At 37.1% G+C, this 72,089-nt stretch overlaps 1 pseudogene; it reads left to right on the plus strand.

Moving 5' to 3' along the window:
* Positions 1-27,208: 27,208 nt before the first annotated feature.
* Positions 27,209-45,428, plus strand: LOC149245414 (peroxidase 5-like; annotated as a pseudogene).
* The last annotated feature ends 26,661 nt before the right edge of the window (positions 45,429-72,089 follow it).

Consider the following 72,089-nt stretch of genomic DNA (forward strand, 5'->3'; position numbering starts at 1 on the left):
TAACCCTAGAAGATGAAACGCCAAATTGTGGGCCCCGTTTGGGTAAATTGGTACATCAATTTCCCGGGGTCGTAACTTTGGCATATGATCTCCGTTTGACGCGTACGATAGCTCGTTAGAAAGATCTATCCGAGTACTACCACTTTGGGAGGCAACATCAGTCTATGGACCCATGTTGCCCTAGAATCCCAAAAAAACGTCGTTTAGGGCCTCAAAACGGCTCCGGAAGTTCAGGACCCGAAAAACTGCTAAAAATAGTAAACTGTGCTACAATTTAGGAAACTAAAAAGACTGAAAGAGACAGTTGTTGGGGTCCAAATGGGATAGGTGGGTGGCCACCAACATCCACCTGGATCAGAAGAGTACCTTCCACATGTGGAATTTTCATACAACAATGGGTATCAAGAGTCACTAATAATGAGCCCATTTGAAGCACTTTATGGGAGGAGTTGTAAGACTCCTATCAGCTGGAGCGATCAAGTGAAGAGGGTATTTATTGGGCTTCATATGTTGAAAGACACAAAGTAGGAAATGAAAACCGTTCGAATAACTCTAAAAGTGGCACAATACAAACATAAGAGCTATGGAGACAAATAAAGAATTCACAATGAGTTTCAAGCTAGGGAACCTGCTTTCTTCCGAATTAGACCCGAGAAGAACTTGAAATTTGGGTCATGTACCATGTTGGAACCATGGTTTTAGACACATTTTGAAGTTCTCTAAAGGATAGTTCTAACAACCTATACGTTGGATTTTCCTCCATAAATTAGAGTGCATGATATTTTCCATGTTCCATTACTTAAATGATATGTCTGAGATGCTAATCATGTGATTGATTGGTCTGTGTTATAGGTAAAACTAGAGGGATATTTCCAACCAAAAGATCTATGGATCCTAGATTCGAGGCAACTCATGCTCCATAATCGATCAATAGAGAAATTCAAAGTGTATTGAAGGAACTTTGGGCCTGAGGAAGCCTCATAAGAAATGGCTAATCAAATATGGGAAAAATATCCTTTCTTATTAGCCAAGTACAAGAAAATGAAATACAATGTAAATGATAGATGTGTATATAAAGCTCCATAATCATCAATGCTTGGTCTAAAGCATTTTTTTGTATATGGTTATTGAACACCAAGAACGGTGTTCCCCTCAAGGGGGAGGGGATAGTGACATCTCCTAGTTAATATTTTTCCCATTATAAAATTATATAATTAAATAAAGTGTTGACGGTGTTGGACCTGCCAACATGTCAAGGGGATTTCCTGGGTAAGAAGTCCCAGTTAGAACTCAGACCATTTGGTGTAGGAATCCCAACAGTGGGTCGTAAAGTAATTCCTTGACCATGATGTTGCACAGAGGCAAGTAAGATAACTCTGTCAGTAGAAAGGGTGTGACCACTGTAGTGAGTCAAGGAAGGTGAATGAGAGGTTCTAATACATGGGGGGTGAGATGAGTGTGCCCCTTGGCAACCTGTAGTAGTACTCAGCTGGGAAGGAAACACATGAGCGAAGATGCATCACAATATGAAAAGAAGATTAGTCGGCAATCCAAAGTGATGTTTAAACCAATAGCACATCTACAACAAGATTCATATAATGGCATATGAAGCATTTCATACACAACTATGTAAGTTAAACAACATACATTGCTAAGCAACCGAACAATCTAACTACAATAACAACATATGCATGAAAATGTGCAGTGGAGAAGCCAAGGCGCATTACAATACTATCCAAGCTTTCTCCAAGATAGTCTTATCAGAAGCTTGGCTAACCAAAAGCCTATACAATGAGTTATGAGGGACTATTTATAGTAAAGGGTGGGGTGACCAACACTTTGACATGGTTGTGATGGTGAAGGTGGTGAGCTGATGCCAAGCTTGGTCATCTGTGATGGTGTGCATGCACCTCATGGTGACATCTTCCTGAAGCGAAATCTTTCCTCCATTGCATTCAGTGAATTCATTCGACTCTTTCATCCAAGTCATTTGCTAACATGCGCATGGTCTTCTTGGGTGCGGCTGAACCGGCAACATAGTGATGCATAGTGTCCATGCTGATCTTCAAGTGTGTGTTGGTGGCCATGCGAATCAACTTGTCAAAGTACATGTTCAACTCTAGTTGGGCTTGCTTCTTCTTTTTGCCTTGGTGAGTGTGTTGAATGGGTTGGATTGCATGCGTGTGAAAAATGACATGCATGCAATCAACAAAACTGCTCATCATTTCTACTATGTGTCAGCTGCTGGGATGGATCATTAACTTGTACGGGTACAGTTTCATCTGTGAGTGCATGTTGATCCCATTGTTGTTCCTGTATCTTCTGCAACTCATTAGTCTATCTATGTAGCTTCATGTTCTTCCTAAGTTTTTGTTTCAGCGCGTGCAACTCTTTCTTTGTTCCATTCTCTATCTTTGCGCGATCTTCATGTTGTGTTGTCACCTCATTGCCTGAGTCTCCAAAGTTTCTTTCATTATCAGTGGATCTGCTTGAACTTGCAACTTTTTTCCACCTCTGTGTTGTCAACAACCTTCCTCGGGCATTCATTACATTCTCTACATTCATTGTGTTCGTTGCGTTCACTGCATTTATTGTGTTCGCTGCATTCGTTGAGTTCGCTCCATTCGTTGCCTTCATTGCATTCGTTGCATTCAGTGCATTCATTGCATTCTCTGTATTCGATGCATTCGGTGCATTCGGTGCATTCGGTGTATTCAATGCATTTGGTATGTTGCCTTTAGTTGTTTTTCATGATGCTACTTGCCGTGATACCTTGATGTTCTTGTCTACGAACAACTTGATATCTTCGTGAGTAGGCAAGCTCATAGAAATTTGATCGACGACATCTCCAAGCATGCTCTAAATGGTGCCTTCAACTCTGCCCTCTTGGAAACCATTGTGCTTTCACTATTGAGAGGAAGATGAACACCTACAATACCTAGAGACATGGAAACACTCATGGAAAGAAACCTATCAGTAGAAAATCAAACTGAACTTGAGAACTGGCTTACAACATACCTATGTGACTGATCATTAAGGTTGTGCAATTTCGGCCGAGATGTTGGGAAACTGACAACCAAGACTGCACAAGGCACATTCTGGGCTACTGGGAGACTGACTGACTACCGGAGTTGTGCAATGCACAGTCCAGTATGGCTGTTGACTGCTGGAATTACGCAATGCACAATCTCAGCTGGCAATGGCTGCAGGCTCAGTGACTGCATTGCACAATTTTCTTGGCCAGCAGCCACTGTCCCTCAAGATTGTGAAAATCAGGCCTAGGGAATAGTTGTTGGGAAGAAATTTGCATTTCTCGAGAGGAAGGTATAGCCTTCCCTCTCAAGATTGCACGATGTTGTCTAGTGAGGTAGGGTCCAGGCCAAGGTTGGTCATACTTGCCGACGTGCAACTGAACGCAAATGTGAATGTGAATGCATGGTTATACTGAGTGTAAGAATAAGTGAATGATCATGTGTGAAAATGGTGAATGACAGATTCAGAAAATGGAAAAATATGCATGTGGGTGAAGCGAGTCGCTGAATCAACAACTATTCGCGAAAAATAGCTTCATGCATGTGACAGTAGTGAGATGTTGATGAAAACTAAAACAGTGCTAGGAAAAGCTAATATACATGTAAAATAAAGGAAGAGTTGAAAGCAATCAAGAAAATAGTACTCTTACAAGCGAAAACAAAAAAAGCGATAGAAATGCAACGCAAGGCATGGGAAGCGGGCTTACCCCAAAACATCTGAGCTAAATATGCCGATTTTTCCTAGATGTGATGTGGGATGTCAGAGCTGCAAGGTTGAGGTGAGGAATGAGCTCTGTATCATCTGGTTGATGATTTTATATAACCTCGAGGTTGTGACACGCATGCCACAAATCTAGGGAAAGCAACATTTGGTAGGAGGGTTTTGAAATGATCCTTGCATGTAACCTCCACTTGATAAAAATAGATCCTTGAAACAAGGGATGCCTTTGCATGCTCCATTGGAAGAAGTAGCCCATGCATGCAAGTCTGTTTTGCTCGGTCCCAGAGGGAACCAGTCAACTCATCTGCACATGAAAGTGGCTATTCGACTGCTTGAAGGAAATGTACATTTCTAGCTGGGAGCTGGGTTGACTACCCAGGAGATTTGCTTAATTTCTGGGCACAACAGCTAACTACTATCCAGATATGCACAAATTCTGGGTTGAGAAGCCTTGCTGGGGAATAGAATTCTTGCTGGGAGTGTTGATTGGAAGAATTGTGCAATTCTAGAGCCTAGCAGGCTGCCAGTTAGGATTCCACAATTTTTGGAGGGAAGGCTAGTTGACCTCTAGAATTGTGCAATTTCTTGGGGAAGCTACTTAGCCTGCAACTCAACTAAGTTCGAGTGATCAGCCTATGAGGGGAATGCATCGAGTTGTGATCGACAGGGTGCCATTGTGCAAGAAAAACATTGAAGCTTGTGTACTTGACGAAGCAAGACAAGATGTTGTGCAAGGTTGGTAGCGAGGCTCCAAAAAAGTTTAAGGAAAAATTTTGGAGGGTGGTTGTAGCCGCTACAACACTTGGAAACACACTGGTGGAACTCTATCTCTCTGAATGGACCTTGTTCGTGTAAAGGAAGTCTAACACCTCCGAAAGTATTGTTCAGTTCTCATCTCATATTGGCTCCACACTACCTTAATTGTAATATGTATCATCTGCCAATCCCTTGGTTGATTGACACACATTCCAAGCCAAGGCAACACAGTTGTTTCGATTGGAGTTGAGGGGTATTTAGGTGCACAAATAGTATAGTCGTCAGAGTCTTAGTTTCATCTCTGGTGTTGCTCCACTGCCAGCAGGCCTGGACAGTACCCCGGTGGAGTCACATAGGAACACAAGCATGGCTTCGCTGCCAGTGAGCCTGGTCAGTACCTCGACAGAGTTACTTACATCACCTCCCTGTGCAGGAATCCTTTCTCTTCTTTCGCCTTATTCATTTTTCATTTTGAATTTTTTGACTTTTAATTTTTTCATTTTTCACTATGCATAGCACTTATTCATTTCAGAGGCGGAAGAGGGATCCTGACTTATTGAGAGAAGAAGATGTTGTTTTAGTAGAGAGGTATTTTATTGTATCCCTAACATGCTTGTTAAGGTTTTCCCCCTCACCTTACTCTACTTGACTGAGTTGACAAGGGTTAACCCAAAAAAAAAACCGACTAGAGAAGGTGACACTAGTTAGCCCACAATCATTGTGTTTTCACCAAGGTTCACCTCAAATAGTACGTATTTTCCTTCGACGTATCATGGACTGAAAGTAACAAGTTCTTCATACAGAGGCAAGATGACAGATAACCAGGTAGTGATAGCTATACAAACCTTCTTGTACTTCACCATCTCATTTGAAGAGTCATACATGGTTTCATGCAAAATTAACCTACGAATGAAACAAACTAACTAACAAACATAAAATCAAATCAAAAGAAGAAGAAAAGTGAAAGCAAAGAAAGTAAGAAAACAAGCAAGCAGAGAAACAAGAAAACAACCATGAAAGAAAACTGACTGAAAGAAAACACTACTCCTACTCCTACACCAATGGTGCATGGGCTGTATCACGTGAATTGATATTTCCAATGCAGCCACCAGCACATTGGTTGACCCATGTTGGTGAAGACTCGGTCCGCAAGAAACTCAGTTATGCGAACCAGCAAGCAAGAAATATATAACAATGAAGACAACCACACTTTGTGTTTGACAGTGCCCACAGGACATAAGTGAGTGCAAGTGCATGATGACCAGTCTGTGGAATTATCATGGTGGTGTGTGACACTATGTGCAGATTTGAAGCATAAGCACATTCTTGACTGTGACATGCAAGGAAACGAAAGAAGAAAAGAGAACTTGCGTCGCGAACGAGTGCTTGCAATGTAAGATTCCTCCAATGCATGAGTGATGGGATCATGCAATTCGAGTGAAGGATATGTGATCTATGTGGGAGATGGATCTTCCTTGTATACAGATGAGTGGTGAGGAGCCTTGGGTGATTGAACAGTTTCCTGATCGGAAGTGAGACTAACCACAACAGAGCAAGGGCCTAACATAACCATTAGCTCAGCTGAAGTGCCTCAACAATCTTAGGTGTTTCAAATTCTTCATCAAGAAGATCATCATAAACCGGTCGCTTCGAAAGATAAATAGTGATAGAGTCATGATCATGAGCTAATATGGAAACAAATGGATCATGACTGCCACAATCAGAAAAATCAATGATTTCATCGACATCCTCATGATCAGATGAATCAAACAGAGGGGTAGATGAAAAGTGTACAAATTCATCCTCTGTGTTTCCAGAAAAGAGAGATGAAAGATCAAGTGGATCTTCAACAAATAACTTATCCTCTCCATTGTCGAATGATGGACCAACATCCGGTGAGTCCTAGAAGTGATCAATAATGGGTGCATCCACGGATGAAGACACACATAAGAAATCAAGGATGGCAGGTTCACCAGAGATGTTAGGAAAGAACGGAGGGGGCTCAGACAGAAGGGAGTCATCCTTTGCCGATTATCGATGCTCAAGCTCCCACTCACACTCTTTATGAATGACATCGCATGTTGGTTGTGCAACACCAACTTTGTTAATGGGTTGTTCCTCGTTCACAACAAGTGATGAGTCTGGAATGGACGAACACAAGACAATATCATTTGGAGGAACACTTGATTATGAAGACGGAGGTCGTAGAACAAAATACATATGAGAACTCGAAGGACTCACAACCAAATTTGTGCAAAAATGGAGTGAACTGATGTTGGGAGAATGTGAAATATGAACAGGTGTGTGAGCATGATCTTCAACATCTATTGGCAATGGTGGAGTTGTTGAATGAGAGGACGGTGGACAGTCAGTCGAGACAGTGACCACATCTAAATGAGATTACGTAGCTCCACCAATGAAGAATGTTGAGTGAGGCTTGATCTCAAGCTTCTTCTTGGGATGGACAGATTTCTTAAGACAATACTCGAGCCGATCCCAAAGATAAGAAAGTTTCATCTGCCTCCTTGGAGCTTGAAACTGCAAATCACGGAAGTGCTGCCAAAAATCAACAATCGATTCGTGCAGAGCCTTCCATTGCTGTAACCGTGTTTGGTCAAGATGGTATGGATCAAATGATAGAAAGTGTCTTCAATAAGATCACAGAAGTGCTCAAGTGAGTGCATGTTGTCAGTCGGTAGGCTGAGCAGCCATCTACATGGAGATTCGCGAAGTATGTGTGCAAGTAGCACGCTAGCTTATTCATCAGAACACCCATCTTCCTCATGAAGCATGGAAATAAAGTCATGTAGTTACTCAGGCCAGGCCACTTCGCCTTCACCATCACACGTGAAAGTGGAAAAGAGATTGAAAAACTCCTCCTTGATGGAGACATCTTCACGATTCGAAAAACATTGCGGAGGGAGAAGAGTGCAAGAATGCATGAAAGGTAAGCAAAGGTTCAAAACTGGATGAGAGGAAACATCATTTCCTCGGGCCCTCCTTCTAGTGCCAGAAATGTTGACGGTGCTAGATCTACCAACATGTTAAGGGATCTACCTGGTAAGAAATCCCAATTAGACCTCAAGCCATTTGGTGTAGGAGTCCCAGTAGGGGGTTGTAAGATAATGCCTTGATTGCAATTTCGTGCAGAGGCAAGTAAGATAACACTATCAGTAGCAAGGGTGTGACTGTTGTAGTGAGTCAAGGAAGGTGAATGAGAGGTTCTAACACATGGGGGGTGAGATGAATGCATCCCTTGGCAACATGTAGCAGTACTTAGTTGGGAAGGAACACACGAGTGAAGATTCATCACAAGCTGGAAAGAAGATCAGTCAGCAATCCAAAGTGATGGCTAAACCAACAACACATCTGCAACAAGATTCATATAATCGCATAGGAAGAAATTCGTACACAACTACATAAGTTAAACAACGTACATTGCTAAGCAACTGGAGCAGTCCAACTACAATAACAACATAGGCATGAAATTATGTTGGCTCTTATTATATACAGAAGTGTAAGTACCAATCATACAATACACCCATGTAAATCTACTAGCCCCAACAATGGAAAGTTACAGCCACATCCGCTTGCTCCTCCAAAGAGATGAACTAGCTCCATGGAATGGAGAAGCCAAGGCATGTTACAATAGTGTCCAAGCTTTCTCCAAGATAGTCTTATCAGAAGCTTGGCTGACCAAAATCCTATACAATGAGTTATGAGGGACTATTTATAGCAAAGGGTGGGGTGATCGAGTGACTTACAAATTGCGTGTTTCCACTCTGTTTAATGTGGGCAGAGGTTGAATATGGAAGCAAAGAAGCAAACAATTTTTTGCAAAAGGTGATAAACACTTGATGTTAAGGGACAATTGGCTCATGAATAGATGAATGAATATAGTGGTGCCATAGTACTTAAAGGCATGTCACCTTGGAGCGTAAGTGGATGAGGGTGAATGGTGATGGCAAAATTGACCAAGATATAGGGACACATGTACAATGACCAAGAAACATGATGCCCAGTGGAACAATTCAATTCAACCTTCCTCGCTTGCCGGGGTTCATAGATGCAAGAAGGTATTTAAAAATTAACACAACAGGCGGGGAGGATGATAATGAAGGTGGGACCAAATTAATGAGCGACATTAATGATAGTGTAATAAATGAATTTCATCATAAAGCTCTCTTCGCAGCAAAAGACATCACGATTTAAATCTCTTAGGCACGTTTATATATTTATATATTTATTCATTTATTTATATATTTATTTATTTTGTTTGAATGCATAAATATCAATTTTCATTTTCATGTTCACATTGTTATATTGAAATTGCAGTTTTGTACTACATGGGAAATTTAACAAATTTTAATTTATAGATAATATATAAAAGGTAAAACATCCATATTAATAACAATACGATACAATTACCTATGACCCACACTTTTAATACATTATTTTTTATAATAAAATAATAATACTTGCGGGTGCCCACATATTTATGACAGATGTTATAATTTTGATGATAGGGATTGATCCCATCATTATATCGATATCCGAGTGTTGATCCTCGCAACTAGTGCTGATTCGAGTGCTACATTGTTACTGTCCTATAGTGAGACAATAGCATATATATATATATATATATATATATATATATATATATATATATATATATATATATATATATATATATATGTATGTATAGATAGATATATATAATTTTTTTCTTTTTTTCTATGAAAAATTCATGAGGAAACCCACATGATATTTCTCCACATTGTCATTGAATTTTTCAAAGAAACCTATTTGCAGATCATATGGCTTAACCTTTTGCCAAAATTGATGCTTTATCTTTGTCTTTTTACTGATCCTGTTTTCTTTTGATCTTCTCCCATGGGATTCTGGATGTCTTTGCCTATGCCCATTTTTTCCATAGCAAACACAACAAAGAACATGATTGTGCATATCCTCCCTGCCTCTAAAAGTCTTTCATGTTTTCTCTCACTACCTCCACACTCTCCATAAAAGGTATTTTGTCTAAGTCTCGAGCTATCAAATGATGGACTTGTTGACTGAGTTCCAAAATCCAAACTCTGACCGAAGGAATATGGAGTGCTTCAGAGAAACTTTTTAAGGATGGAACTTTATCTTAAAGTTTAGAAACCTTGGTGAATCCCACTAGTCCATAATATGAAATCTATAAAATGTTTGGAGATATTTTTGTAAAATATTCAAATTTATAATATTTTTATATAGTCTATATATAATTTTTTGGCGATTTTTAGGGTAGAATAATTTCATTCTATAAAATTTGGGCGAATCATTTTTACAAAAAAATGGAAATTAGCGAATCCTTTTTTGGAAAAGGTATCGAAAATTAGCCCATGGGCGAATATTAACCCCTAAAATTTTTCCTGGAGTACTTCCAAATGATGTGCTTCTCCTAAAGAATTTATCTTACATTTTGTGCAAACACTATAAAATCTGTAGACATATTAGAAATGACAAGACGTTGTATTATAATTGTGTTTTACACTTCTTCTATAGTGTTTTCAGCAAAACCTATATTACAAAATATATATTCTGGAGTTTAAGCACAACATATGTTCTAGAGTTTAGACACACTATGCTTTGCAACTATAGTAGTGACAACGATACTAGAATATTTCCCATCTGAATATCTTCCCATGGAATGCACAAGATTTGACATAGTAAACCTTTTATATCCAATGAATAATGACATAAATTCCATTGAACATTTTCTTTCTTATTTTCTACTCAACTATAAGTTTGTTAGTGGCTACAACCACCCTCCAAAATTTTCGCTCACGTGCAAATTTCGGAGCCTACCTTGGATCCTATGATCAATCGTTCCTTGGTCACTTATTGGGAAGGTGATAATCTCAAGGCTCCTCCTTAATCTTAAGAGTTGTTCATGTTCTAATCTTTATGTAGTATGTGTCATCTTTGGGCATAGGGATTGTTGTTTATCACACAAAGGTAATGTTGGTTTTCTTCAAGGGAATCTTATGCATATGAGTTGTTTTTATTACATAGACATGTTTCACACTCACTTCACACACTCTTGTCATGAAGGTTGTTGCATCAAGTAGAGTATGTTTTATACATTATGGATGGTCTACATTATATCACTAAGTGTTCATGTGTGATCACAATCGATTCCTATCACTCTTTACATATGTTTCATTGATCTCACACTTACCAAGTTTCTCGAGAAACCTAGCCTCATCCAACTTTCTAGAACTACACGCTTTGCTTCTACAACCTTCAAGCTTTTTTCCTTTCTTGTTGGAATTGCGAAATGTGTAGAGAGCCTATCCTCCCTTAGGATCCAAAACTGTGCAGTTGTTTCCTCAAGTGTCCTTCCCCAACCAGAACCCACTGTCTTTAGAAACTGCGTTGTGTTGTCCCTTAGTTTTCCAACGAGCACTGCTCTCAAAAAATGTGTAGAGTAGTCAGGCAGCTAGCACTACTCTCCAGAAATGTGCAGAGAAGTCAGGAAACCAACACTACTCTCTAGAAATGCGTAGAGTAGTCTGGCAGCCAACACTACTCTCGAGAAATGCATAAAGTAGTCTAGTTTCTTACATTAAGAAACTGCCTGGAGCTGTCCTCCTAGGACCCCATCCCGTAGTAGGGTCCTGTCATCATAAAATGTGCAATATTGTCCCTCAACTGCTCAGGCTGCACTGCACTCCAGAAATTGCGCAAAGCAGGCAGCCCAACCTTTCTCTTGAAAACTACACAGATAATCTCGGTAACAATCACTGTCCACTGAAATGCATTGATCTATCTCCCAGTGATTATAGGAAAATGTGACATGTTGCATCACTCTCAAGGAGTTGAGAAGAAGGAACAAGAAACTAGGTTATGATCAGGACCTCATGTAAACTCTGTCAGATGCATGATCATCTCGAGGGTAAGCATGGTAAGTAAAGAATATATTTTCAAGTACATATCTTAGTGAATCTTGAAGGACTGCTTGTCATTGTCATATCACTATGTCTTCAATAATATGCATGTTTGCAAGCACAAAATCATTTCATGTGTTTCCTCTATGTGTCTTGCTTCCTTTTCGCTTGTTTGACCAACTATCTTTTTTGGCATGTTGATCGCTATGTCATGATTGCGAGCTTGTTTTGGCTATTTAGAAGGTTTTTCTTTGCGCGTATGAGTTGTTTTCACTCTATGAACATCGACCACTCTCACACACAAAGTTTTAAACAATGTCGCGCTAGTGTCGTCACGATTGTTCGAAGACATATTTCAATTATCACACTTGTCACTCTCAACCTTCGAGCTAGTCTCACTGAGCACATGTTATCTTGTTGGTTTGAGGTGTCTTGTCACTGAGTCGTGCTAAATGTGTGATCATATTGTTGTGTCTGCACGAGTACACTTGCTTTCACATTTAGTCAATTTTCCTGAAAATTTGTCGACCAGACAGCCCTCCGTTAACCAAACCCGATATCCGTGACCTTTTACTACTACCCAAAACTACACAAAACTTGAGGTTGTCCTCCAAATATCTTTCTCTATGCAATTCTAGAAATGAGCCAGTTGAATGACCCCCAGAACTTTGCAAAATTTGCCCGAGAAACCGATCTAGTATGTAGTTCCCCCAAGACCTCTCATTAAGCCTCCAACTAGTCAATCGGAGAAAGAACTTGCTTTATGACCTTGGGCTATACTGAGCTCCAAAATTGTATAGAGTTTTCCTACTAGCCCTTCTTCTCCATTTTACAACCATCCCAGGAATTGCGCAAAGCTGTCCTGCCATGCCATCCCTTCTTCCCCGCTCTGCAATTAGCTCAGAAATTGTGCATATCTATCCTACCAACCCTTATTTTCCTCTTTACAACTAGCCCAAGAATTGCGTAGAGTTTTCCTACCCAGCCCTTCTTGCCCGCTCTAAAACCAAATCATAAATTGCATAGAACTATCCAAGCTCGGACTGTCTCTTAGGATTGCGAAATTTTGACTAGCAACTCCCACAACCCGACCTTGTGCTCCTCTAGAAAACATCACAAATTTAACCTCCAGTGGGCCTCCTGCTTACAAACTATCTTCCCAGAGAAATTATGTAGATCCCAGCTGGATGACCTGCCGAGTGCTCCCTTGGAAAATCGCGCAGATTGTCCCAGCAGCTCCCCGACACATCGCTTTGCCTTCCTCCTACAAATTTCACAGTTTTTCCTCCCATCTGGGTTTTTCCCCGCATCTATCACTGTTGCCTCGGATTGTGAAAATTTGTCTCCTAGTGACATTTGTGCAAATTTTCCTGATAGTGCTCTCGAGCCTTTCATCGAAACCTGTGTTGTTCTCCTACAATATTAGGGCCTTGTCCTTCTCCTAGTCACCTGCGCCGAAATGGAAAACAATGCATCATGATAGACTAGGAAATTTTTTGCATTTGATGTCAGCTCATCATGAGTGATTGCAAGTATAGGCACATCGATGAAACATGGTGCAAAAATGAATGGAATGGAAAAGAGGCACATGCTAGAAGACTTGCTCATAGACGAATGAACATATGAAGCACATCGAGCAAGCAAGCGAAAGGGACATATTCACATGCACCATCAAGAAAATACCAAGACCATCGAAGGCCCCGCACAATTTTCCATGCAAAGGTGAAGACATGTTACATCAAGAGCATATAATCACTCAGTAGCACAAATTTTCGACACGAGCACCAGAGTCAGCTAGTACATGTCAGAAATGTCGTGTCGAGTTGTGTCATGAGTTGTCTCGACCACTTCACTACTATGGACCATACTTGTTGTAGTCAATGTAATGTAAAGTGGAAGTCCAAGAGACCCTCATTTGAAGTCAAAGAGTCACGTAAATTCAAAAAGTCATAGGAAGTCAAACAGTCATGAGGGAAGTCGAAGAGTCACAAGGGTCAGTTATACCCCCTTAGCTATATATACCCCTTCATTTTATGAGCAAAGGAATTTTCACCTTGGCTCCTCCCATATAGCCTTGAGAGTCTATAGTATGTTCTTTGAGGAGCGAGTAGTGGCTCCAATGTCCCACTACTAGTGGTAGTGATGTATGGTGTACATATGTGTCTTGGGTCTTTTGCTTAATTCAGACAATTGTCTCAGGCCAACACGTTTTCACGCATGTTTTTCATCCATTTGTAAGACCACTCTTTAAAAATTCTAATGCATGTTTTCTTAACTTGTACTAAGATAGTTGAACAACTTTAGTTATTTTAGTACTCATATTGTTGAAGATGTGTTGTATTTCTTATCATTTTTGTCCGTCCATGTGGACTACTCTGTCGGACATTAGATAGACCATCTTTGTGTATTTTTTGGTGTTAACGACCATCACCCCATGTGGACTATTGTACATGTTTTCCCTTGAGCTTGTTTTCACGACTACTGCATCCGCTGTGGCCCATTTTGCTACATGTTGGACAAACCTTTCTTGTTGTTCGTGTGTGTCTCTTCCTGGGTTGGGACTAGTCCCTCTCATTAAGAGGCTCACTTTTACCTCCCCCTTTTAAAAATAAGAGAACCCGGACATAGAGTTACATTAAGAACTCACCAGTCATACTCACCTCACCTTCTTAAAGTTACAAGCATAACACTCTCATGTGTTGAACATCAAGAGCTAAGTAAAATATCTAAGATAATGGAAACTGGGCAATTGTACTGGATGAGACTCCTACACCTAACAGTGTGAGGTCTAGTTGAGAGTTCACACTAGGGAGATCCCCTTTGTTGGTGGTTCTAGCACCATCAACAAACTCAAAAATACATTGGATTCTATAAAGAGAATCATTGAGACAATGACCCTTTCAGTTTCTTCCTATTTGCAATGAACACAGAAATTATGGAATGTTTTGAGGGTAGTGTGTATGAAATCCATGTCATGTGAGTCACTTTGAGACAAACCCGCTAACTTTGTCCCACCGAATAATTGTTTGTATACATGCCCAAATTGTTCTGACTTTCCTTTTAAGAATACGGTATGCTAATACTCAGAATTGAGTTCACGACCTTCTCTTCTCTTAGGGAGAAATTGTGCATAGGAGTTGGAAAAAGTAATGAGAAAGGTCATGGGAGGAAGAAGGAATGTTGGATATGTCTTTCGAAAATTGGAACGAATAGTGGGTAGGAGATGCCTCAGATTTAACATTGAACGAGGGTTGTTTCTGCATGGGTAAGAGAATCATCGAGTTAAAATAGTTAGCTATGATACCATTACCAGCTAGGAGGAATAACTCCACGCTTGAATGAATTTCTTCAACTCATAGCATGCATATATACAAGGGGAATTGACCTTTGGTTTCATCTTCTAAGAGCTCCAAATTTTGGAGCCTATCGTGGATCCTATGATTAATCGTTCCTTGGTCACTTATTGGGAAGGTGATGATCTCAAACCTCCTCCTTGATCTTAAGAGTTGTTCATGCTCTAATCTTTATGTAGTATGTGTCATCATTGGGCATAGGGATTGTCATTTATCACACAAAGGGAATGTTGTTTTTCTTCAAAGGGAAATCTTATGCGTATGAGTTGTTTTTATTACATAGACATGTTTCACACTCACTTCAAACACTCTTGTCTTGAAGGTTTTGACATCAAGTAGAGTATGTTTTATACATTCTGGATGGTCTACATTATATCACTAAGTGTTCATGTGTGATCATAATCAATTCCTATCACTCTTTACATATGTTTTACTGATCTCATACTTAACAAGTTTCTCGAGCAACCTAGCCTCATCCAACTTTCTAGAACTACACACTTTGCTTCTACAACCCTCAAGTTTTTTTCCTTCCTTGTTGGAACTGCGAAATGTGTAGAGAGCCTCGCCTCCCTAGGGATCCAAAAATGCGCAGTGGTTTCCTCTAGTTTCCTTCCCCAGTAGAAACCCATTGTCTTCAAAAACTGCATTGTGTTGTCTCTCAGCTGCCCAACCAGGACTGCTCTCCAGAAATGCGTAGAGCAGTCAGGCAGATAGCATGTTATGAAACCAGCTCACGAAAAGATAGAAAAGATAGATCAATGCCTTAGAATTCAACCTCTTCGAGGGGGAAACCTTCTTTACATTACACAAATGAACAATTCCTGGATGCTACAAATGACAAGACCTCCTTTATATATATAGGAGTCTAAGGGGTTATAATATAATCAGAGCCGACATAACAATAATAATGTAAGGGCACAATAATAACAATAGTGAGCTTCTATGGGGCACAATAATAACAAATGGGGACTACATGGACACAATAATATAATAAGGGGGTTGTACTAATAACAATAAGGGGTTACCCTAGTAGTATAGGGACCTAAAATGCCCCTCTCCTTTAAAAAGTGTTGTCCTCAATGCTTGAGTAGTTCTTGATGCTTCTGTATAAAATTCTTGTCCTCCCGTGGAATCTTCAGCGGGTAAGTTCTTCCACTTGATGAGATACTTAGAAATTGATTGATTTCATAGCTTTCGAGTTCTTGTTTCTGTGACTGCTCCAGGCTCCAATATGTTTTTTCCTTCCTCGTCAAGTTCCAGCAATATTGTTTCAATTGGGATCTTTTGCAAGTTTTGAATGAGTGGCCACACTTCTTTGTCCTTCTTCCATTCATCCCTTCCTTCATTTATCCAATCTGGTTGGATAATAGAAATAGCACAAAACAATGCTTCCACATCCTCATCCTCTCTTCAGAGTGCGTATCCAACAACATTTTTCTTCCCTTTTTTGTTGATGATTTCAAAGTCATAACCCAACATGTTTGTGATCCATTTTTCTATTCTTCTAAAGATAATCTTCGTTCTAAAAATTATTTAAGACTATCATGATCCATTTTTACCTTGAAGTGTCTTCCCATTAGGTAAGGTCACCATTTCTTAAGTGCATGTAGTATTACCAACATTTCCTTCTCATAAATAGCTTTCTTGAGATGTATCCGCAAAAATACCCAATCTCCTACATCAAAACTTCTTTCACTGCGATGTTGATCTTCCTATTGTTTCATTTGATTCCGCACCAAAGTGGTGTTATTCTTTAAAAGTTGGAGAACTTGTTGTTGATGCTCGATGTGATCTTTCACTGCTTGAATCTTTTTCTTCTTGATATGTCATTTATCTTGAGAGTTTGAGGAGTCGTAATTTCTTCCAATGCATTACAAGATATGGCTGGATTCATTTCTTGATGCTTGATGTGATATTTCACTTCTTGAACATTTTTCTTCTTGATATGTCCTCCTATCTTGATAGCTTGAGGAGTGGTAATTCTAGCCAATGCATTACAAGATATGCTAGGATTCATTTCTTCTTTCTCAATGTGATCTTTCACTTCTTGAACCTTTTTCCTCCTGATATGTCCTTCTATCTTGAGAGCTTGAGGAGTGGTAATTCTTTCCAATTCTTTACAAGATATGGTCAGATTCATTTCTTCTTTCTCTCGGGTTGGTTCCTCATGTATATCATCTTCTTTTGATGTTTCTTGATCCTTTTCTTCCTCCTCTTCATAATCTATGTAAAATAATTTCTTCTCAGCACACTTGTGACCTTTAGTGCATTTGCTATATCACAATTGTAACAAAACCCTTTTTCTCTTTTTTCTTCCAATTGTTGTAGTGTAAACCTTATAGGTTGTGGAAGGCTAGGGGCAAAAACACTTCCATCTTTATAGTTGTGAGTGGTAGGCTTCCTGGTTGCCATAATTTTGCTTTCCATTTTTCTTGCTAACCTGAATGCCTTCTCCAATGAATCAAGTTCCCAAAGGTGAACCTCATATTGGATATTATCCTTTAAAGTACCTATGAACACATCAATCCTATGCTCCTCTAGAATATCTTTTACCCTTATGTTCAATTTTTGGAACTCCTCAATGTGCTCCATCATTGAACCCTTTTGTTTGAGACTTACCAATTGGCTAAAAAAAGTGTTGCTTTTTGTATCCTCATAATGTGCTATCATTTCTTCCGTAAAAATTGCCCAAGTGACAATTTGTTTATGAGAGAAAACCCATCGATACCATACAAACTAATTTGGTTCCAAATATAAAGTTGCAATACATATCTTTTGTGTGTTTTGTACATTATGTAGATCAAAAAATTGCTCCATCTGTATTATCCATGTTGTGGAATCCTTGCCATCAAACTTCCTCATATCGATTTTTGTAATATGGTGGGTCTTCAATCCAACACTAGAGTCTATGAAATCATTTTTAACATTTCTTTTGTTCTCATCATGTGTTTCCTTTACTACCCTTTCACCATTGACCATTTCTTGTAGCAACTTATTAAAATGTATCTTCAATTCTTCCATCTTATCATCCTTGCCATTCATCTTAGCTTCCATGCCATTCATATTGACTTCATTTACCTTTAGTGAGAGTGAAATTTGTTCTACTTGGTCTTGTAATTTTGATATATCATGTTGCATTTCTTCCTCTTCTTCACGAGTCATGCTAGAGCTTTCAGGTTGCTGACTAGGTGTTTCCATTTTCTTTCTTTAGGGACTTAATTAATGCTAATAATTCTTCACTATTCCCTCTGAATTCCTTCAAACTAATTTTTCAAACCATTCTTGTGCAAAATTTAAAAAATTACACAAGTTTTTTCCACTTTGTAGGAGCTCAATATTGAATCTGATGTATCTTTGTAATTTCGGAACATCTAGTTCTGAAATTGCAACCGGTAGTAGTCCTCTGCATCCCTCTTCCAATCCCACCAGTCTGATCGAATTTAGATTCTCCAAGAAAGAGCTATGCACAATATCCCAAGATGACCTGATTATATACCTTTTCAGAAGAGCGAAATCGTATGAAGTGCCATGTGTCACTGTTTTGACCTTCGGGTCTAAAATATATACACAGGAAACTACAGTCCATACTCTTTTTGTAACTTCTTACGAAATTTCAATCTGATGCTCAAAACGAAAGTTATGATGATTTTCCCCCGGTCACCTATTTGGAATCTAATTCGGGAGTCTGCAAAAAGGCCAACTTCCTCAGATCATATCTCCGCAAATATAGCGCGAAAAGCTCTAAATTTTCAACCCGAGGTTCAGAACCATTTCTGCTCAAATGGGTTTTTTTCTGGCATCTGAAACGTCAAAGAAAAAAAAGTTATAGCGCAAATTCCATGATGACCTATTTGGAGCAACGAAACCCCATAATCCAAAGCTCTAATACCAAATGTTATGAAACCAGCTCACGAAATGATAGAAAAGATAGATGAACGCCTTAGAATTCAGCCTCTTCAAGGGGGAAACCTCATTTACATTACACAAATGAATAATTATTGGATGCTACAAATGACAAGACCTCCTTTATATATATAGGAGTCTAAGGGGTCATAATATAATCAGAGCCAACATAATAATAATAATGTAAGGGCACAATAATAAAAATAGTGGGATTCTATGGGGCACAATAATAACAATATGGGGACTAAATGGACACAACAATATAATAAGGGGGTTGTACTAATAACAATAAGGGGTTACCCTAGAAGTATAGGGACCTAAAATAACACTACTCTCCAGAAATGTGTAGAGAAGTTAGGCAACCAACACTACTCTCCAGAAATGCGCAGAGAAGTCTAGCAGCCAACACTACTCTCCATAAATGCACAGAGCAGTCTAGTTCCCTACATTAAGAAACTGCCTAGAGGTGTCCTCCTAGGACCCCATCCCGCAGTAGGGTCCTGTCATCATAAAATGTGCATTATTGTCCCTCAACTGCTTAGGCGGCACTGCATTAAGAAATTGTGCAAAGTAGGCAGCCCAACCTTTCTCTTGAAAATTTCACAGATAATCTCAGCATCAATCATTGTTCGCTAAAAATGCGTTGATCTATCTCCCAGTGACTACAGGAAAAGGTGACATGTTGCATCACTCTCAAGGAGTTGAGGAGAAGGAACAAGAAACTAGGTTATGATCGGGACCTCATTAAACTCTGTAAGATGCATGATCATCTCGAGGGTAAGTATGGTAAGTAAAGAATATATTTTTAAGTACATATCTTGGTGAAGCTTAAAGGAATGCTTGTTATTTTCATATCATTATGTCTTCAATAATATGCATGTTTGCAAGCACAAAATCATTTCATGTGTTTCGTCTACGTGTCTTAATTCCTTTTCGCTTGTTTGATCAACTATCTTCTTTGGCATGTTGATCACTATGTCATGCTTGCAAACTTGTTTTGGTAATTTAGAAGGTTTGTCTTTATGTGTATGAGTTTTCTTCACTCTGTCAACATCAGTCACACTCACACACAAAGTTGTAAACAATGTCGCACTAGTGTCATCACGATCGTTCGAAGACATATTTCAATTTTCGCACTTGTCGCTCTCAACCTTTGAGTCAGTCTCACTGAGCACATGTTATCTTGTTGGCTTGAGGTGTATTGTCATTGAGTTGTGCTAGACGTGTGATCACATTGTTGTGCCTACACGAGTACACTTGCTTTCACACTTATTCAATCTCCCTGAAAATTTGTCGACCAGACAACCCTCCGTTAAACAAACCTGATCTCCGTGACCTTGCACTACTACCCAAAACTGTGCAGAGCTTGAGGTTGTCCTCTGAATATTTTTCTCTATGCAATTCTAGAAATGAGCTAGTTGAATGACTCCCAGAACTACGTATAATTTCCCTGAGAAACCAATCTAGTATGCGGTTCCTGCAAGAGCTCTCATTAAGCCTCGAGTTGGTCAACTGGAGAAAGAACTTGCACTATGACCTTAGGTTGTACTGAGTCCCAAAATCGTATAGGGTTGTCCTACCAGCCCTTCTTCCCCATTTTACAACCAGCCCGGGAATTTCACAGAGCCGTCCTTCCATGCCATCCTTCTTCCCCGCTCTGCAATTAGCTCAGAAATTGTGCATATCTATCCTACCAACCCTTCTTTCCCTGTTTACAACCAGCCCAGGAATTGCGTAGAGTTGTCCTGCCCAACCCTTCTTCCCCGCTCTACAACCAAATCATAAATTGCACAGAATTTTCCAAGCTAGGACTGTCTCTTAGGATTGTGAAGTTTTGACCAGTAGCTCCCACAACCCGACCTTGTGCTCCTCTGGAAAAATACACATATTTAATTGTCAATGCCTCCTGCTTCCTACACTATCTTCCTGGAGAAATTACATAGATCCCAGTTGGATGACCTACCGATTTCTCCCTTGGAAAATTGCGCAGATTGGCCCAGCATCTCCTCGACACGTCGCTTTGCCTTCCTCCCGCAAATTTCAAAGTTTTTCCTCCCAGCTGGGTTTTGCCCTGTAGTTGTAATTGTTGGCTCGGATTGTGAAAGTTTGTCTCCTAGTGACATTTATGCAATTTTCCCGACAATGCTCTGGAGCCTTGCATCGAAACCTGTGTTGTTCTCCCGTTGTATTAGTGCCTTGTCCCTCTCCTAGTCACCTGCATCGAAATGGAAAACAATGCATCATGATAGACTAGGAGGATTTTTGGATTTGATGTCGGCTCATCATGAGTGATTTCAAGAATAGGTACATCAATGAAGCATGGCGCAAAAATGAACGGGATGGAAAATAGGCACATGCTAGAAGACTCGCTCACAATTGAATGAACATATGAAGCACATCGAGCAAGCAAGAGAAAGGGAGACATTCACATACACCATCAAGAAAATACCAAGACCATCGAAGACCCTGCACAATTTTCCATGCAGAGGTGAACACATGTTACATCAAGAGCATATCATCACTCAGTAGCACAAAATCTCAACACGAGCACCAGAGTCAGCTAGTACATGTCAACAGTGTCAAGTCAAGTTGTGTCATGAGATGTCTCGACCACATCACTACTATCGGCCATACTTGTTGTAATCAATGTAATGTAAAGTGGAAGTCCAAGAGACCCACATTTGAAGTCGAAGAGTCACGTAAATTCAAAAATTCATAGGATGTCAAATAGTCATGATGGAAGTCGAAGAGTCATAAGGGTTAGTTATACCCCCTTGGCTATATATACCCCTCCATTTTATGAGCAAAGGAATTTTCACCTTGGCTCCTCCCACATAGCCTTGAGAGTCTGTAGTATGTTCTTTGAGGAGCAAGGAGTGGCTCCAATGTCCCACTACTGGGGCTAGTGATGTCTGGTGTACAGATGTGTCTTGGGTCTTTTGCTTAATTTAGACACTTGTCTCAGGCCAACACATTTTCACGCATGTTTTGTAACCGTTTGTAAGACTACTCTTTAAACGTTTGTACTGCATGTTTTATTAACCTGTACTAAGATAGTTGAACTACTTTAGTTATTTTAATACTCATATTGTTGAAGATGTGTCGTATTTCTTATCATTGTTGTCCCGTCCATGTGGACTAATATGTTGGACATTAGATAGACCATATTTGTTTATTTCTTGGTGTTAATGACCATCATCCCTATGTGGACTATTCTGCTGGACGGTGTATGTATTTTCCCTGAGCTTTGGTTTTCATGACTACTGCATCCACTATGGACTATTCCACTGGATGTTGGACAAACCCTTCTTATTGTTCATGTGTTTCCCTTCCCAGGTTGGGACTATTCCCTCTCATCAAGAGTCTCACTTTTACCTCCCCCTTTCAACAATAAGAGAACCTGGACACAGAGTTACATTAAGAACTCACCAGGCATACTCACCTCACTTTCTTGAAGTTACAAGCATAATAATCTCATGTGTTGAATAGCAAGAGCTAAGTAAAATCTCTAAGACAATGGAAATTGGGCGTACCGGATGAGACTCCTACACCTAATAGTGTGAGGTCTAGTTGAGACTTCATATCGGGGAGATCCCCTTTGTTGGTGGTTCCAACACTGTCAACAAACTCAAAAGTACATTGGATTCTGTAAAAAAAAATCATTGAGATAATGACCCTTTCAGTTCCTTCCTATTTGCAGTGAACACAGAAATTGTGGAGTGTTTTGAGGGCAATGTGTATGAAATCCATGTCATGTGAATCACTTTGAGACAAACCCGCTAACTTTGTCCCACCGAACAACTATTTGTATACATGCCCGAATTGTTCTGACTTTCCTTCTAAGAATACAATATGGTAATACTCAGAATTGAGTCAGGATCTTCTCTTCTCTTAGGAATAAATTGTACATAGGAGTTGGAAAAATTAATGAGAAAGGTCATGGGAGGAAGAAGGAATGTTGGATATGTCTATCGAAAATTGGAATGAATAGTGGGTAGGAGATGCCTTAGATTTGACATTGAACGAGGGTTGTTTTTGCATAGGTAAGAGAATCATCGAGTTAAAATAGTTAGCTCTGATACCATTCCCAGCTAGGATGAATAACTCCACACTTGAATGAATTTCTTCAACTCATAGCATGCATATATACAAGAGGAATTGACCTTTGGTTTCATCTTCTAAGAGCTCCAAATGACTTTTCTTATTCACCTATGACCCTTCCTATTTCTCTTAGATTAATACTTTCAAATTTAGTTACAATGTACCTCAATCCCTAAGGATTAGGTATCTAACATTTCCCCCTTAATTTGAAGGGATTTTTTGTGAGTCCAAACATCGTTCTCAACATTTCAATTTTTTTCTGTTCCAAGTGCTTTAGTGAAGATGTTTGCAATTTTCTCATTTGAGGATCAATGTCTCAAATGAATAGTTTTGGCTTCTACATGATATTGAATCAGATGTTACTTAGTGTTGATGTGATTGGTTCAATCATGGAATATAGGATTCTTGGCCAATTTTATAGCAGAAGTATTGCTAACCAAAAGAGTATAATGTACCCATTCTCTTGAAAAATTTATAGGTATTTTCCTGAGCCGCACTTCTTGCTTCCCTCCCTTCTCTCAGAAGCTTTTTGAATATTTCACTTCTCACTTCCACTCCCCACTTCCAACAGCCTTGAGCTAGATCCTCTAAGGTCTAGGGTTAAAATGTGAGCAAGGTCATGGCAAATAAAACTACCAATGGGTATGAAAATAAACTCTAGGAATGGTAAGAACTACATGTGTGAGCCAAGGAACTTCATGCAAACAAGATAAGGGAGTTGAGAAATTCAACATAATCAGAAGCATTTTTTTTACTTGGGGATCTAGTTGTTATCTCATGTGAAACCTTGAGGACAAGTTTATGAGGTGCCTTGAGTGGAACCATTGTGTTCGTCGCTATTAGATAGAGGAATTTTGGTTTCTAGCTCCTCTGAAAGATGGATTAAAAGGTCTGAAATAATGCCTACACTTCATCATTAAGGGCACCTTAGGCCTTATGATAGTGTTCACAGGCCAGTCAGGGCTAGCTGAGGGCAGTGGGCGTCATGTAACATAAAGGATGAGGGAGATGGCTTGAATAAATAATTCACTATTAAAATCAACCCAACCAGAGATTCATTATCCTAGTTGTTAGAGTTATTCATTACCAAGTGTCTTACAAATAGTTGCAACAAAGTATTAACATCTCAGCTTACATATGGCATGTCAACAATGGATTCAACCACAAGGTTGAGAAACCCCAGGTAAATATTTCAAGAGATTGTGGACGTGAGTCTTGGTGCGATTTTAGCCAAATCACATGCATATCATTGTCTTTTATTCAAAATTACACCTTAAGGAAGAAACTCTAGCTTTTGGCTTATGTCTGTGTGATGTGCATTCTAATCCACAAATTTCACCCCTAGAAGAACTAGTCCAAGGGACGAAAAAAACTTTGCAAAACCTTAAACTATGAGTAGAGAAGCATGTTGCTTCAATTGATGCTTCCTTATATTTACTAAAAAAACCCATGAATGACCTTGTTCAAACATCCATGCAAAATTCCTGACAATGTCACATATTGCAAACCTTCTTTTACATTAATCTTTTTTCTTGGAAAGATTTCAATTAGGAATTAAGTATGTTATATGATTCAAGGTACATGCAATCTCTTTGCTTCTCACTATGGTTTTAATTCTGCATAAATATTCCAGGATTTGTTAGTATTCTGATAAAATGTTGGATTGATAGGAAAATATGTGAATTCTTCTTATGGTGTTGTTTGTTTCAACACAGAGTTGGTCAAATTAATCTATTCTATCATGTCGAAGCATATTCATAAAATCTAAGTCTTGTGTGCGTTGGTGAAAATAAACTGCTAACTTATGTTAAGTTTGAAATTAAATTGGTGAAAATAATCTGCTAACATCTCCACAGGACTACCGTTGTTCCTGTGGAGCTGATGGTCCCATTTATACAACATCTCCATTCGCTCGAGTTTAGAAGCTCTGGATCAAGGTTTACAGGTTCATGCCCACATTATTAAAACTAGATTCGAGGCAGACAAGTTTGTGGGTACTACTCTTGTGGAGATGTATGCCAAAAGTGAATGAAAGGAAGAATTTTGTAGGGTATTTTACCAAGTGTACGAGCCAAATGTTGTCACATGGACTGTTATGATCTCAGGATATACTCAAAATGGGAAACTCATGAAGGCACTGAAGGTTTACAATTGAATTCTTGAGTTGGGAATTGTGAAAAAATCATTAATTATGGTTAGAGTTCTAAGAGCATGGGCATCCTAGGAATTATTGGACTTGGCTCACAAATTCACACAATATTGTAAAAATTGGTATATTCTCATATGTCACTGTGGGTAATGCTATTTTTTACATGTATCTCAAGTTTGGGTATATAGAGTCAACCACCAGTGTTCAATATAATGCTCAAAAGGCATATATATTCTTGGAATTCAGTGATAGTCGAATGTGTATAGGGTGGGAATAGTGATGAGGTTGTACAAATGTTTCAGCAAACCATACCAGTTCAAACCAGACCAGTTCAAACTAGACTAGTTCACTTTTTCAAGTTTTCTTAGGGCATGCACTAGTCTAAAAGCTCATAAACTGGGCATATCGAGGCAATGCAAAATCACCAGGTTTGGCTTTGAGTCTTTGTACGAAGTGAACATGTTAACATGTATAAGAAATGTCGAATGTTGCACCATTGTTTCCAAATTTTTGATGAAATGCTTATATGAAATGTCTCATGGACTGCAATGATTGTTTTATATGCTCAACATGGGCATGGAAAGAATGCTTTGAAACTCTCTTGTGAAATGTTCGGGATAGGAATGGGTGCAAAAGGGTATACCTTCACAAGCATACTTCTTGCCTATTCTAGCCTAACAACCCTGAAACATGTAAAAATGGTTCGTGCTTATATTATTAGGACCAGATTTGACATAAGTCTCCATGCAAAATGGCCTTATTAACATGTATGGAAAATGCAGCAGTACATTTGATGCATTTCATGTGTTTTAACATAATGTTTTCTTGAGATGTTGTTTCATGGAATGAAATAAGAGTGGGATGCACGCTGAATGGTCATGAAAAGGAGGACCTTAAACTATTTGGTTGGATGTAAATTGTGGGTATAGAGCCAGATGAGTTCACTTTACCCAGTGTTCTTAGGGCATGTGCGAGCCTAGAATATGTAGAATAAGGTGAATGCATCCGTAGTTACACAATCAAAACTAGTTATGAGTCCAATATCTAGGTTGCAACATCTCTCCCTGATATGTATACAAAGTTTGCAAGCATCAAGTCTGCTTGTAAGATTTTTAATAAAAAGCCTGAATGCATCTTGATTTCATGGAGTGCCCTGATTACGGGATATACCCAAAATGGGTATTGGGAAGAGGCATTAAAAAACTTTGGCTAAATTCTTCAAGCAGTCTCAAAGCCAAATCAATTTAGTGTTTCCGATGTCATCGATGCTTGTGCCAACCTAACAGTACTGGAAATTGGAAAGCAGGTCAATTATTTTGCTATCCAAAGTGGGATTGACTCACATATCTTTGTTGGAAATGCCATTGTTGACATGTATGCAAAGTGTGGAAGATTGGGAGATGCACAAAAATTATTTTCCACAAAATGTGAATGTGATGTTGCCTCATGGAACATAATAATTTATGTATATGCACAACATGGATATGGCAAGAGGCTCTCCAACTCTTCGACCAAATGCAACAAGTAGGTCTGAAGCCAAATAATATCACTTTTGTTTTTGTTATGTCGGTTTGTAGTAGCATTGGATTAGTGGATGAAGAGCATAGGTTGTTCAATTCCATTGATCAAGATTATGGCATTACGTTAACAATGGAGCATTATGTGTGTATGGTTGACTTTTTTGGTCATCCTGGGAAATTGAATGACACTGAAGATTTAATAAATATTTTTTTTTTTGAACCAAATGCTTTGGTATGGCGGACCTTGTTGTTTTCCTGTAGAATCCATGGAAATGTGGATTTAGGGAAACAAGCAACAAAACATATTCTCAAGTTGGAACCATAAGATGCTCCAACATATTTTCTTTTGTCCAATATATATATATATATATATATATATTGTAGTTGGAAGGTGGGATTGTCTCACAAATGTGAGGAAAAATATGAAAGAGAAAGGATTTAAAAAAGTAACCAAGAGTCAGCTAGATTGAGGTCAAAGGTAGGGTGCATAGTATCAATGTCAACGACAAAAGGCATCCACAAATAAAGGTGATCTATGAGAATATGGAGGAATTAACCAAGCTGATGAAGGAGGAAAGGTATGTGCTAATACAAACTTTGTTTTGCACGATATAGAGGATGATTAGAAAAAATATTTTTTGTCCTATCATAGTGAGAAACTAGCAATTGTGTTTTGGCTTATTAGTATTCCTGGGAGAATTCCTATTAGAATCATCAAGAATCTTTTCATTTGTGGTGATTGTCATGCCGCTTCTAAACTCATTTCTAAAATTGCAAGGCTAGAACTTATTGTGAGAGATGCCAGTTAGTATCATCATTTCAAGGATGGAATATGTTCTTGTGGGTATTTTTGGCGATACTAAAACAAGATACAATTATATGTATGTGATTCCCTCTTACAAGGAAAACTGATTGATTCCCAATCTCTAGCCTCTTGCATCAACAATATATACTCCAAGCATTGGAAAATGATCAACACTAAATTAACAAAAAATTGATCCTTGACCTTGCTAAATTTATGATCAAATCCTAACTAGATTTTCTGAGAAGACACAGGTAACATAAAATTGTATTTGCTTGGTAGAGCTAGCCTTGTTGTTGGTAAGCACTATTGTGATCTAGTTTCATGCCCCATTGTTCTCTTTTATTTCTAGTATCTTGTTACCTGGAACCAGAGGACATAATTACATTTGCAGAAGATAGTTTTTCCCAAAATTTGTTTCTTTGCTTCTGTTTGTTGAAACACAAAAGAAAAGAGCAACAACATTTGTTGTATCTAGATACAATCTTAGAGAAGGTATTTAACTTTTGCAAGATTAGATACCTGCTCTAAGAAAGATCACAAAATGGTGCTAGATGTTGATGGGATGCAGACAATGGATTAAGTGTTAAGTGAAGCCTTTCACACCCTTATAAGATCACCGAGCTAGCACAAGAATTTGTCCACTAGAAAGAGCTCCTAAAATCTTACCACTATTACTATGTACAAAACATACATTAATATATATACCATTTCAGTGGCTGGAATGAGTGATGAATGTCAGTTTCAAGTTAATTTGCAATCTTCACCTCATTATTTCAGTATTAGATATTCTTTGGAAAAAATTATGGAAGTATTCTTACCTCTAATAAAGGTGTTGGAGAATTGACATTCAACCATGGAAACTTCACTTGGAAAATATTTTGATTATCTCTCTTATGTAAGTTATTCATATGATGTCAAATTTCAGGATATGTATTATAATACACCCAAATTTCCACTTTGCATATGCTTTGGATTTAACACATTTGTAGATTCAATAGTTTATGGAGGGTACTAATTTTTTCTCGGACACTTTTGCAAAAGGAGAAAGAGTAGTTGTTAGACAGTAAAAAATAGGGTTTCGTTTTGGCCAAGATGAATCCCCTACTTGGTTGAATAATAAATGAAAGCTTATGAATTTTGGGGAGACTATTTCTTATTTGGGCAGGTCCTTCGGTAAATTGTTTTCCAGTTGTTGATTATTGGATATGGATAATATCCAAGTTTTAAAAATTAAAAATTCAATCTTGGAGTAATATTGACTTACTGCCTTGTAAGAAGATTGCAATTGTTGATAAATTTCTAGTAGTGAGTCGCATTGGTTTCTCTCTCTTTTTTTCTTCTCAAGTAGCCTATAAAATGTTGGAACAAGTACTCAAAAATTTTATTAGGCAACCAAGGTGGGGTAAAAGGGATTGATATGGTGTCTTTGATTTTTTTGTAATTTCACTTTACCAAGTGATCAAGGGGGATTGGACATCCCCAACATTAATAGACACATGGTTTCCATTGTTCCTTTGGATTTGTGTAACATCTCTACAAAATTTCCATTTTTTGGGATTCTGTGAGACGTTGATATACTTTGTGCCTATAAAGATTTCTAATGTTTTCGGACATTTGTGTTAGTGTAAGTTTCTTCTTAAATTTAACCTCTTTGCTACATGTTTTAGAATATATATAGAAACTCAAATTTTGATTGTATTTCACTTTCGATATATTTCACTTGCTTATTGGCTTCCACATTCCCATTTCTATCGGCATTCAGTTGTACCTATTGGTCCAATTGTTAGTTTTAAAATCATTGCATATATATGCAATTTAAAGGACTACCATAACTCTCACATAATTCTTTAAAGGGTGCTAGCTCAATAGTAGAGCACCTGCTTTATAAGCAAGAGGTTGGTGGTTTGATTCCACTGTGTTCTAATATGAATTAATCAATGATATTGTAGTTTTCTTGTTAATTAAATACTTTTAATATTGGTTTATTTCAATGGTGAGATATTTTTTTAGATTCATTATTTTATATTGTTTCTAAAGAGACAAAAGTGATGCTGTATTATCTTTAAATTTAATTTTTTATTGTCTTTAGAGAGTCAAAACTGAAATTGTCTCTAGATAGACAAAAATGCTTATGTTATATATTGTCTTTATAGAGACAATATTTTAAGACAATTTAATTTGAGACGTCCCCTTAAAGACAATATTTAAGACAATACATAAGCTTTCTTTTGTCTCAAGTTAAGATAATTTATCCAAATATTGTCTTAAAACCCCCCTTTGTGTTGTAGTATATGAAATGAGTTATGATTTTTTAATTACGTGATATTGATAAACCATGGTGTTGACACATTATTGTAATAAAACATATATACAACTTAACAAAATCCTTTATATGTATATAACCATTTTAATCTAGATGAACCTTCTCTTTCTCATGGGTTAGTTTTAAAAGGAGTTGTCTAAAGAGGTCACAATTTTTTTTTTTTGTGAGAAATTACTCAAAAAAATCTAATTGTTGAAGTGTTGAATCCTTTTTTTATGGTAGAACTAGATTCAAAACCAACAAAAACATATAAGGAACCCAAAATCCAAAATTTCAAGAAATATAATCAAAATTACTAAAAATTTTAAAAATTTATTAAAATCTTACCAAAATTTCCATTATTTTATGGACAACATCATTGGTCTGTTACATATTTTAAATATTTGAAAAAAATACACACAAAACGTAAGCGGAACTTGCAATGTTGTGATGGTCAGTACGCGACTATGGATATCATCATGCGATTATAAGTTCCATCCTTATCATCAAAATTATAAGTTCATGTGTGGGCACTCCGAAGCGTTATTATTATTTTATTATAAAAAATAATGTATTACAACTGTGGGGATAGAGAGGGTTGGAATTTCAAAACACACTGCGCAGTGAAATTTGACAATCCTACGTAGAAAACCTCCAACAGATTTACAGTCTGTCGCTTTAAACCACTCTGCCACCCTGCCCCGCGAAATCTGTTCCTGAAAACGTACGTCTCCTGTTAGTCGAGTCACTTAACGTACCTCTCCATTATGGTGTTTAGGCCTTACGGCACCTTTGAGTCAATCCTTGGACTGGTGATAGCAGGGTGGGCTGTTTCGATCGGTGCCAAGGTCGGTGCCAAGGTCGATGAGGTCGAGATCAGAGATCATTGCGACGGTCTTCGCAAGCTCAAGAAAAATGTTGGTCGGTTTTGCAATTTTTTAATTATATTTAATTGGCAAATCACCGAGTGACATGCCAATCAAATTCCATCGCTCGTGAAAGGTAATCGTATCGTTATGGTTTGTCTTTTATAACTTTTTTATATAATAAATTTTGTTGAATTTCCAGTTTAATACAAAATTGCAGTTTCAAGGTAACAATGCAAAAGAGAAGGCCGTATACATTTCCACGTATAAAAAGAAAAGTTCGCTATTCAAATAAATCATGGTAAAAGTTCTTTGGAGATTTAACACGTGATGTTTTTGGTTTCGAATTCTTTTCAATGAAGTTCAGTATTCAAATAAATCATAATGTTGTACGGGTAAAAGTTCTTTGGAGATTTAAAACGTGATGTTTTTGGCTTCGAATTCTTTTCAATGAAGTTCAGTTATTACGTTATCATTAATGTTGCCTCATTAATTTGTACGAAATGGTTGCCGTCTTATTTGAACAACTTCTCCGCCGGCGGCGCCGGCGCCTTCAATGCATTTGTTGAGACAAAGAAAACCAGAAATGGCGTCATCTTCTGAGTTGCCTACCAGTGCCAGTTGTGTTAAACACCTTATTATAGCCTTATTCTAATGCGGTTGACGAAAGAGGTTGAGGAGTTGCTCCCAAAATTACTAGAATTTAGAATTTTGATCAAATCAGCTATGGTAAATTTAAATTATAGTTGTTAAATTTTAAAATTTTAAGAGTTAATGTGTTTATTATATTTCCACTATCAAAAACAAAATTCAAACACTAAAATTATAAATTTTTTACTTAAATTTCAACCACTTTTAACAATCTCAACAATTCCTAAACCTAGGTAGACTACTGAATGAAACTGATGAAATTGAGAAATATTCATTTCAATGATTCTACCCGGCACCATGCTTCTTCTTCAATGTACGTGTCTCTATATGCCGGTCAAATTTGCCATCGCCATACACCCCCACCCAGTTACTCTCCAAGGTGGCACGCCTTTAAATACTATGGCGCCACTATATTCATTCATCTATCCATTATCCAATTCTCCCCAACAGCAAGTGTTTGTCAGATTAAGCAAAAGAATGTTTGCTTCTTTGCTCCCCCACTCGAACACAGAATCGTGTGTTACTTCATCTTTAATTGACTCCATCATTCCAAATGGATTATCGATCAATTGATCATCGCTGTCTACTTAATTTAATTAATATTGCAATGTTAATGGTAGCAATGGCATCTCCTGTAATTGTAGCGAATGCGAATGGGTTAAAGATAGGTTACTACCGGGATAGGTGCCCTGAGGCGGAGGAAATTGTAAGTGCCGTGGCCAAAGCCGTGACAGCAAATCCTGGCCTTGCACCTGATCTCATCAGAATGCATTTCCACGACCGCTTTGTGAGAGTAAGTATACATTTTTATAATTACATATCATATATGTAGTGGTATATATCAATTTCATGCGATAATCTGGTCATTGATGGTTGCAGGGTTGCGATCAGGCTTGGAAACTGAAAATGGACGTCGGTATTTGAAATTTCAATACTGATTTTACGGTGGGTGAAAATTTGTGCACCTCTAAAATATATTGGGTTGCCTCAGTTTAATTAAAAATTTAAATTTTAAAAATCTATTACATTTACAAATCCCTAAAATTATTTATTATAATTAATGTTGAGTTTACAAAAATTTAATCATAATGTACATATTACACATAGGTGATCTATATGGGTGATCCAGTAGGATTGCTTTGTGCCTACAAGCTATGGACTACAGGTATCGCAGGGCAGGGCTATGGCTAGCTAGCCTGCTATATTCTTTCAAGATCTGATTGTTGAGAATTAATGGGACATTATGGGGACTACAGGGTTATGGTAGAGCTATGGCTAGCATGCTATATTATTTTAAGCTCTAGAGAATTATTTGGATGTTATGAGAGTAGCTATAGGCCATATGAATATTGAAGACAAAATTTAATGACCTATTTACCAGCATTGGAATTCACTCTTGCAAAACAACTTTCAAATCTACCACTTTTGCCTATGGCGTCTAACCATATATGGTTTGATAAATTATGTGTTTTATGGTTTTACGTTTTCCTTTGGCATTGCTCTTTCTTGCTAATCGGAAAAGCCTATAACATGCCTCCAATCTTTTAATTTACCCTACTGCACTCTTGAATTTGTTAGCATCTGATGCTTTCTCGTACAAAATTGCTAGATTGGTGGTATCATCTTCTGTACAAAATTGCTAGATTGGTGGTATCAGCGATAAGATATTTAGTTACTTATGCCATTATTTTATTGTAAAATCTGAAAAATACTTACAAGTTATGTAAACTTTGATATGGTATACAACCCTTAAGGAAATTTTGAAGTAAATTAAGGTGTGGTTGCTTTATTTACTTCTTTCGCTATTTATTGTAAAACCTGGAAAATACTTACAAGTTATATGTAAATTTTGATATGGTATACAACCTTTTAGCGGTACTCTTTATTTACTTATGTCGTTATTTTATTGTAAAATCTAAAAAATGCTTACAAGTTATGTAAACTTTGATATGGTATACAACCCTTGAGGAAATTTTGATGTAAATTAAGGTGTGGTTGCTTTATTTACTTATGTCGTTAGTTATTATAAAACTTGGAAAATACTTACAAGTTATATGGAAATTTTGATATGGTATACAACCTTTTAAGATTTTGAAGTAAATTAAGGTGTGATTTATTCCAACCCTAGGAAATTTTGAAGTAAATTAACGCATGATTTCTTCCAACCACCTTGTGGAGCACCTCAAACTCAGGTTGTAGCTTGATACACCCTCAAATTCAAGAAAAAAAAAATGTGTATTTTATTTTTTGTATTCTAATCTATTATTTTTTATGGTTTTATGTTATTTGATAGTTTTAGGAAGTTGAGGATTTTGAATTTTCAAAATTGGAGTGGATAAGAGGTTTAATGTTATTTGGTAGTTTTCTGGAATGGGAAATTGAAGATTTTGAATTTTCAAAATTGGAATAGATAAAAGGTTTCAAGGTATTAGATTTATTTATGAATCAAAATTTCAAACCATTTTCTTTCTATTTCTCTCTAATTTTTTGCATAATGTTCTCTCAATTGTTTTAAAAAGATTTTAAGTTTGGCAACCTTGTTAAATAAGGAACTTCATAACTAAGGAGCTTGCGCAATACCCACGACTTAGTAATATATCCAATACTCATCCAAATAAAGTTTAAGTAATTAACTAAATGTAGCGTGCTTAGAATGTTCAGTATCTAAAGTTTAAGTAACTAATTAAAGGTAGCGTAAAACTTTCGGTATCTAGCGTAAAACACTCGGTATCTAAAATTCGAGTGGATAAAAAATTTAATGCTATTGGGTATTTTTTCTGAAATTGGAAGTTGAAGATTTTGAATTTTCAAAATTGGAATAGATAAGAGGTTTTTTAAGTATTAGATTTATTTACGAATCAAAATTTCAAAATCAACATTTTTGTCTATTTCTCCCCAATTTTGTGCATGATGTTCTCAAAATTGTTCTACAAAATTTTTAAGGTCTGAAACCTTGTTAAATAAGGAACTTCATAACTAAAGAGCTTGTCCAAGCTTAGTAAGCTATCCAACAATTTTAAGTAATTCAACACTCATCCAAATAAATTTTAAGTAATTAACGGAAGCGTGGAATTTTCGGTATCTAAAATTTGTATAACAATCTTTAATGCTATTTGGTTTTTTGTAGAAATGAAAGTTCAGGATTTTAAATTTTCAAAATTGGAGTGGATAAGATGTTTAATGCTCTTTGGTAGTTTTTTGGAATCCAAAATTGAGGATTTTGAATTGTGAGTAGATAAGAGGTTTTTAACCAATTTAACTAAAATATAACCAATTTAATTCTATTTCAAATATCACTAGACATTAAAGCTATTTATGTATTTAATAATTTATTTAAAAAATCACTATGAACCATCATACAATTTCCTTATACTGCAAATTACATGCTATTGACACGTCATTAATTTATTGGTGATAATTTTAAGAAATCATGGTTTGACTTTTGGATTTTTTTTCAAATGCATACACGAATTCCTATAAAAAGCCAAGAAATAATACATATTTTTTAATTCAAACTTCACTAAAAAAATTAATTTTTTTTATTTTTTTAAGAAATGGTGATATAGCTCTTGGATTTTTTTTTTTCAAATGCATATAAAAATTCCTATTAAAAAAAATACCAGAATATAATATAGATTTCTTAACTCAAACTTCAAATTATGAATATTTTTTTGAAAATTAAAAATATAGAAATCATAAATCATAAATTAAATTGAATTTTAAATCATTCATACATCAGAACCTTATCATACCTAAATGAATTTACTAGGGCTTATTTAATGAAGTTAAAAAAATGAAAACCAAATATTTGTTTTCTATTTTTAGTCAGACATCTTATTTTTTGGGATTTGGAAATTAAAATAAAAGTAGATTGAAAACTAACTGGTGTGAGTTGCTTTTTATTTAATTAAGTTTTGCTTTTTATTTAATTAAGTTAAAAACCAGGGAAAATTTTAAGAACCCCCCTAAATTCACATGTATAATAAATGGGTGAATCTCCATGGTATATAGGAAAAATGGAAGGCGATTTTATCAATAATATGATATGTATATATAATTTTTTGGCGAATCTCTCACCAGGCATGGTGAATATTTTACTCAATTATAAAATATTGTGTTTATTGAATACACAAATGAAATCATTGCATTTCTTTAAAATATCTTTTGAAATCAAAATTACCAAAATTACATATCAATAACCTAGTGGGTGTAGGATAAAATTCACCCATGCCATTCACAAAAGCATGAGAAAAAACGTAATACTATATATAAAACCAAGAAAAATTCAAATTCATCACTTCTAGGGACCTCGTAACCACCCTGCCAATACACAAGTATGTTCTTGTTTGCGATTAGAAAAATTACCCAAATTACAATCTGTTTACTCCAGCATATGTTGGAAAGTTATAGAAGGATGACTAGTGCAATCAATCCATTCCTTTTAGCCCTGGATTTGTTTCAGTTTAAAACAGAAGTATACAAATATACTTGTCCAATGTCTATGCTTTAACCATTCACCTTAAGATGTTTTTACAATATAATTTCCGAAGTCTATTTAATATCTTCATTATCATAAAAAACAACCTATTTCCATCTTAACTCCACATCTACCACTCTTAGGCGGATGAAATCTATTTATCCCTCTGAGCACTTGGTAGACCCAAAATTAAGATGGATCTAAGATGATAGAATTTCCCCTTTAAATAGTTTATGCTCACATGAATACCATGGTATTACCATGGGTCAATACCATGGGTTATCATAAACCTGGAGCTTAAAAATTACTATTAGTAATTTATAAAAATTAATAAAATTAATAGTTGATTTTTATTTTATTTTTTATTTTAACCAAGCTAAAATGTTTAACATACATTAAATTACAACATCCATTTTTACTCTTGATCGGATCAAATATTTTTTCACTCTATGCTAATTTGCATATCACGATATTTGATACCTCTCGGGGGTTAGTAGATCCAAAGTAAAGATGGATCTATGCTGGTTTAATTCCCCCATTTAATAGGCTACATTCCAGGTGAATACCATGGGTCAATACCATGTGCCATTTTGGTGAATATCATGGGTCAATACCATGTGCCATTTTTATTTTTATTAATACTAATATTAGGTTTAATAATGTTTTTTTGCATGGTGTTAATAACAATCTAGTCCATGGTATTTTTCCCATAGTATTTTACCCATAGGTTTCACCTAAATATAACGCATTTTTTGAGTGTTCGTAAATATAAGGTGAATTATGGAGTAAATATAAAAAATGTTTTATTTGTTTACCATACCTCTCGTTTATTTATATTTTTATTAATTTACCATACCTCTTTAACAAATATGGCATTTGGCCCATAGGATTCACTTAAATAAAACCTCTTTCTTGAGCCTTCATAAATAGAACAAGGGTTATGGACTAAATATAAAAAGAGGTTTTATTTATTTACCATGCGTCTAGTTTATTTATATTTTTATTTATTTACCATAGCTCTCATTTATTTATATTTTTATTAATTTACCATACCTCTTTTATAAATATGGTATTTGGGCCTTTGGCCCATAGGATTCACTTAAATAAAACCTATTCCTGAAAATGGGCGAATTGATTCACTTAAATAAAACCTATTCTTGAAAATGGGCGAATGGAAGGTTGTAACTCCTAATTTTAAGGGCTAAATTTACCTTTTTTACCCTCTCCCTTAAAATAAGGTGGGCTATTTGAGGTGATTTGTAAAAATGTACTATGATACAAAATATTTGCGCACTAAAAATTTAAAACCCCTTAATTTCGCCAAAGGACGAACATTCGCCCCTAAAATTTTCTATGTTAAAAACAATGAAAAACAAATATTTCTTTTTAATTTTAGTGAAACACATCCTATTTTTTTGGATCTGGAAATTGTAATAAAACTAGAATTCGAGTTTGTTAGTGAGGAAAGATTGAAAAATTTCATATATAATATATGTATATACCAGAATATGTTAAAAATAATGTTTCCACATTGACAAATGTCTAAACATTTTGTCCTCTGTAAATTGTTGCACATGTTTTGCTAATGGTAAAACTACATAAAATATTACAGAATAATGAAAAATGTTCGTGATTAGAAGTTTAAAAGCCTTTTAGAATAATGAAAAAGGTCTGTGATTAGAATTTTCAATAACAAAAAAAGTTTGTAATTAGAATTTTCCCTTCCTTGTTTTGGAGTTTATGAGGAAGATCACTTCAATATAGTTTGTACACGCATGAGAAGGATCTGTTTATGCTGAAGGTCGTTTATGAATTGAACTGTTTATGAATTGAACTCTAGTCTTCTCTTAAAAAAAACCTAAATTATTGTTCTAACAACTTTTGGAATTTAAATGTTTATGAATTGAATTCTAGTCTTGATTTGTTAAAAAAAAAACCTAAATTATTGTTCTAGCAATGTTTGGAATTGTCAACCCAAAAATAAATTTACGAGAACGATTTGTAATTGTTCAATCCTCTTGCTTTACTGTTGAAAATTTATAGTTGAATGATCAACTAAAAATCCACACTGTCCATATTTGTCTTCAAGTGTTTGGTTGCTTGACGATTTTCCAAATTGGCGATTCCCTCTTGATATTTTAGCGATTTGTTTTTGTTAGAGATGGATATATCTATGTGACGTCTGGAAGTTTGCAATTATAACCACAGCTTTCATAAGTTGGTTTAAAGAATGTTGTGTTAATCATGAATAAATGTTGGTAGCTATTACTTTTAGTAAATTTCCATAATTCCACTATATTTTCAACATCATACAATGTAATATAATTAGTATTATACTGACATTGGAGGCTTGGATGACCATGCTCACGCTGTGGATGTTCTATGTGAAAACTATATGATTCTACCTCGAAGCTTTATGAACAAACATAGAATTATTTTTTGATTATTACATAGAAGAGTTAAATGAGAAAAGATCCAATACTCCTAGTTTAGTTTATTACAATGAAAGGTGATATATTGAGGTAAAACGTAAAGTGAAGGGCATGTAAAATGTAAAAACGTCATGAAATTCTAATTTGAAGGGAAAAAATAATTTGAAATTCCATAACTGGTTGTGATGGATCAATACTGATCGATTCTACAGCAGGAAATCAATCAGAGAAAGACTCACCTGCAAACAATCCGAAGCTCCATGGGTTCGAAATAATTGATGAAGCACAGTCCATTTTGGAGGAAAAATGCTTGAACGTCGTCTCATGCACTAACATCCTTGCCTTTGCTGCAAGAGATAGTACCCACCAAGTAATTCACCTGCCCATACGCTCTCTTTATCGCTCTATGATATTGTAACTATATCTAAATATTCATATTACCGTATATTGGTATTCCCATAGGTTGGCAGATTAATTTGGGAAGTGCCAGCAGGATGAAGAGACGGAAGGATCTCTCGAGCATCAGACATCCCAGGGAATCTCCCTTCTCCAGAATTCAATGTAAACCAACTCACACAAATTTTCGCTGCAAAATATTTGTCACAGGAAGACATGGTCACTCTCTCAGGTCGCTACCGTCCGACTACTACTGATTAACAATAATGATGAGCATCAATCGTATTTTAACATAATTTAATATATTTTCAGGGGCGTATTCTATTGGGGTTTCTCATTGCTCTTCATTCAACACAAACAGGGTTTACAATTTCAATGGAACAGGTCATCACAACCCCAGTATGGATTCTCGATTCGCTTTGTCACTGAACGACAAATGCCCAATCCCTACTTCTAATTCAAACTCCGATCCAACTGTGCATTTGGATTCATTGAACCCAGACGATTAGATGAGAAATATTACTAGGATCTTCAAGTAAAACATGGAATGCTGACCTTTGATCAGACGTTGATGTCGAGTCCATCGACAGCCAGAATGTGTTGGAAATTTCTGGTAATTTCAAACAAATATTGAACAGAGGAAATACTCTGTTTCTACCACAGGATCTTTTGCACAAGGAAGAGCAGAGCAAAGTTTCTCAACCAAAATAAACTTGTATTAATTTATAAACTGTCTGGTACAATTTTCTTCCTCTCACTCAGAGGGATTCACCAAAAATTTTCACCAAAAACAAAATACTCTGTCTCTCTTTTACAAATGATTTTTACACTGCTGTGTAAAATCTTCATTCACATTTTACTGCTGTAAAAAGGGCTTTTACATTTACTGCTGTAGAATAAGAAATTCTTACATAAGTTTACTGCTGTAAAAACAATTTCATCATATGCTCATGCGTATTACAAAACCCTCCAGCAAAACAAAAATTACATACCCACTTCTTGTTTCGCACTGTTGTGCATTTTCAATTTGCTTTCCCTCAAAAATTCACACTACTATTAGTTTTGTGCTGCTGCACATTACATTTTCTTTTCAAAATTTCTCTTGTTCTTCATTCGCTGCCGCGAGCACTTTTCTTCATCCCGTGTGCTATATTATACAAAGTCAACACACACAACAAAACTATATTGCATACGATTTTTATGTGTTAATACATGCCGTATGTAAAATTTAATGTTTTTACCTAAGACCATGACAATTCATTAAATACATTAAATAAAAACGGCGGTAAAAACAAAAACTAATGTTCTGGTAGGTTGAATAAGATCTATGTCCATTGACCTGATGAGACGCATTTCGCACACCAAACTCACATAAGCCAAATGATGTTTAATGGCCGGGGATTGGTGGTTTTCAAATCGTACTGAGGACACGTGTCACTTGGTCGAGGTGTTCGGAGCCCTTCTTACGGATACCGTTTTTGCCAATAGGTGGTGCGGGGAAGTCTGGGTGGTTTTGCCAAAACAACACTGCAATAAATGTGCGGTTGAAATTAATATTTCAACACTCCCCTTTAATTTCAACTGATGGGTTATCAGTCATACCCAGACATTTCTTCAAAAATTCAAAGCTTTTCTGGTCCAATGGCTTTGTCAAAATGTCTGCAACCTGTTCCTGAATCCTGCAATGTTGTAGAACAATTTCTCCATTGCTCACCAATTCTCTAATGTAGTGAAACCTTGTGTCGATGTGTTTCGTTCTCTTATGAAATAAAGAATTCTTAGATAATGCAATAGCTGAGCTATTGTCACAAAAAATCACTGTTGCTTTTGCTTGCTCTTGGCCTAAGCTCCTAAACATCCTTCTCATCCAAATTGCTTGACATGCTGCTGCTGTAGCTGCCACATATTCAGCCTCTGTTGTAGACAATGCTACAATGGACTGCTTCTTAGAAGCCCATGAAATGGCTCCTGAACCCATGTGAAAAACATAACCAGAAGTGCTTTTCCAATCATCTACACTTCTAGCCTAATCAATATCAGTGTATCCAACCAAATTTGAACATTCTGATATTGTATATAAAATGCCAAACCTTTTAGTACCTTTAACATACCTCAGAATTATTTTTGCTGCCTGCCAATGTGCTTCCTTTGGCCTCTCCATGAATCTGGAAATTAAACTAACAACAAACATTATGTCAGGCCTAGTTGCAGTCAAATACATAACGCTGCCAACTATGCTCTTGTACAGACTGGGATCAAAGTCCTTGCTACTGTCCTCTTTGCTGAGTTTTAATCCCATTATTGTGGGAGTGATTGCTGCCTTGCACTCTTGCATATGGAATCTTTCCAACACTTCATTTACATATTTTGCCTGTGAGATAAAAATTCCATTTTCATTTTGATCTACTTCTATTCCTAAGAAGTATCTCAGCAAACCCATGTCAGTCATCTCAAATTCCTCCTTCATGACTGTCTTGAACTGTTCAATGAAGTAGTCATCATTACCTGTAAAAATCACATCATCAACATACAACACTACAATTAAAATTTTACCATCCTTTTCTTTGATGTAGACGGTGGGTTCTCCCTCACATTTGTCAAATCCATTTTCCAGTAGATAGGAATCTATCCTACTGTACCATGCTCTTGGCGCTTGCTTCAGCCCATAGAGAGCTTTCTTCAATCGGTACACTTTATGCTCTTGGCCTTTCTTCTCATAGCCTAGAGGTTGCTCAATATAAACCTCTTCCATTAACACTCCATTTAGGAATGCTGACTTTACATCCATTTGGTAAACTTTCCACTTGTTTTGAGCTGCTATGGATAGCACTGCTCTCACGGTTTCCATTCTTGCAACCGGTGCGAAAGTTTCCTCATAATCTTTCCCATACTGCTGCTTGTACCCTTTGACAACAAGTCTTGCCTTGTGCCTTTCTATCTTGCCTTCAGCATTGCTCTTGGTCTTGTAGACCCATTTAACTCCAATGACTTCTTTACCTTTTGGTAGCTCAACCAAATCCCATGTCTTATTTCTTTCTATGGCATTGATCTCCTCATCCATAGCTTCTGTCCATTTCTTATCCTTAATTGCATCTTCGAAATGAATAGGGTCATCAACATGACAATACCAAATAGGGAATTCATTCCTTCATCATAAATATCACTTAAATTTCTAAATTTCTTACCTCTTTCATTTGGTGTGCAAGTGCTTGAAGATGCACTTGAATTTCCTCCTTGTGGTGTGCTTGGAGAAGAACTTTCATTTATCCTCAAGGGTGTCTCTTGTTGTCCTTGTGTTGGTGCTGCTGTTTGGGGATGTATTTCAGCCATCTCTTCATCATCTTCATCATGAGACTAACAATTTATAACATTCACTGTTTTCTCTATGCTTCCATCCCAAGCTTCCTCCTCAATGAACTGAACATCTCTGCTCACAAAAAACTTCTTGGTGGATGGGATATACAACCTGTAAGCTTTGGATTCCTCACTGTATCCAATGAAAATACATTTCTCCCCTTTGCTGTCCAACTTCTTCCTTAGCTGATCTGGAATGTGTGCATAAGCCACACATCCAAAAACTTTCATGTGGGTGACTCCTTGCTTTCTCCCACTCCATGCTTCTTCTGGCACTTTGTTCATGACTGCTTTTGTAGGACACCTATTCAAAATATATACTGCACAGTGTACAGCTTCAGCCCAATAATCATTTGGCAAATGCTTTGCCTTCAACATGCTCCTTGCCATATCCATGATGGTCCTATTCTTCCTTTCAGCAACTCCATTTTGTTGCGGGGTGTACCTAGCTGTAAACTGCTTATGTATTCCATTTTCTCTACAAAACCATAGGAATTCCTTGGAGATATACTCACCTCCTCTGTCAGTTCTTAGAACTTTTATATGCAGCCCGCTTTGGTTTTCCACAAGTGCTTTGAAATTTCGAAATTTTTCAAACACTTCACTTTTGTTCTTAAGGAAATAGACCCAAGTTTTTCTGGTGAAATCATCAATGAATGTTAGAAAATATTGGCTGCTTGCTAGTGATGGAGTTTGCATCGGTCCACATAAATCTGAGTGGACAATCTCTAAGGGTGCCTTTGCCCTTATGCTTTTCCCTGATGGAAAACTTTCTCTGTGTTGTTTTCCCAAGATACAACCTTCACAAAGGCTGTCCGGTTTCTCTATCAATGGTAATCCTCTTACCATTCCTTTTCTACTCAACAAGTTAAGACCTCCAAAGTTGAGATGCCCAAATATCAAGTGCCACAACCAATTTTCATCCTTTGGTTGGCTTTGGAAAGCCTCTTGTGTCACTGCTGCTATTACTTCTTTATTTTTCAAATCTGCCCTTATTCTGAGAGGGAACATCCTGTTCCTCGTCATCTTCACTTCAGCAATGCATCTTTTGCTGGGTGCTCTATCCATGATGGTGCATACATCATTCTCAAAGAAAACATTTTACCCCTTCTAAACAAGCTGTCCAATACTCAAGAGGTTACATCTCATGCCAGGAACATAATAGACATCTGCTATGGTTTTCCTTTCACCTTTCTTTGTAAATATTTTAACTTCTCCTTTTCCCATAACAAAAATTTTACTATCAGTCCCAAGTGTGACTTGTGACTTCACACTTTGATCTAAAGCAGAAAACATGGCTATGTTTCCTGTCATATGGTTACTACAACCGGAATCTAGAAACCATATATCATCACTGTTTGTTTCAGCCATGTTACAAGCTAAAAGCACATTATCTTGGCTGATATTTTCTCTAGTGATATTTGCATTTGATCTATTACTCATATCATACTGCTTCTTCCTACATTCATTGGCATAATGCCCATATTTTTTACAGTAATAACATTGGACATTGGATTTTTCATACCTTTGTCCTTGAGCATGATGTTGTCCTCTTTGTTGGCTGTTGCCTTGGCCTTGGTTCTGATTTGGATTGCTGCCTCTTCCTTGAGCATTTGTTGGGCTGTTCCTTCCACCTCTGTTTTGGCTTCTGCCTCTTCCTCTCTTGTTTCCTCTGCCTTGACCTCTTCCTCTTCCAAATGACATCTGGGTCTTGAAGGCTTGCTCTAGAGATGAGTTTTCATTTCTACTCAACCTCTGCTCATGTGTTATCAGTGATGCATGTAGCTCATCAACTGAAAATTTTGAGAGATCCTTTGTCTCTTCTATGGTGGTGACAATCACATGAAACCTTGAGGGTAGGACTCTCAATATTTTCTCCACAATCCTCCTTTCTTCAAGAGTCTCTCCATGAGTCCTTATCTGTGTGACCAGACCAATTACATGTGTGAAGAATGAGTCAATATTGTCTGACTCCTTCATGCACAGGTTCTCAAAATCTTTCCTCAGCAACTGTAGTTTTGTTGTCTTCACTTTCTCCATGCCTTGATAGGCTGTCTTGAGGGTTTGCCATGCTTCTTTGGATGTCTTAGCTGCTGCTATCCTTGGAAACACACTCTGGTCCACTACTTGATACAAAAATACAAGGGCTTTTGAATCCTTCTTCCTATTGCTCTTCAACAGATCCTTCTCTGCCTGAGTTAAGCTGTTAAATTCATTTTCATCTGCTGGTTCTTCAAACCCATATTCAACTAATTCCCATAGATCTTGTGAGACAAACAGGGCTCTCATGGTTATTGCCTAGTAATCATAGTTTTTCCCGTTAAACTATGGGAGATGAGGATTAAAAATACCTATGCCAATGCTTGTGCTGGCCATTCCTTGCATTCTCAACTATGCTTCAAATATTGGACTGTGTATTTAAAATACTGATTGTTTCTTCAGCAGTAACAAAAGAAAACTTTGAGGAATACCTGGATTCTTTTGCCTAAGACTTCACTTTGCTGGAGAGGATTTACTACTGCAACAAAAGGAACCTTCCTTCAGCTTCTTTGACACCTTCAAAGAGCCCGGATTTGCTCTGATACCATGCTGGAAATTTCTAGTAATTTCAAACGAATATTGAACAGAGGAAATACTCTGTTTCTGCCACAGGATCTTTTGCACAGGGAAGAGCAAAGCAAAGTTTCTCAACCAAAATAAACTTGTATTAATTTATAAACTGTCTGGTACAATTTTCTTCCTCTCACTGAGAGGGATTCACCAAAAACAAAATACTCTGTCTCTCTTTTACAAATGATTTTTACACTGCTATGTAAAATCTTCATTCACATTTTACTGCTGTAAAAAGGGCTTTTACATTTACTGCTGTAGAATAAGAAATTCTTACATAAGTTTACTGTTGTAAAAAAAATTTCACCATACGCTCATGGGTATTACAAAACCCTCCAGCAAAACAAAAATTACATACCCACTTCTTGTTTCGCACTGCTGTGCATTTTCATTTTGCTTTCCCTAAAAAATTCACACTGCTATTAGTTTTGTGCTGCTGCACATTACATTTTCTTTTCAAAATTTCTCTTGTTCTTCATTCGTTGCCGCAAGCACTTTTCTTCATCCCGTGTGCTATATTATACAAAGTCAACACACACAACAAAACTATATTGCATACGATTTTTATGTGTTAATACATGTCGTATGTAAAATTTAATGTTTTTACCTAAGACCATGACAATTCATTAAATACATTAAATAAAAACGGCGGTAAAAACAAAAACTAATGTTCTGGCAGGTTGAATAAGATCTATGTCCGTTGACCTGATCGGACGCATTTCGCACACCAAACTCACACAAGCCAAACGATGTTTAATGGCCGGGGGATTGGTGGTTTTCAAATCGTACTGAGGACGCGTGTCACTTGGTCGGGGTGTTCGGAGCCCTTCTTACGGATACCGCTTTTGCCAATAGGTGGTGCGGGGAAGTCTGGGTGGTTTTGCCAAAACAACGCTGCAATAAATGTGCGGTTGAAATTAATATTTCAACAGAATGGTGAAGATCAACTCCAAATACCCATCTATTTGGAGGAAGAAATTTGGAAGGAAAATGGTGAAGATGGGTGAAATAGATGTGTTGACAGGGTTGCAGGGGGAGAGCAGGAAAAATTGCCGGATTTTCAACTAGCCAAACTCAAACGCAAGCGAAGGAACTGTGAAACCGGACATGCCAGAGCCAACTATGATTTATTGCAATTATCTTATATTTTTATTCCAAGTAGGGTGCAATTTCACCAGAGTGCATTACTAGTATAGTATTTTTTTTTGTATAAAATATTTTTTTGATTTGGGAGGATGGTAAAAAGTGGCTGGAATCCAAGCAAAATAATTTCAAAAAATCCTATAGGGGCAGTGTTTGAATCGTGTTTTTGATTGTGGAAATGGATTCAGCACCATCAAAAACGTCTAACACACCTAAAATTTTGAAATGTAACAACTATAACTTGGATTTACAAAAATCCTCCAGCTAGTTAGATAAATATTTTAAAAACAACATATCCTAATGCATGTGAAAGGGAAGGTTCATGTAGATCGAGATCATTATATTTTGTGGGAGATACATCATTTTATTATATATATATATATATATATATATATATATATATATATATATATATATATATATATATATATATATATATATATATATATATATATATATATATATATATATATATATATATGTATATGTATATATATATATATATACTAAAGATTACTATTAGGTATTAGTTTTTCTAAAAAAGTAAGATCTTAGTTTTCAAGTAAGAATCACTATTAATTTAGCATTAACCAAATCAAATTATAATGTTTAATTTTGGAAAATAATTAATTAATTTTCAAGATTACTAAAAAACATTATTTTTTTAAACATTTGATTGGAACATAACTTGAAGGTCTTATTGCAGCGGTTGCACAATATAATGCCATATAGATAATTTCCTGACATATTTTATCCTAAATTTATGGATATAGTTGCAATATTCATGCTTGATTTTTAGATGGTTGTGTGGTGTTTTTTAATTCTTAATCTTTGCAAGAAAAACATCTAAAAATAAAATTCTTGAAAATAGCCCATACTAAAGTATATAACATATTTATCATGTGTGACTTCCCAACACAATTTAAGAAAGTATTTGCATAAAAAAATGGTTAGGAATAAGATGTAAATAAATATACTTACAACGAGTTACTTCCCACCATTATATATGCTTCCTTCAACCCTTATATAGGAGTAAAACTATAAATGTGTATGTTTACTAGTCGCTACTACCTACCAAAATTTATGCAATTCCTTGTGCCTGTGGAAGTTATTAACTTATCCACTTTGTTGTAGCTAAATCTTGCACATACCGCACAAGTACAGGAGGAGACACAGAAAGATCCCTAGGGATAACCTCTAGGTTTATTGTAGACCAATGTCTACGACATCTTAAATAAATGAGTGCATGAAAGGTTATATGAAAGGGGTTTGCAACACTCCAATTGTCACGTAAAAAGGTTACAGGAGGGGCTTGGTTTAATAAGCCTTCAATGAGGTAGATTCAGGCCAACTCATGGATCCAAATGATGGGGGTATATTGGGGAAATCTCAAAGAGAAATGGCTTCTTCCTTTGGTGGCCGACACACGGAAATGAGACAGCTTAAAACTGAAGTTGTAGGAATGGTGGAGAGGGGGAAAGGAAGGAGTAAATTTGATGCATAGGGATGTAACAACAGAATCCTAAGAAGTAATGTTCCAACAGAAAGTGGAATTTTATGGATAAGGCTGTAAACAACACAGAATCTTAAACCATGGTTTTCCAGTGAAATGATAGAAATAGAGGAGTGCAAAAGAAGGTTTCAAATCAAATATGACATGGGTATCATTCTCTACTAAAACCTAACGTAGATCTTGACTAGTACAGGTCCTGTAGATTAATCAAATGCACAAGTAAATCTGTAATTTTACAGGTACTGCAATGCTAGTGAATAACACATATAGGTCTGTGATTAGCACAATACTATCTTCTATGAGCAACTAAGATAAATCCATAGATTGAAGAGGAGCCAATTGTGTTCATTTTACTATTTCAAAGGAAAAAAACATAGATGAAATGAGATTACTGAGAGGAACATGCTGCGCGTTAATCATGCATTGAATCAAAAGGGAACTACCATTTATCTCAAAGGGTCCAAATAACCAGTCCATACATTCAACACGATATCAGTGAAGTCCCCCATGAATTAAAAAATAGTACCAAAATGGTTTCTCAAAATTCAAACTGCTTGGGTGAGAAATTTTGGAACCTCTCTATAATATTGCTCCCCCTATTTATAAGAAAAGGGGGAGAGCATGAGTTACAATCACAAAAATATTTGAGCCAGAGCACTAGCTGTCTGCTAGACTAGCTGGCTTGGATAGTGTAAGGCTCTGCTACATAAAGATTGCAATTGGGATCAAATCCCTTCTTGGAAATAGAATACTACAGAAAGTCAAAAGAAATAGGAGGAAGAGTGGAGGAAGGGGTCCTTTGTTGTCCCTGTGAAAGCTACAAATTAGGCCCAATCTCTGTCAAAGTGTACTTCCCATGCTGCTTGGCCTATTTACTATCTATTCTCCTTTAAATTCCTTCGGCACTGACTCTGGAGGTGTGTAGCAGAATAGTTTTCTCATGAATGCACCCACATCTGGTTTGAATGCGTCATCCCCCATTATTTACTGTCAAAGCTGTTGTCGGAACTGACTCTATCATTTCAGCATTTATTTCACTTGGCACTAACTCTCGGACTCGTGTCACAGTGAGCTTCTTTTGGAACAGCCCATCCCGTGCTTTGAATGCACTTCTTGTTCTTCTTAGGACCATAACTGCCTACCCATCTACCCATTTAAATCTCTACAAAACACTACCGGTGCAACATGGCCACGGGACCTTATCCTTTAAGAATAATGTGAAACAGGGGAATTGTACCCTCCCCTTAAGCCACCTTTCGTATAGCCCCGCTTATGTTGTTATTTTCATGTAACCAAGGGCTAAGACCAATGGCTTAAACTTCAAGAACTAAATCCTTCAGACCGTGTCTGGGAGCCTTTTTCCTTTATAACACAAAAATCCATTTGATTCCCCTTTCACCGTATCGGTCGATATACCAGACGTGAAATATTTTAGATCATGCCATAATAACTTATCGCATCTAGGGGGCTTTTTCCTTTGTTAGTTGGAATCTTACATCCCGACGCTTGATAGCCTTTTGCCTTTAGCTTTTCCCCTTAACAGCTGCGATCGTTGATCTGTGGGGTGACATCATCACTGCCATGTGTCACCTTGTGAGTGGTGCATGTGTCACCCAGAAATGGCCCCATCTCACCCCTAAGAACAATGAAAATGAGTGACACATGTCCTCTGCAATGTAAACATTCGTACTACAACGTGTCCTCCATACTGCCACATCATTGATGATGCCAGCTGTCATGTCTGCTCAAAGGATCAATTATATTGCATCACGTGGCCTCCAGGAAGAGAGAGAAAATGGCCTGCCCGACCTTGTTTTTGCATGGGTTTCCTTTGTATTTGATTTTCATCCCTTCCCAGAACTTTTATAATGTATCGCAGAATCACCCCCCCCTCGTATGTTCTTGGAATGAGAACCCCTGTCGATCACCGATATTTTAGGATTGTGGGATGCAGGATTGCCCATCGCTGATATGTCGTACCGCCATACCGCCACATGGAAGAGAGAGAAGGGGGTGGCCCGACCTTTGTTTTTTCGAGTATTTTCTTTGTTAACAATTTTCGGCCTCCTTGACGATTTACCAATATATCATAAGATCGACCGCCCTCAAGGTTTTGGAGTGTGTGGGATTGTTATGACTGTGGGACTGCAGGGTGTGAGACCTGCAGGATGCAAGATCGTGGGGTCATCAATATGTGATTTATGAGATGCAAGACATGCAAGATACGATACTGTGGGGCCCTCCAATGTGATTTTCCTTTATCTTTTAGTGTTTTTTCTTGGTTTTCTGGGCTTTCAAAAAGCAATCTTCAACAGGCTCTAACTTCTGATCCACGAGTGCTTTTTTGGACTTATTTATACCATTGGAAAGCTCGTTCCGAGCACTATACAATGGGGAGGGCCTCATTTATCCCTGAGAGCTTTTGTGGCTCAAAATTTAGCATAAAACTTCACTTCTATTTGGCATTTGAAGCAACTCATGATTGATAAAACAGTGAGTGACAACATTGGCTCCTACTGCAATGCCTTGCTGGCAAGGTGTTGAGAACCCACAGATCAGTATCCTTCACCATTGGGCACGGAGTTAGTAATATTTGAATCTTTGTAACCAACACAATCTCCATTGGACTCTTCTCCTCAATCTAAAATGCAAAAATAAAACTTCTAACAACTGGAAAGTAAATGTTGAGCTAGTGAGTTTATTTATGTACATTCCTACTTATGCACAAAACTTAATTTAGCTGAGCCTGGTCAACCCTTCAATGGAGCCAGGCCAGCATTAGAGTACTACTCCATATGCCTTTACACTGTGGAAAAATTAAAATTAAAATGAACATGCACCATAAAAAAAATCAAACAAGGGACCTGATACATGCTCTTGAAATGGCCTCTGGTCCTGACTTAGGAATAGGCTCATGTACTCAGCCACATGGTCATGGAATAGACAAGGGATATTTGCAGCAACCTCTTCTTCACATACAGTCTCCTCACCAATGTCTTTTTCGTCATGGCAGCCACAAAAAATATTCAACTCCTCAAATTTGGATTTGACCTCTTCTTGAAAAACTTGTTGTTGGGAGCTTGCTCCCTACTTGCTGGTAAATAGCTCCTTTTGTACCTCCATGGCCATTTCCTTGTCCTATAAATAATATGAATAAAAAACTAGAGGATATCCTTGATCCTGCTCTCCATGTGAAAGATATGCATCATGGATAGGAGCCTCTTTGTTGACCTCCTGATGGGCCTCTTCTTCTTTTTCAGCTTCCCATAATTGAGAGTGTGGTAGCTCTACCTCACTTGACTCTCTATCAGAGTCATATTCATCAAAAGAAGGGGAAACATAAAAATCAATTGAATAAACCCTTTGACAGTTTATTTGGAGCTTAGTGGTGTTTTCTTCTTCTCTTTCTTCCTCACGGGGTGATGCATCTTGATGTGAGTGGATATATTCTTGGAATGGGCTCTCACATATATCATCAACAGGGTATTAACCTTGAGAATGTCTTCATCATTAAGCGGTGTGCAAGAATCTTCAAATAAAGCATTCAGTGGGTATAATTCTCTCCAATAGTGATTGAAATCTTTATGAAAACTTATTAGGGAAGATATGCTGCCACCAGGCAGTGTTTTGTACCAGACTCTAGAACCTTCCTCTAATGAATACATAAACATATTCATTTTTACATGTTTAAGTGAAATACCTTGTTTCTCCATGCATTCATGAAAATCTTTAAGGTGTTGGCCAGGTCTTCTCTCTATGTTCCCACTGAATTTAGGAATGTAGGTTTTAACCCCATATAGAATCTACCCACATACGAATTCTAAAATGCAGAAAATAAACAATGCGGGAGCATAACACATAAAACACATATACATAGAGATTTTTCCCTTGATCCCAAAACAAGGAATACCAGCTTGATTTTTCATTATGTTCATTTCAACATTACAATACATATGCATACATGCTGAAGCATATAATACCATGGACCGAAAACCATCACGCCCAAAACCATGTGCGAAAACGATGCACAAAACCATAGGTAGGTCCACCCACCTAATATAGGGTCCAAAAGAAAATTCCCTGGGGCACTGCTTCGGACCCCATAGAGGGGAGCTAACCACCCCTCTCAAACCCCCTGTGACCCCCCCGCTACGCAATCAACGCAACGAAGGGGGGGCTCCACCCCCCCAATCCCCTGGTTAAATGGGATAGCTAGTCGTGGAAACAATATAACACAACCCAACATTCTCCCACTTGTTGTTTTCTTTCCACAAGGGGCCACAGGAGAGCTTAGTCATTTATCCAACCCTGCAATGCCCATTGTTTCTCTAGACCAATAAAACTTCTCAGAGCTCACATATTTTGTCAATGCATCTGCAATATTCTTCAAAGTGTCGAACTTTACTAGCAACATCTTTTTGCCTTCTATCATAACCCTCACAAAGTGATTTTGAGCATCAATGTGATTTGTCTTTGAATGCTAAGCAGGGTTCTTTTCCAAGAAAATTGCATTTTGGTTGTCACAGTCTATCCTTATAGCTCCCTATACTAACCCCATACTTGAACACAATCTCTACAACCAAACTAATTCCTTGCTTGCATGACTGGCTGCCATGTATTCTGCCTTTGTAGTTGATAGTGCCTCTATAGATTGTTTCTTACTCATCCAACTGACTGTACCTACAAAAAGGTTAAACACATACCCACTTGTAGATATTCTCTTATCCAGATCTCTAGCTCAATCTGCATCAACAAAGCCATGAATATCCAACACTCTATCCAATCCTGGTCTTCCTTGGTAGCACAAACCATAATCACTAGTTCCACGCAAATACCTAAAAACCCGCTTCATTGTTGTCCAGTGCTCCTTCCCTGGTTTTGACATAAACCTACTCAATACTCTCACTACATGTGCAATGTATGGTCTATTACAAACCATCACATATATTAGGCTACTGACTACACTTGCATATGGAACACAGGACATGTCCTCTTCCTCTTCTTGTGTCTTGGGACATTGTTCAGCAGATAACTTCACACCTACAGGAATAGGAACCTTCACTGGTTTACTATCTTGCATATTAAACCTCTGCAGTATTGTATCAACGTGCTTCCTCTAGTTTAACTAGAGCTTACTCTTTGCCCAATCTGTTTTAATTTCCATTCCCAAAATATAGTTTGCAACACCAAGATCTTTCATGTCGAATTTTGAGGACAATTGGTTCTTCAAATCCTGGATAATTTATTTGTCATTTCCAACCAGCAACATATCATCCACATACAAGACTAGATAAATAACACAGTTACCAATTAATTTAAAATGCACAAAATGATCTACTTTTCTTCTGGTGAAGGCAAGTACCCATATAAATGTATCAAATTTCTGATATCACATCCTTGGTGACTATTTTAACCCATACAGATACTTTTTTAACTTGCATACCAGTTCTTTCTTACACTTCACCGTAAAACCTTCAAGTTGCTTCATGTAGATCTCTTCTTCTAGATTCCCGTGAAGAAATGTTGTCTTCACATCCATCTGTTCTACCTCAAAATCAAAAGCAACAACACATAGAAGTAATCTAATAGAAGCTACCTTGGCAATAGGAGAAAAAATATCACCAAAATCAATTCCCGGAACCTGGGAATAACCTTTTGCTACAAACCTAGCTTTGTATTTCTCCATCTTTCCTTCTGCATTTGTCTTCTTCTTGAACACCCATTTGCTGCCAATGGGTTTCCTTCCAACCAAAAACTTCACCAGATCCGAAGCCTCCTTTTTTTGCAAATATGTCATTTCATCAACCATGGCCTCTTTCTAGAGTTTTCCATCCTCTAAATCTACTACTGTTGGCATTATGATTCAAGTGTTGTCCTTGATGGCAACTCACTCAGTAGATGGTACAGGTGCTCAGAGGTTGGTACAGGTGATGGCAACTTAATCAGAAGACAGATCTCAGTACAGCATGCCAAGGAAGCTCATACACGCCGTTTCGTTAAGCCCAAGTCGCGTGTACACGCTAGTTAGATTCAGGAAAAGCGCGTGTATGTGGAAAGGTTCCTTTGGTTCATGGTGGTTAGTCCTTGGAAGTTGTGCCTATGATTTCGGACCATTATGTCTCGACGGGCGTGTCGATCCCTAGTTTTAAAGTTCATGGTATTATGTTACTATGGTTTTGGCTCTTGGTATTGAGAAAGGCCTAAGGCTATATAAGGAGAAGAAGATCATTAGGCAAAATCATCTTTCGACAAGGCATGAATATCTAAGAGAGAAAGAGATCTGATATGCAGGTTCTGAGTTGCATGATCTAAGCCAAGGAGAGATCACATCGGTTAATGGAAGACTAGATCTAAGGATAGATCGGGATCTAATGGTTTGAAATGCACTATCATGATATGGTTGATTATGCGTATTTCTAGATCTGCATATTGTCGCAATGTTACGTTCTGAGTCTAACTAATGTCTGGTACAGCTGCAAATTGAGAAAATTTATTTTTAGATCTGTACGCAGGTTGGCTTCGGTAAAAGAGCGTGTATACGCGGGTTCTGCTCATTAAAGTAGCGTATATCTTTTGAAGCTTGATTTGGGTTTACAGTGGGGTCTGACTGTTATTGCAGAGTTCTGTAGTCTGCTCTGTGTTCTGGTAACTGGTGATTGACAGGGTTCAGTGGTTCAGTGATTCAAAGTTTGGTTGTTTTATGCTTCAATGATCTGTTGTGGAAATTGAATGAATTGTGGTCTTCAGATTGTAATGTTGTGCTTCAGGAATATCCAAGTCTGAAAATGTATGAAAAGTGATACCTGGAAGAAGGAAGATTGTAGGTCAGCACCTACGTACTAGTATCTTGGCTAGTACAAGAGCAAAGGGGGTTGGAGCTCCCTTCCAAGGAAGTTTGGAGAACGAGAGAAGGTTGAAGCCTTCTGCAGGTTGTAGCCTGCGTACTGGTATAAGGCTGCACCAGTACAAAAGATTGTAAACTGAAGTTTCATATTAAGAAAGATAGAGACAACTTGCAGCAGGTGGTTTTCACCCACATTGGGTTTCCACCTTATATCTTGGTGTTCATGTGTGTGGCTTTTTATCTGTTCTGTTATACTGCACATGTTTACTGTTAATATGATGAATAATGTCCTGATGCACTTAATTGAAGAATAAGCTAACTAAATTGTGAGTTTTCTGCTTATACGCTGTTTTACTTCGTCACAGTAGCGTGTACACGCTGGTTCACTTAACTGAAGTAGCGTATATGTTTCTGGGCATTTGAAAAGTTTGATTAATCTGATAATACTGATTCACCCCCCCTCTCAGTATTATTTCCAACAACTACTTCCTTCACAGTTTTGGGATCATCATCAGTAATAGATAAAGCAAAATTTGAACAGAAAGCAGATGGACTATACCTTTTTGGCTGCCTTCTTTCTCGAACTGATCTTCTCACAACCGGATTTTGTAGATATTCATATTCTGATTCCTCTTCCGTTATAGAGTCTAATTCTTCTTCATTTAACTAAAACTCTATCTTCTCAGGTTCCTTTGGTTGGACTTCATATTTAATAACATCCTTCACCTCTCTGAACACCACATCTCGACTGTACACAACCTTCCTTGTTACTGGGTTCCAAAGTTTATAACCCTTTAAGCCATTCCTATACCCAATAAAGATGCACTTTTTAGATTTACTATCCAACTTTGTTCTTTTCTCCTTTGGAACATGTACATATGCATCACAGCCAAATACCCTCAGATGTGAAAGAGAGGGATTCTTACCAGTCCATACCTCTTGTGGAGTCTTATCCTCCAACGCTAATGAAGGTGATCTACTGACCAGGTTGTTATCACTCAGATTTTCCTTTAAGTTGTTAGAAGAAGGAAAGGGGTCCGAGGTAACCACAAACAAATCTTTTAAGTACAGAATCTAGCCAATCTATACTCAGATACATATGCATCACATCCAAATACCCTCAGATGTGAAAGAGAGGGATTCTTACCAGTCCATACCTCTTGTGGAGTCTTATCCTCCAATGCTAATGAAGGTGATCTACTGACCAGGTTGTTATCACTCAGATTTTCCTTGAAGTTGTTAGAAGAAGGAAAGTGGTCCGAGGTAACCAAAAACCAATCTTTTAAGTATAGAATCTAGCCAATCTATACTCAGAGAGGGCTCTCTCTTTATAATTTAGCTTTGTTTATGGGATATTAGGCTAGTTATGAAAGCTTGGGGGGTTTTGATTTTTTTTGGTGGTGGGATTCAGGAGCAGATGGATAGAACAAGGTATTTCAGGCCATTGGGCTATGGAGTCAACTGAATATGGCTTAACTGGATCAGGTTGATTTAACAAAGGAGAGTTTCTCAGGGCAAGATAGCTAAACAAAAGACAAATAATAGCTTAAAATAGTGAGATGGTCTTGAACAGGGAGGAAGGGCAATCAAGAATCTTTCAACAAAATCCAAGATGAAAGAAAGAGGGTGTTGATTAACAAAAAGAAATTAAGTATTCTTTGTTAAATTGTCATAGTGATAAACTATGAAAGCAGGGAGCAGTTAAGAATTCCCTACCTATAATAGCTTGGAAGAAAACATTAAGAAAATAAACAATTTTAAAGATAGAATGCAGTAAAGCTCTTTCTGAAATATAACTTTTCGTTTATCATTCAGATATGAAACACATATGAATATTTATTAAACCAGAAAAACTGTAAAAACACAATATATAGAATACTTATTTGTTTCTCGTTTGACACAGGTATCCTGTAAAAGTCCTTTGCTTGATTACTTTGTTCCAGCCAGCCATACAAAAGTTGTTCAACAACACTTCAATTCCAAAAGTAAATTGTCTACAGAAATGTCTAAGAATCCACCCCCAGTACTTTGAATAAGGAAGTACTTATACAAAATTTACATCAAAATATCTCCTAACTAAGAGAGATACATTCTAGGAAAACTAAATATCTTTTACATGAATATAGAGACAGATGGTCTCGAAAGTAGAAATTGAATGTGAACTGCTTGTTGTTGTCCCTGTTTTTGTTGAAGGAGCTGGAGGCAGGTCCTATGAATATGCATCTTGCTATCTTGCTCGTAATTCTATGCTGGATGATTGATTTTAGCTTTTCACTGATACTCTTTTACCTGTGACTAATACTCTTTACCTGTTTTACCATCATTCATCCTTTTTTACCAAAATTGACTATGGTAAATACTTCAATTTACTTCACTTTTTACCATGGTAAATCATAATATGTTTGTCATGCTGGTCCACCAATAATCTCTCGGTATTCTTGTCCTTGTTAGTTTTTTGTAGATTTCATCTGCTTCTGTATATTTTACAAAATTTGGTTGCACTGGAAATAAGTGCTTCACTTCATGCTCAATGTAAAAAAGGTTCTCCAAACTATCATAGAGAACTCTCCCTGTGGGCAATGCCTTAACTACAGATGAAGTGACCTGACTATTAGCTTGCTGATGTAATTTGTTGACATAATCATCCTGAAACATCAGCTCGTCATTGATGACCAAAGGACTTGGAAGTCCTTTACTTTGTAAGATGCCAAATTTCTCGATGAACTCATCTATGTCTTCCTGTATATTTTGACATTTACGTTCTAGGCCTTGCATTAGACTCCTTTTGGTCAATACTTTCTTTATTTCTAGGATGGTAGCAATCCTATCCTCAATGTTTAATTGTTCCAACTGATGCATGTTTCTACTGTTTAGAAAGTTTATTAATCTAACAACTTCTACAGGATTCCTTCCTAGTTCTTCCTTGGTTTTTTTCAATCTCTTGAAGAGCAGCTTTTACTAAGTAAATTTGTTCAAAAATGATTTAAATTGATAACCAAATATCATTTATGGAATCAATGATATTGGTACATAATATCTTTTTGATATCGGTGAAAGGCTTTTCAAATGTAAGGTCTTTTTCCAGTGCTTTAATCTGTTGGGTCAAGCGTTTGTTTTTTCTCATCTCTTCGGTAAAATTGAATTTTGATACATCATATTTTTGCTCTAAAGTAATGAATTTCTCTTTTACCTTTTGTAGTTCAGTGACTTGGCACTTCATTTCCTCCATGGACATGGTAAATTCTTTTGTGCTCTGATTTGAGGTTCCTTCTTGTGATGTACCTGTACCTGTTACTTCTATAGTTGCAGCTGTTGGCAAAGGGACATTTGGTGCTAAAGCAGTTACCAATGTAGAAGGGACTATTGTAGAAACCACTGACACTACATTTTGAGGCTGTGTGATCAACTCACTCTGCCTGTTTTGTAGTGTTTTCTCTAATTCTTGCTCTGTCTCTTTTAGTTGCTCATTTAGCTTAAGGACCAAGTCCATAAGCTCTTCTTCATTTTTCTTCTTAATCACTTCAACAGTCTGAGGGTGAATGAATTGTGGTAATTTCAACTGCTTTCTCAGTGCAGCTATATCTTCATTCTTTTTCTTTATTATGCTTTCTACAGCCTTGATATCCTTTGGGTTTTGGCCCAACTCAATAATCAAATCCTCCATTGATTTGATTATGTTGTCCTTTGCCTGTGAGGCGACCTTTTCTAGTTGCAATTGGGTAGTAGTGTTGTTCAGTGAATTTTGCAACCTATGTGCCATCATTTCCTTGCTTGTCAGTGTAGAATAAACCATCTCGGATGTTTTCTTATGCAGTTCTATAAGATCTATGGGGTGGACATCTCTAGATAAGACCTCAAAATCAGTCTTGAGGTAGTCTGCAAATGACTTGGGCTGCTGTATTATGGGCTTTAGAAAGCTCATCTACATTTTGCCTTCTTTGATGTCATAAGCTAACATCAATTTAGTTTGATTTGTAGGGGCCATCTTCAAGTATTGAACATAGGCTTGGGCCCTCAACTGCTCATTCTTGGTCTTTATCTCCTTGAATTAACTTTTATGTCTATGATCTTCTCAGTTGAAGATCTAAAAGATGAAACTTCTGCACTCTGTTGTCTTTCAAGCTCTTATCTTTGTGAACTCAAATGTGCCCCACCTGTTGGGAATGTGTGTAGGCTGTCTCCACCTTCTTTCCTCAAACTCCCTGTTGTTTCCTCAAAGAATTCTTCCTCTAGAAATGGATTTAGCCTGTGCCTCGTAGCACCAGGCTAGTCTGAAGGACCACTGGCAGGGGTAGCTACTTCCGTGTCTCTTTTCAAGTTCTTTTCCTCATTTAGAGGAGTCTGCACAACTGGGGGATTTCCCATATTAACCTGAGCTAGATAAGGTTGTGGTGGAGTTTGTTCTTCAGAGATTTCAGGCTGCTCTGACATCTCTGGTTGTTCTAATGTTTGGGGCTATCTTGATACTGGAGTACTTGTTCCCTAGTCTTGTTCCTGTGGTGGTTCTGCTGGGGGAGCAATAGTTTCCTGTGTGTGCCTTTGATAAGTCTCTGTTGTAGAGGCACTAAGCTCTGGTGTTGGCCTTTGAGTAGATTCAACTGGTACCTATTCATAAGATTCTAGTTCAAGTCTCTTTTCTAAGTCTTTCATCACATTCTCCACCTCAACTTAATCATTATCCATTTCAACTAGAGTTCCTTCCCTTCATTCATCCATATTTGCATACTGTTCTATCTCAGGGATTCTGTGATGGATATAGGGTGACAACTTATGTTTCATTCTTCTATCATAAATGAAACCTTGTGGGTCATATCTCCAAGAAAAGCTTTTCTTTAGACTCATTGTTGTTTCTATGATTTCTTATGCTCTTTTCCCTTCTTCTCTATTGTTGCACACAAATGGGCCTAAGTGGTCTTTAATCCTCAATTGGGCTTTCTTTTGGAAATGAATTTGATCAGAGTTTAACATTTGCCTATAGTATTCCAAGGCAAACAATCTCATAGGAACATACTTAGGCAGCTTGAAAGGAGGGAGTTCACAACCATAGATTCGGATCTCAGTGTGATTCTGGTACAAGTACCAGTCACCTATCTTGTATTGCTTTGATAGTTGAAGGATTCTCTTGATTTCATCACTAATCCTAGGAGGAGGACTTCCTGTCAGCATGGTGGTCACAGGGTGGAAAAACTGGTCAATGAATTCATTGTATGAATAGGGACAAGTATATGAATAGTGGAATATGGAAGTCCAAAAAATGACTGATCTGGGATTACCCTTTGTATCAAGTTTATTTACAGAGAATGGGAACTTGTCAGACTGATAGTAAAGGAAAAGGTGATATATGACTGTAGAATACTTGAATACCTTTTCATTTTCTAGCCTCATGAACTGGTCATGGATTTTCTTAGCAATGAAAGCAGCATAGTTATATTTGACAGCAGGAGGCTGACCAGGGGTAAAAATGGACATTAAAACTAGAGTCAATTCATCCACATACTCACTAGTATTGAAACCCATGACTGCAGCTATCATATTGACTATATTTTTGCCTATCTCTGTGAAGAAAGATGCCACATAGGGAGGAGGATCTTTGGGTTGATGTTGTTTATCCATAAAATTCTAGCAAAGGCGACTGAGTTCAAACTGGGACATTTTAGATGCTTTCTCTAGTAATTCCCCAAGGGAAATGGGGGTGAGGTCTTGATCGGGCTGAAACTGTAGCATTTCATTGATTGAATCTGCAGTAATAGTGAAGAGAACAGTTTGATTGGGGGACATTATTGTTATGAGGGTGGGATTATAATTGGCTTGATATTGATGGATAATGTCAGGGAAAATGTGTGCATAGGGGTGCATGTACTTTGGGAGATTTGATTCCCAAAATCCTATGGTATCAGAGCCATTCATGTAACTGTCTCGTCATTGACAAAAAATTTTCAAGGATCTTTTATTAGTTTCAAGGTCTTTTATTTGAAAATCTTTATCTGTTAGGGGCAGATAATCCAAATCTCTATGAGAAGTACTGATAGGATGTATATTGAGGGCCATGGGGGTTTCCATTTCTATTTCTTGTGGATTCAGATAGGAAAATGGGGTTTTCAAGTAGAGTTCATGAAAACAAAGGGTCCTGAGAGTCTTCAATTCTAAATTCCGCAACTAAAGTGTAATGAATTTTGGGTTTTTCAACATAATCGCAGAGGAAATCAAGTATTTACAAGGTTTCTAGAAGGAAACTAGTAAATACCTGTATTTAAGTGATGGGCAATGAAGTGCAGGTTCATTGGGTGCAAATGATCAACTAGAGTGGCGTCGAACTACAATTTTTAGGGTGGCTAATAGTTGGAATACGAGCTAGTTGACTTCTACGTCCTGGTTTCATGCATGAGTGTTCAGAATAAGGACAAAAAACTATTTTAACTTTGTTTTTATGCAAAGTCAAAGCTTTTGGCGGGTTCATGATATGGACATGTGGCGTCAGCAAGGAGGCAACTTGACGTTTTGGCTTTAGCAGGAGGCGATAAGTGGGTTTCATTGCACTGCTATTGGAGGGTAAGTGGTATTTGGGCAGGACCGTGCCATTCCATACGCTGCTTGACATGTAGCAATGGTACAATTCATGAAACCGCTCACCATTGCATGCTAAAAGTCGACCACAGAGGTCTGTGCGATATGCGCGATGATCGTTGGATCTGCAAGATTCGATCAGAAAGTCGTCGAGGAGATGAAGTGACTAGCAGATACGGAGGGCAGGCTCGATATAAATTAAATAAATTAATCATATTGAGGGTGATTCGATTGGTTATCGAGTTATTAATTAGTTCGAATGACATAATTAATCCACATTAAATGGTGGTGAGGTAAGGTTCTTAATTAACTACAGATTAGTTAATTAATCCCGCTTATTTTATTTGTTTTATGGTTATATTTAATCGAGGGGGGGGATATATAATGATTTGGGGTTCTATATAATAATATAATACGGGCGTGGGTAATGTTTTATAGGGGAATTATATAATAAACATTAGTAGTTAATATGACAAAAATGAATGGGAAAGCTCTAAGTCCAATATTTTCCAAAAGTGTTTCATCGTATAACATATTACTTAGGCTAAAGTGTACAAAAGGGTTTTTATGCAGATTTGTTTCAATTTCCTTAAATAAAATATGATTTTACTTAGGAAAAGTATTATCAAAGGAATGAGTGATCTTATGGGGGGCCAATGTTGATGAAAGGGACTTAAGTACTTTAGGCATCTCCAATTATTGGGCCGAGGGTCCAGTCCCTCCAAAAGTCAGAGAAATGCTCTGAGCCCCTCTAACTCTGTGTTGAAGCCCCGAAAATCTGGTCGACAACAAGGGGGATACCCGCCCGGTCCGAACCTTCGTTGGCAGCTCCTTATCCGTTTGGTATAGCGGATCCGACTGGGGATAATGGGACCAGTTTCCCAATCTATGTGTGTGTGTGTAGAATTCGATGTTGCTGATCTAAGAGTTCCTATCTAAGCTATTCTAATTCAAACTTTAGTCTAATTCTATTCTATTGTAATCTAATAAACAACACATCTAAATCTATGCTAACCCGGGATGTAATTCTTCTATTATGCGATCTAAAGAGATTTCAAATAACAACTGGTAATAAAGATAATTCAGTGATTATAAGAAAGGAAATCAATTAAGATGAACCACTTCGCATAAAAAGTTAGGCGAAACAGTTGTGAACAACATATTGCATAATGAACTATTCATACATTACACATAAATAAATAGCTACCACCGTACAATAGTGCCAAATGATAACTCAAGCATTCATGCAATAACATATAAACAACTAAAAACTATGTATCACTTTAACATATAAGCAGAAATGGTCAAAAGATAAAAGTACCATTTATGACTGGTCCTACTCAAAAGCTTCAAGCAACAATGATTTACCTCTCCTTGCTCTAACATCTACTAAGAGTACAAAAGTGCAACATCAGTAGCAGATATCAAATGCAAACATCAACAAATCTTGATCCATTCATTCACCAAAACCTCCTCTGAGGGTGCAAAAGTGCATGTTCTGAGGACAAGTTTTTGATAGATTTCTAGACCCTTCTCTAAATGTATGAGAAGGGTTTAAATACTACTAACTAAATAACTTAATTAAACAAATTCAGGATACGATTTAAATGACCGCCCTTTTTCTAAGCAAAACTATTTCTAAAAATTATATCTAATATCTAACGATTTCTGCATTTGCTCCTTAATGTTGCGAGCATTCAATATTTGCCTGGGTAGAGTCGGATGACTCTCTTCCGCTTTTGGTTGAGCTAAGCAAACAGAAATGGTAAGAGTTGGCACCATCTTTTCAGCAAAATAGAAGATATACTTGAGAATCATCCTCTGGCTATGTGGATTTACTGTGTATGCCCAGTAATAATCTAAGTTCCACTTGGTTAATCCTCAAATTGCTTTTGCCTTTGCTTTCTTGCGTTTTTCGGGCTTACGAGTGACTGAGCCGTTAGGGACTTTGCTTTTTTAGCAATTTTCTTAGCGATGCGCGATTAGCGCTAGGCGCTAATCACGCATCGGAAACTACCTCCGTTCTTTGATCCGGGCCTTTCTGGTGCATTTTTTTGCCTTTAGCATCTTTTCCTTCACCAGGTATAAGCTTCAAAATTTTGTAAACATACTTCTTTCGTGAGCTTCTGACCTTAAGCGTTAAATCGCCTGTTGATATCAACATTGTTCAACTACTCATTCAACCATGGCTGTGACTGAAAGATCTGTAATGGATAGCTCAGCAGCGCTCTGTGAATTTGCAGCTCTGTTGCATGCGATATCCGTTTACGAGGGCATCTCTTCTCTGTTTCCGAGCATTAGAGCTTTACCCTTTTCCTTTATCGCTTCCTGCACATTGCTTCATGTTGTTTCTGTTTTTCATTCCTGCAGTTCACACATGAGGAGAGAGTAATGATAATAAAAATCGATAAGAAAGCTCTAAGCTCTACGGATGTACAAAAACATGCCACCTGACGTGAACTAACTCTTCGAAAAACAAAAAACTGTCTTTCATTAACACTTGGCGTATCATTCATTAATTTTCATTAAAGCGTGTATCCAATTTTTGGTTTATGGACAGCTTTTCTTGAATGTTGAGCTGGGGAAAATCTGCGATGGACAGTTTCTGCGATTCGCATCACAACATCGCATCATCGCAGTATCGCATTATCGCATTTTTCATTAAGATGTGTTATCGCAGGGTTTCCCGATCGCGCTTATCGCAGAATCGCAGATCACTGTATTACGCGATCGCAAGATCGCAAATCACAGTATCACGCTATCGCAAGATTGTTATAATCGTTAAATGGTCATGTGTTTTTAATGCGATATTGTGATATTCGATATCGCATATCGGTCATCGTAATTTTTTAAGGTTATTCCAATATGAGTGTTTCTTAATACATGCGATGCGATGAAATTCGTGTCGCACTTTCACAGTTTATCATTTTTACTCATAAGGAAGTGCCCTATCAGTATTTGCGCGATGCAATGTTTTCTTAAGGAGTAGAATACATAAGCCTTAATTGAATTTTTTGAATTTTTTACTAAGGGTCCCAACTTACTTAGTGTTATTGCTAATACTAAATAAGGAGGGGGGTTGTTGGTGGCCACAACACTCTCGTAATTACCTTTAATACTTAGGGAATTAGTGAAGATTTTTAGGGGAATGGGTAGGGAAGTTAATTATTTTGACTTCGAATGTTGATGTGGCTTTCCATGTGATACATGCCTTTGCCTAGTGATGAAGGTAAAAGATTTAAACATTTAAACTTATCATTCACCACATATTTATTCTACAACCATCATCTACTTACCCTATCTATTAGGGTGCACTTAGATTGGCAAGCCCTTATCAAACTTTTTTTTTTCCTTTTTACATGGTGATGCCTATCTAAGTCTACACTTATTACATCCAAGGGCTCAAATTAAATTGTTGAGCTCCTTTTTCATTCTACCTATCTACTTATCTACCAAGAATAAACTATTTGGTCAGATATTTATTCTCTATTTCTAAAACATGAAATTGAAGACATTAAATAAGCAAGTTTAAAATGTTTGGTTAACATGGATTGTGGTTGTTATATACCTAGGGGGGATAATATGGGGTACCCAAGGTAATAATGTAATAATGAGATGGGCCATAGTAATAAATAAGGTGGTTAATCCATATCATGTAAGGGACCACATGTAGTTAATAATAATGTAATGGGCCCATGGTATTAGTTGATGGTATGAGGCAACCATGGTAATGACCCATGGTATTGTATGTATGAGGCTTATATAGAGGCTAGAGACTCCAAGTGAAGGATAGTCAATGATTATTGTATGAACGGGCATAGGGCTTGTGGAGTGTTCTCCTTCCTTAAGGAGTGAATGTATGGTGTTGCCCTACCTTAAGGGTTTGATTAATAAAGAATCATTTCTATCTATTTCTCTCTTATTGTTTCGGGGTATATTTGCATTATCTGATATTTTTGGATCAGATCTACAACAGTGGCATAGGTAACAAGTTTCACACAATCATTATTGTACAAAGTAAAATAGTAGTGGCATTTGGTCTTCCCAAAAAAACATCGTTTAGGGCCTCAAAACAGCTCCGGAAGTTCAGGACCCGAAAAACTGCTAAAAATAGTAAATTGTGCTACAATTTAGGAAACTAAAAAGACTGAAAGAGATAGTTGTGGGGGTCCAAATGGGATAGGTGGGTGGCCACCAACATCCACCTGGATCATGAACATATTTCAAAGCTAAACCAAGTCAATCATGATATATGACACTTATTGGTATAAGAGCATAATAGTGGCTCCACTTGGGGATGCCTTTTCCTGGTGGAAAGTCAAGAATAGTAGATTAGTGGCCTCTGAATGACTTTGACTGTGCCCTACAATCTTCCTCTTGCTTGCTGCTTTATGTATATGTATGACAGTAATACTTCTGAAGCGTAGGGCCTTCTCTTTAGGCTTCAACTACAAAATCTTACTGTCCAATCAACACTATGACATTACAAAAGATATAATATGTATTGTGAAGAACATGGTAACATTAGTAACTAGGATCAAAGTAATGTTTCAACATCTGACCATTGACTGGTCCTTCTTCTACTTTTGTACCATCTAACTCTTTAAGAAAATATGCATTGTTTCCTCTGAAAGCATAGATGATGTATGGTCCTTTCCACAGGAAGTCAAACCTCCCATGTTTCCCCTTGTCCTCTCATCTTGAATCCCATCTTAACACTTTACCTCCAAGGTAGAAATATTCTGCCTTGGTTCTTCTGTTAAATATCTTCTTAAGTTTCTCCTACAACACTTGGAATCTTTGGTACACCTCCTCCTTAGTTTGCTGCAAATTGGTGGTATGGTTTATCCTTCTTTGTATATCATTAAGTTCCACTTGAGCTTCTTGGAGTATTTTCATAACAGGAATCCCTAATGATGAAGGAAAAACAACCTCCATGCCATATACTAACTCATAGGGACTGGTTCCAATGGAGTTTTTGGTTGTAAGCCTATCTGCCCACAAATAATTGATCAAATTTTTGTTCCAAGTTTTCTTATTTTCTTCTGACAGTTTTTTGATGATATTAATTAGACTCTTGTTGGAAGATTCTTCTAGTCCATTCCCTTGAGGGTAGTAGGCTATGGAATGGCCCAGTGTAATGTGATACTTGTTACAGAAATTAATGATTTTCTTTGACTTGAAGGCTGCAACATTATCAGTAATGATTTTAGTGGGACAACCAAATCTGGACAAAATATTGGTTTCTAGGAAACCTATGATCACAGTGTCATTGGCTTGTCTGGAGGGAATGGCTTCTATCCATTTAGTAAAATAGTCAGTGGCAATGAGTATCCATTTGTGTTGGCCAGAAGAGGGTGGATGAATTTCTCCAATGAAGTCAAGACCCCATTGTTGAAAAGGTTTCTCAGTGGAAATGGGTTTTAAGGGTAAAGGTAACAATTTTCTTTTGCCTTCAAAGATTTGACATTTATGGCAAGAAGTTACAAATCTCTTCACATCTGCAAACAAGGTTGGCCAATAGAATCCAGCCCTTAGGATCTTGTCTGCAGTTGACTTCCAATAAAGATGTCCACCACAGTGTCCTGCATGAAATTCTTGGAGAGCCTTGTTAGCTTCATCTTTTAATAAACAATTTAACAAAATTCCTTCATGATTTTTCCAAAAAAGAGTATTATCTAAGATGAAAAACTTTGAAGCTTTCATTTTCAAAAACCTATTCTTGGTTCTGGATAACCCTAGAGGAGCCTGCAGGTTTTGTAAAACATAAATTATATCAGCATACCAAGGTGAATCTGAAAAGGCCTGGCTGATTTGTGGAGTCGCCATCTCCTGCTCGTTATCCAGTTCATTTATGTCTAGGGCTTGACAATTAGTTTCTGCCATGAGTTTGGCCAATCCCTGACCTTTTATTAGCTTGGTAGGTTTTATCTCTATATCATACTCTAAGATGGTAGCTATCCATTTTCCTCTTTTACCATCAACTCCATCCTGAGTTAGGATGTCTTTGACTACTACATTAGGAACATAAGCTATTACATGAGAGTATAATATGTAGACTCTGAAATCTTTAATAGCTTTTACCAGTGCAAAAGCTTGTTTCTCCATTATTTTTTATTTTAATGATGCATCTTTGAGTGCTTTACTAAAAAAGGCTATAGGTTTTTCACATCCCTAATCATCCTTTTGTAATAAAACTGCAGCTATGGTGTGTTCTGATGCAAAAGAAAAAATGATGAAGTCTCTATCAAATTGTGGACTCGTGAGGACTGGTGTTTTGGTTAAGGCCATTTTGATTTCTTCAAATGATTGCTTGGCCTCTACTGTCCATTTGATACTTGAATCCTTTTTTAGCATGTTATTTAGTAATCTAATGAGTTCAGCTAAGTTAGAAATAAATCGTCTTAAAAAAAATATCTTCCCTAGGGAAGCCTGAATTTCTTTAATACTTCTTGGATGGGGTATCTATAAAATAGCTTTGATCTTGGAAGGGTCAATTTGAATGCCATCCTTGGAAATAATGTGACCTAAAAGTTTACCCTCCTCCAGACCGAACAAGAACTTCTTTGGATTCAAATAAATGCCATATTTTCTGCATTTTAAAAAAACTTGCCTCAGATGGTCCAAGTGTTGTTGATCTGATTTAGAAAAAACAGTTAGATCATCTAGATATATAACAATAGAATCATGAATTTCTTTGGAAAAGGAAATGTCCATTGCTCTTTGGAAGGTTGCTCCTGCGTTTTTTAGTCCAAATGGCATTTTGATGTATATGAAAGTACCCCATGGTGTTGTAAAAGCAGTTTTCTCTCGGTCGTCAAGATAAACCAAGATTTGGTTATATCCTCAAAACCCATCTAAAAGTGAAATTCTAGAAGAGCCCACTACCCTTTGCAAAATATGATCCATTTTGGGTAAAGGATAGTTATCTTTAAGAGAGACCTTATTTACATTTCTCAGATCAACACATAACCTTATTTCCCCAATTTTCTTCCTAGTAGGTACCAAGTTAGACACCCACTCTGAAAATCTAATAAGGGCAATAATCTCTGATTCATACATGCATTTGATTTCTTTCTCAATTTATGGTAATAGCATAGGGTTAATTCTTGAAAGTTTCTGTTTAAAGGACTTTTGATTTTCTTTCAGAGGTATAATGTGTTGAATAATAGAGGTGTCATAGGACTTCAAATCTTCATAACTCCAAGCAAAGACATCCTGGAATTCCCTCATAAGTTCAACATACTTTAGCTTTTGATCAGGAGGTAAAGATTTTGACAATTTTATCATTTTTGGATTATCCTGTGTTCCTAAGTTGTACTCTTCGATATCTGCTTTTAATGGCTCCATTTTAGGTTTCTTGGGAATGTCATTGGAGTCAAACAAATCTTCTAGAGGAGTCAATCCTTTGGGTAAATGATTGTCTTTTAGGTTGATAACCTTTGTTTCTTCTTCAATTATTTCATCTAGGTCCATTTGTTTCAGGTCTTGAATTTCTTTTTGTGTGAATTTTGTGGGATGAAGCATATTTATTGAATTTTCTTCTGAAATGTTAATTTCTACCTCATTTATTTGATTAGAACTAATAATTGTATCAACATCTATGTTAATGTTAGAAAACTCTTCATCTAAAGTTAAAAAATTATTGATCTGCTTATCACTATCAAAAACCTGCCAGTTCTTCAGATTATCAGGGATGGCTAGTCTATGCCTAATCTCAGTAGTATATTGATGATTAGGTTGAAAAGGTAATTTGCAGGTGCTGGCAAACATGGCCAGGCTGTGGGCTTGCATGTTGTGTTTTCTAGGGATAGTTGCAAGCTGGGTTTCCAAAAAAGTGTTGAGAATTTATATGATTGTTCTTCTATAATATCCTACTCTAGGATCCCTAGTTGAGTAAGTTCCTTTAATCTATTTAATTATTAATTCTAAATCTCCTATGACAGACACCCTAATTGCTCCTATTTTTTAACAAGTTTAAGACCCAACAAGAGAGCCTCATATTCTGGCATATTATTGGTGCATCTAAAATTTAATCTGTAGGCATGGCCTTTAGCATGATCATTTTCTAAATTGTACACCCAAACTCCTGCTCCTGCTCCTATTTTATTGACTGATCCATCAAATCCTAAATGCCAAAGGATTTCGTGCTCATAATTTGTGTTTGGGGTAGTAGGAACTTGTTTTACCGTGGGATCTGGGTTTTCATTTTCATCTGACTTTTCTCTATTATCTGATATTTCCTGAATATGAACACTTGGTTTTTCTTTTTCAATTTCTTTTGGTTCTGCTGCTAAAACCTCTAAAGTATTGGAAGGATTGGTTTCTGCATTGTAAAGAATGAATGAATCCATATCAAAGTGTACTGAGTAGATGGGGAAATTTTGGGGTCTTTCCTGACTACTTACTACGTATTTCATCAATGTTTCTCTGTATAGTTTCTTTGGTTATCCAAAAACCGATATAGTGGCATATGACATATCCAATTGAAGAGATCCTTGAAGCTTAGCACCCCAGGATCTGGACAATAACATGCCATATTTGGGTGGTATATCGGATACCACTATGTCCATTAAAATTGTTTTTGCAGGTTATTGAACCAATGAAACACACAAAATGGCTTCGGAAGTTCAGGAACCGAAAAACTCCTAAAAATAGTAAACCGTGCTAAAAATTAGGAAACTGAAAAAACTAAAAGAGACAGTTGTGGGGGTCCAAATGGGACAGGTGGGTGGCCACCAACATCCACCTGGATCATTAAATGATATATTGATTTGAGTTTGGTATGCATCATGTTTAGCTAATTCAAATAATTGGAAAAAAATTAGCTTACCTACTTCTGTTTCTAGATTAAAGGGATTTTCTATTTGGGCCTTTGGATTTCGAGCAGCAGTATTCTCTCTGTTTTCTATTTTTTCTATGTTTTTCTCCTTTTCAGGAGTAGAATCATGATTTGCTGATTCTCCCAGATCAACCTTTGGAGGTTCTTCTACAGTTTCCTTGGAATGAAGGGAAGTAGAGGGTTGTTTATTGTTTAGTTGATTATCAGAGACATCTTCCATTATGGGGTTAGAAGGATTACTGTTTGATCTAGAAAGAATTTGTACAAGTTTGATTATTGTTTTACCTTTTTTGTGCTGATTTGGAACGGTTTGCTTGTTTGTTTCAGGGACATCAATTCTCCTACTTCTTAGATTGTATTGCTTGTGCACCTCAAAGATGGCTGAGTCATATCCTTCTCTAAAGTTGAACGATTCCCCTGATTGGGTTTGGAACTATTTAAGTATGTGGGCCTCTTGATCATCTTGGGATAAGAAAACTTCTCCTTCATCATCAAGCCCCATCAAATTAATTTGAGTATCTTCTTCTGGGCCTTCAGAGTGGGAAGCTTCTGCATAGTTCTCCTGGAAAGGGGGTCTAATGTTTTGGTCAAGACCATTCTTTCCAGTGTTCAGGTTTTGATTTTTCTTGAAATTAGGATTTCTCCCTATATTGGCTTGCTGGCTATCCCAAGGAGATTTCCTTTCAGTTGTCACCACTCTGTCTCCTAGTCTATCCATTCCTTTAATTATGTCATCTAGAGTTTGTTCAAAGGGTGAGCTTTCTTCCTTTAATGGTATCCTCCTTTCACTCCTAGCCTTGGCTCTTTTAGATAGCAAGTTGGCTTCAACACTGACTACTATGCTTTGCATATCTTCCAAAGTAGGGGGGTTTCATTCTCTCAGCTGGAAAGCCATATCAGAATCAAATCCATCTGGGAATTTGATTAAGGCTAAACCAAGTGGGGGTCTAAGATCTAGTGGAATGGAATTATCCACACTGTTGAATCTAGTGCAATAGTCCTGCATAGTTTCTTGTGGTCCTCCTCTTAGGTTTTTGTATTCAGATAAAATCTGAAGGTGGTCTTTCCTTTTCTCCCACCTGTTCAGGAATTGCTGATAGAGAGTTCTCAGGCTGTCTATACTATTTGGTGTTAAGGCTCTAAACCATGTCCTAACTTCCCCAGATAAACCTTGAACGAATATTCTCATTTGCACATCAGTAGTATCTATTTCATAAATTTCAAAATAATCAGTCATCTTCTTGGTGTGTTGCTGGGTTGTATAGGTTCCAGTGCCATCAAAAGTAGTTATCTTACTTTGGTAGTCCTGGGGAATGGCACCTAAGTTTTCTAGTAGTACTAGGGGGGAATATCTGTTGGCCACTGTTGTTGGTAATGGTGAAACAAAAGCTGGGGTTTGAATAATAGTAAATGTTTGAGTTGTGGATGGAGAGTTGGAGGTGATGGTCAGATGTGGAGTGGTTTGAGGTCGAGAGATATGAGGGAATGATAATGAGCTTGCAAAAACAGAAGTGATTGCAGAGGGATTAGGGCTTCCTTCAATGGTAAGATTAGATTGTGGTGAGTTCTGCAAATGTCTATCAATTGACAAATTGGTTGCTTAGATTTCTAGTTCTCGGATGAACTCTGTGTCTTGGACTAGGTCTGCTAATTCAGAATCGAATGAAGTCCTAAACAAAGAGGTTTCAAAGTATTCATCAAAGGGTAGGTCTTCGAGGTAAATCCACTTAACAGGACAAAATCAAGATCTGAATGTGGGTCGACGACTAACAGAACTTTCTTGTCTTCTAAGAATTCTGGGGATTAGATTGGGGTTCTCAAACACTTGTGGTGGATTGGGATCAGGATTATCTCTAGTATAACGAGTCCTTTCTGAAGCCAGATTTTTGGGTTTTGTTTTTGGTTTCATTAATGGATATAAAAAACAACTTCTATGATTTCTTTAAGATTCTTTTAGATTTAAGGTTTAAATTTTCTTAAAGATTTGAATTGATTGAGGAATTGTCCTTCCCCAGTATGGTCGCCATCATGTTATCACTCAAATTTTCCTCGAAGTTGTTAGAATAAGGAAAGGGGTCTGAGGTAACCACAAACCAGTCTTTTAAGTAAAGAATCTAGCCAATCTATACTCAGATAAGGCTCTCTCTTTATGATTTAGCTTTGTTTATGGGACATTAGGCTAGTTATGAAAGCTTGGGGGGTTTGAATTTTGTTTGCTGGTGGAATTCAGGAGTAGATGGATAGAACAAGGTATTTCAGGCCATTGGGCTATGGAGTCAACTAAAGATGGCTTAACTGGATCAGGTTGATTTAATAAAGGAGAGTTTCTCAGGGCAAGATAGCTAAACAAAAGACAAATGATAGCTTAAAAGGGTGAGATGGTCTTGAACAGGGAGGAAGGGAAATCAAGAATCCTTCAACAAAATCCAAGATGAAAGAAAGAGGGTGCTCATTAAAAAAAAGCAATTAAGTATTCTTTGCTAAATGGTCACAGTGATAAACTATGAAAGTAGGGAGAAGTTAAGAATTCCCTACCTATAATAGCTTGGAAGAAAACATTAAGAAAATAAACGATTTTAAAGACAGAATGCAGTAAATCTCTTTCTGAATTATAACTTTTTGTTTATCATTCAGATATGAAACACATGTAAATATTTATTAAACTAGAAAAATTGTAAAAACACCAGATATAGAATACTTATTTGTTTCTCGTTTGATACAGGTATCCTGTAAAAGTCCTTTGCTTGATTCCTTTGTTCCAACAAGCCATACAAAAGTTGTTCAACAGCACTTCAATTCCAAAAGTAAATTGTCTACAGAAAT

Source organism: Pinus tabuliformis, chromosome 7, assembly GCF_031772625.1.
Source record: "Pinus tabuliformis cultivar Carrire ecotype Pingquan chromosome 7, CPIR1, whole genome shotgun sequence".
In the NCBI taxonomy this organism is placed as follows: Eukaryota; Viridiplantae; Streptophyta; class Pinopsida; order Pinales; family Pinaceae; genus Pinus; species Pinus tabuliformis.